At 38.0% G+C, this 51,760-nt stretch overlaps 2 protein-coding genes across 3 annotated transcripts; one reads left to right on the plus strand and one right to left on the minus strand.

The window, feature by feature from the left end:
* Positions 1-6,082: 6,082 nt before the first annotated feature.
* Positions 6,083-36,711, plus strand: LOC107104858 (protein Shroom1-like). Of its 2 annotated transcripts, none has more exons than XM_015404986.1 (9): positions 6,083-6,252; positions 26,243-29,046; positions 29,134-29,320; positions 29,453-29,505; positions 29,758-30,267; positions 30,377-30,907; positions 31,368-31,476; positions 32,652-32,924; positions 35,056-36,711. In XM_015404986.1, the coding sequence occupies exons 2-9, from the start codon at positions 26,444-26,446 to the stop codon at positions 35,308-35,310; spliced, it is 4,521 nt and encodes a 1,506-aa protein (XP_015260472.1). In that variant the 5' UTR covers positions 6,083-6,252; positions 26,243-26,443; the 3' UTR covers positions 35,311-36,711. The 2 variants fall into 2 exon arrangements, with proteins under 2 accessions (XP_015260472.1, XP_015260464.1); XM_015404978.1 differs by lacking the exon at positions 6,083-6,252 and adding an exon at positions 23,678-24,024.
* An 8,821-nt stretch (positions 36,712-45,532) lies between these two features.
* Positions 45,533-47,735, minus strand: LOC107104608 (ankyrin repeat domain-containing protein SOWAHA-like). Its single transcript, XM_015404649.1, has one exon. The coding sequence runs from the start codon at positions 47,645-47,647 to the stop codon at positions 46,292-46,294; it is 1,356 nt and encodes a 451-aa protein (XP_015260135.1). The 5' UTR covers positions 47,648-47,735; the 3' UTR covers positions 45,533-46,291.
* Positions 47,736-51,760: the final 4,025 nt, after the last annotated feature.

A 51,760-nucleotide genomic window follows, 5' to 3' on the forward strand; every position in this document is an offset into this window, starting at 1 on the left:
TTTTTTTTTTTTTTTTGAATGTTCAGAAGAAAGATGTTAACACGTGCATGTTTCTATTTAAATACAGTTGTATAAATTGTAAATATAACATGTCTTTAAGGGTGATTTTTAACTTCAGGTTGGCATTTTTTTATTGAATTATACGAAGAAGAAAAAAAATGCTGTAAATATATTGTGAGAGACTTTATGCACATATTTTTTTGTCCTTTTTCTTTCCCCAAGTTGTTACAGATGAAATCCCGGTGTGTTAACACTGTAAATCAAATTGATTTCTCCATCCCTTTTTTCTAACTTGCTCGTATACTTTGTCTCCTTCCCCACTGTCTCATAGTATCACCGTCGCCACATAATCAGTAACGTCTCTAAAATCCAAAAATGGATTTTTTATTTTTATTTTTTGGTCCTCTGTATTTGATATGGAGCTGTGTATTATTACATTACATGTATATTGTTGAGCTCACATGCTGGATGGATGACATGTCTGTCGTCTGCTTCCTCCTGAGAGAAAGAGACTTGTATTTACCGTGTCCAACGTCTTTAAAATGGAGGTACCCCCCCACCCCCAACTCAGAACACTTGTAGCAGTTTCTACAGTATGTTGTATAAGAACTTTTTTTTAAAAACAAAAGCCGTCTCTGTAGTGAGACCAGCAGCATACGTTATGTACAATGATCTGAATTTGGCTACTTTTAAGAGAATTGGTGATAGAGATGCTATATATGATGGATGCAATATGTTTTAAAGGTACCTGTCGAGTTTGATCTTCAAACTTAGGTTCTGTAATTTAAAAGCATTCTTGTGAAGTGAGTATTAATTGTGACTAATGAAAGTCTGTCCTGAATATTCTTTGTATTTTGCCGTATTGAGAATAAAATATATATATGGATATGTTTAAAGGCGTGTTGGCTGGTTCATGTGCAGAGAAACGGTGAATATATTTTAAAGGGAGAGAAATCGTACATGTTCTTTACCATCCTTCAAGAGATTAGATTTTTATGGTTATTAGTAAGTCTGAAAAGGGGGTTTCCATATGTAAGGTTGAAGGTGTGTTACCTTCTGATGTGCTACTTGGACAAAGCTAGCTGGATTATAATAATAGAAAATACTTGTTCCTGATGCTGTAGTATTATTTTTAATTGCTGCCCAAAAACTTTAGCATCTTTCTGGAGAATTGCAAGAAGTGATTTATTTGCAATTCAATGCAAATGGTTATTTAGGTAACTCAATTCACTGAATAAAACAAATCATATAGATAAATTAACCCTTGGCCTGTCGTTTAAGTCTTTGTTAATCATAGTTATTTTCCACTTAAGATTATTTATATTCATTAACGTACGTATTTTACATAAAAAACAAAAGGTGTAATTTGTATTAACATACTTGTTAGTAAAATGAATGGGAAACTTTAATGACTAGATTAAAATCTGCCAAAATATGAAAATTTAAGGTCTAAGTGTATGTGAAACTAAGCTGCATGGTGGAGCAGTGGGTTGCTCTGTTGCCTTGCAGCAAGAACGTTCTGGGTCCGATTCCCGGGTCTTTCTTCGTGGAGTTTGCATGTTCTCCCTGAACATGCATGGGTTCTCTCAGGGTACTCCGGCTTCCCCGCACAGCACAAAAACATGACTAATTGACTAGCTTCTCTAAATTTTTCTTAGGTGGGTGTGTGGGTGCATCTTTGTGCGTCTGTGTTGCCTTGCGACAGACGCAGACTGCCAGAGAAAGGCTTTGGCCCCACCACGACCCTGACAAGGACTGTGCAGGAGAAGATGGAAGGATGATGTGATTGAGCTGCATTGTTGCATTATAGTGTCATCCTGCCTGACATTAACCTACAACTTCTTTATGGGGATCAGTTAGAACAGGCATGCCATGGTCTCCAAACCAGATACTGGTGCTTCTGACAATGTGAGGATGCCAGGTCTGGCTAAAAAAATAACTAGCATTGCAAAGGGAAGCATCTAGTTCCTTTGAACTTGGGAAATAAAAGAAAAACTACTGTGGACCAACACAAAAATATGAAGTTAGCTGTTTTAGAAAGCCTTAAGCTTAGGAACGTATGCCAATCCACACTGATATCCAAATAAAATGCAACTTTTACCCTCATCTCAGACATGAACCACAAAGCAACAGTCCAAGTTTTTTTCACCTCAGCCCTCCTAAGCTGCTTTTATAGTGTCTTTACATAATAAATGTAAAAGCAATTGACCATATCATGGTTATGTGAGTGTTTGGTAGACCTTAAGGTACAGATGTCACACAAACGACACCAATCATCCCATGGCTCTTCTTATCCCTGCAGATCATGCAACTTTTTTTTCCTTCCACTCAATTTACTATTAATATGTCTAGAAATAGAAGTTGTTGATCAGGCAATGAACTAGAAAAAAAAACGTGACTTCCTCTGGCTGAGGCGATTAAAACACAGATTAGTCAAACAAGTCGAAATTACCACCTAAACACTTAAAAATGCCCTTAAGTGTAGAAAATATATACTTTTTTTTTTTTGCAATGCTATATCTTTATATTAACAATGTAAATAACTGCATACTGTAGTTATCCAAATGTAGGGACAATATAACCTTGTTTTTATACTTTTGTTTATTTTTTTTAGGCCCTAGTGGCCTTTATTATTATCATTGTTGAAAATATACGTGGGATTGAGTGAGATGCCTAAATGACCCTCATACATTGGTTTTAATAATCTTGTGAATGCCTGATGTTCACAGCATGAACTGCTGCTGTGGAAAAACATATTTCAGGAGGAAGTTAAGGGAATGTTTTCATTTTATGCTGTTTTTTTTATTCCCTTCAATCCTGCTTGAGTATTACTGCATTCTTGCTTTTATTACTGGGATTATTAATTAAAAAAATAGGGGAGTAGTGGAGCAATGTGGACTTTCCAATAATCACAGCTTGGACAGAAACAGTCTGGCTGAAGCAAAAGCAAACTAAGCGGCTGCTGAGGGCCAACGCACCAAAAAGGACCCTTAAAAGGCACCAGAATAATTGGAAGGCAGGTTGACACATTTTCACACAGCAACAAATGGAAATCTAAATAAGTCATTTGTGCTCAAATTAAGTGTGTTTTTTCTTGAATTGAGGAGGTAAGTGAGACACTTTGCCAATGGAACAAGACAATTTACATTTGAAATAAGAAAAAAACAATTGCTTTGTCTTAATTCAAGTGTATATTATCTAATCATCTTATTTCAGGAGTAAAAATACTAATTCCATTGGTAGATTTAAGGGTAAATACACTTAATTTAAGACATTTTTTACTTATTTCTAGGTGTTTTTTGCAGTGCACTTATGGAGAATTTTTTTTTTTTAGCTTTAGCTGAATGTTGAAAAAACTCAAATCACAGACTTTGCATCAAATTGACCATATCAATGCTGGGTTTTTTTTGCATCATGTTTTTTCTCCCACAATGTTTACATTTGATCGCTGCTGTACTTTACGAAAATGGAAATGCCAAGAGAGCTGTACAGAACGACAATAAATCTAGTCTAAGCCTAAGTCTTTTTGACTTTTAACTTTAATTTTCTGTTGAGCCAGTTCACATCCTGTGCTTTACTATTTCCAATGTTTCATACAGCAAACGATATACATGTAGTCACCAAATTATAATGTTTGCTTACACTTTTTTTTGTCTTTTTGTAAACTATGAAACTCCTTTTATGAGATGACTTAGGCTAAAATCTTTAGATGCGAACAAAACTGAGATTTAAATTGGACATCGGTGAACATTGGAAGGTAGAAGGTTTCCAGATCATATCTTTTTCCCGGGCCTATATGGTCTTGGAAAGAGAGAAACCTGCAGGGTGTCATTACTTAAATGGGCGTGTGATCAAGCTTGTCAGCTTTAAGGCTTATAAGCTTAAAATGACTTACACTTTCTAAATGATTTATGGTTATAAGCGTGTTGCATTTTGTGTGGCTTAAAGGCCCAAACGGTTCTGCAGCTAACAAAAACCCTGTTCAGTTTCCAGCATTGTGAACTATCCAAATATTTCAGCCTCACATGTTTAGTCTATTTCCAAAGAAAAATGTGTGCTCAGCTAATCTTCCTGTGCATGAAACCACAAACTATTCAAAGTAGTTTATATAGCTTCGCATTGCAGAGCTTCTTATGAATGATTAGCTCTCTCAGTTCACCATGTGCTGCTCTCTAAAACTTAACTCTTATATGGACTCTAATATTTTAAAATTGTCCCTTTGTCTTAATGTTGCTTTGTTTCTGTTTTGGATTTTCTTTATTTACCCTTACTTTTGACCATTTTTTTAAAATTAGAATTGTAACCAATTTATCACCTTTTTTTTAATTAACATTGAAATGAACTCATCTTTTATGTCACCGTTTTGTCTTCATATAGAGAGGAGCTCTGAAATGTTTTTACAGCACTTCTTAATGCATAACTACTGTAAAATTATTGTATTTGTTGCTCCATAACTTTTCACCACTTGGATTTTTGTCATTTTGTGTCACGTTTAAATTTTATTATCTTGTATATTCTGTTATTATCCTCGTCATAATAAAATAATCGTCTATGTCTGAAAAACATTGATTCAAGGTGATGTAGGCCTAGCATAGGAATGTATTAATGTATTCATTTTTTCTAATATTCATATGTTTCATGACTTTTTTGTTCGTTTTTTATAACATACACGATTTTCAATTTTACTGTACTGTAACTTTTATCTATAATTCATAAAAAACAAATTAAATTCTGTTTGTAACCAAATGCACCATTCAATTCAATGCATTTAAATTCTGTTTATTTATATAGGGCCTATCACAACACGCAACATTCTCACTACGGGATAGAGGTTTAAGGTTCAATCTATTACCACAAACAAACTATAACTCTGACTTGAGTACATATCCTACTAAACCACTTGGCCACATGGCAACAACTAATGCCTTAATAGAATTTATAAACTACGGATAATATCTGCCCTGAGTGTCTCACATTTGTGAAATGTCATGCAAAATCTCTAAAACAATGGTGTCCTGATTCAGTCCTAAGGGCTGCTATTTTACATGTTGAAACTGAATTTCAAGAAAGGAAAACAGCAACAGTGGATTAAAAAGTTAAGCTGAGCCAAAAGGAACAAGGAACTAGCAGCTTCTTAGAAAAGGAGTGGAGTAGAAAGCATAATATTTGAATTTAAAAAAACAAAAAAAAACAAAATGACTCAAGATATGTAAAGACACTAAAAAAAGTACTTGAGTACAGTAATCAAGTAAATGTACTTTGTTACTTTCCACCACTGCATATCCCTGTAGGGATATAATAACCATGTCTAATAGGAGATGGAAATAACTAAAAATGTTCAGGAAATATTTATTAAGACTTCTGCACCTGTTAAAATGCATGTCGGTTGACTGTTTATGAGCAAGGTACTTTCATTTGTCTCGAACTGTTGTTTTATTAATTTTTTTTTAAAACAAAAATTCAAAATCAATTTTCTATTTTACAAAGCTATCATTCAGTATTTCTTTTCATTATATTTTTTCCCCCAGTTTTGTGTAATTTGAATTACTAGGGTGAATGTATCATTTTCTTTAATGGGAGGGTATTTAAACTTTTAAGCATAACTGTAATCTGGATTAAAACATGGTAAGGTAAGGTAATTATTTATGCAACTAACTTTGAAAATTTAATTTATTAAAGTTAAAGCTAGGAAAATTAATTCCATTTTCTCAATAATAGACAATAAGGATTGCATTTTTAAGTTATGCTCTTCTATGTGAGGCTTTATCTATATTTCAACAAAGATGATCAACATCCAAAGATTGGGAGGCTTATGTTTATCTTATTTGTTTAAGTACAGATATATACCGTCACTTTACTTACGGGCATACTTCTGATTTTATTGAAACTATTTTTCCTTCTTGTTTATCTTATCATCATACGGTAAGAGAGTTTTTTCCCCCATTACTTTGCCAACTGACCAATCCCGTTCTTTGCCTTCCCATAGTCCCGCCCCCCGCGGCACGTGATTGGTCCAACCGCTGCTCCGTTATCCCCTTCTCTCCCCAGGGAATAAGGTAAGCTAACTCCGAGTGAAGGAAAGGAAAAGCTCATTAGTAGCCACTCTACTCATGGCGCAGTGAAAGGACTCGTCCCTGTGAACCTACGCGGTTATATCCTCGCTGTTTCTGCTTGTAGGAAAGGAAAACCACTGGAGGAAAAACAAGAAAAAACCAAGTTAAAACGGGCCGGGCTGAGCGGGGGTGTTGTCAGGTAGGTGGATTGACTCCTTAGCAGCAGGTGCATCGGTATCGCCCTAACGTCTCAGTTTCGGTCGTCAACGGTTGGCTTTTAGTCTAATAATCAATTTATAACCAATCAAAAGCTTTTAAGAGAGCATTATATTATATTTTCTTTAAATATATTGCAGTTGTAGGTTTTAAAGTTTCTGGTGTCCGTTGGGAAATCGGATGTCCTTGAAGTGGAGTAAACTAATATATATTATTTAGAACAGTTATTAAAAACGAAAATTCAAACATTTATGAAAAACTACCTTACTTTTATTCTTTGTTTCTAGCTTCTGTGACCCCCCTTCCAGAATTAATCGGTCTTTGTTGATTAACTGATTAAACGAGAGGAGGGGAAGGCAAAACATCTCCACCTTTAATGGTTTCCAAGCTAACTAATTAGCAGATAACAACTGAATATACATCAGAGTGAAGAATGGAGCAGAGGGAAGACTAAATACTTTTATGAACACAGATAACAGCCATTGTTACAGCAGCAACAAGAAAAAAACTTCCCTTAAACTGATACTGGAGTCTTGAATTATGCACAGGGGGGCCCTTTTAACCAAATGAGTGGCTTTATGTTTTATTTAAAGTGGGAACAAAAGGCAGCATTGCTTTGGCCAGGCTGGAAGAGAGGAAACCAGACACTGGAGTTTTGTGCAGCAGCAGGAATTGATGCACTGATGCTTTGGTCAGGTGGTGGGTGCAGAAGCAGCACTGCTGGCAGTGAATCCACAGAGATGGGAATGCACTTTAAACAATTTGTGATGATGTACATTTAAATGGTCTTGGATTTTGATTAGGGAAAGAGAATAAGATCAAATCTAAAAAAAAAAAAGTGTTAATGCACCTGTATTTAAAACCCTTAACGATTGTTGCAACAGGTACAACTGGAATTTATCTGGACTAATCTAAGCATCCTCTTTCAGTTTTACTTTGTTTGTTTGTTTTTTCTTTATCAACCTTCCAAACTCTCACAAGATTCCCCGTCCCAGCTGAAGAAACAGCCTTTTCTATATATGTCAAAAAGTTAGATCACCTTAATGCTGGGGTCTTCGACGTTTTCCAAGCCAAGAACCCCCAAACTGATGGCGATATATATCTTATGCAATTGTATTATATCAAACTGGTCCTATAGTCTCTCTATTACAGATGGAGTAATGTAACGAAAGTAATTTTGCCCTGGGATTATTAAAGTATTTCTGATTCCTACTCCTCATTGATGGGGGACAGGTGTTGTTAATGAAACGGTGCCCAGCTTGAAAGAGCTCCTGTGTGTCGCTGAATGTGTGCATTGATGACTAAAAGACATCTCCTGCCTCCATTTATCTGTTTACTACAGTGTGTTGAATTAACATTAACGTGTATATAAAGACATTTCAATTAGTGGAAAAAATTGCAGGGGAATATTAAGTCTAATTAATCAAAACTTTTGCAACCCCCCCATGCATTACCTCCAAAGACCCCCTGGGGGTCGCGGACTCCCTGTTGAAGACCTCCGTCTTAATGTTTGCTGTGTTCTCTCACAGCTGCAGGAAAAACAAACCCTAAAACAGCTCTCTTTTTGCTGCTGCTACATGGCAATAATTTTGGAGTAAGCAGCTTATTAAGGCCAATTTATGCTTCTGCCGCATAGGCTCTGCAACCGTCAGATCTTTCTCTGCGTGACCACGCCCCCCACACAGAGGCTCTGCAACCGTTGTTGCGCACCTAAAAAAAAATCCTAAATACGCGTCGGATGGTCGCAAACCAGCGCAGACCTCATACAAAAGTGCACAGACAAAAAGCAGCTGTGATTGCTCTCTTTGGAATGCCTTTCTGGCTGTCTGTGTGGTCGTCCTTCTTGATTCGGTGCCAGGGAGCGCCATTTTTAAAAACCGAGGAACAACTGCAATGGACAACTACGACGAAAGTTTAATCGAGGAGGTTCGGAAGTATAACCACTTTTACGATGCCTCAGACAAATTATATAAACATACCAAGGTCTCTGCCAAAACGAAGTTCTCGTGACCATCCGCCGAAGTGCTTGTGAGCTCCCCCTTGCACTCTGGCAGGAAACTGCTGTGCGTCCCTAGAAATACCAGACTGCCGGTGCAGAAGCAAACCAGTCCCAAGCGACATTTGATGTGTGCGGCTGCAGAAGTCTAATCTGCCCTTTATTGTCCTGTAATTCTCCACACAACCTTTACAAGCCCTTTTATTTGTCAAGCAGTGAAATTAAAAATATATTAAGGTAAATAAATGTCTAAATGTTGGTAGCACTAGATGCTTATCAAGCTCTATGCTCAGCAGGGAAAGATGGCTACCTACGGTGACCACAGAAGCACCTGTTGATCCGAGTCCAATTTCAACAAGAAAAATGACCGATGGTTTAATGATGCAAATCCAGTACGCTGAAGCGTACATGTGTTCTGTTATGTCCTATAGTGGCGGACGTGTTCACGCCAAGCCTCATTTAAGTTTTTTTTTCTTTCTGTATTTACTGGAAGATTAGAGATGAAAGGGATGGAAACAAAAGGTGGAAGTAAATAGAAGGGGGCAGCTCTAATAAAATAACAGACGTCTTGTAAATGTAGTCAGGGTGTTGAAACTCGATCTCTTTCGTCAGCCTTGTTTTTTACCCTCTTTATATAAGGAAAGAAAAAAAAAAAAAAAGGAAAATATTTGTTCTGTGTAGCCATGGTTTTAGCTTTAGTCTTGAAGGAAGGGGAACTGTGGAGTGTCTTATTATTTTTTTCTTCCAAGCAGTGGAAAATTACTCTTTGTGCGTTTGAGTGTGTGGTTCAGACTCGGATGTTTACATTCTTTAGGTGACCTTTCACTCAGCCCACCTCTACAAGGATGACCTGGTCTGGTGATGAGGGATCAGTTGAGGTATGCTGAAATGTTCCCTTAAGCCCAGATATTTGTCAGTAAGGTGCTTGGCTGAAGAATTGAAAAGTTACATTCGTGAAATGTTGTATCACCAGTACCCCCCCACCCCCATGACACCTATTGCTTTTCTCCTAGCTGAGTAGGATGTATCAGAAAGGTGTCGCAGCTTTGAATCTGTAAACGGCTCGTTAGGTTTTGTTATTTCAACCCTTATATTGTTCCTCGCACCTTCCTGTAATGGAATTCTCTTCCCTTTTACCTGCATGATGTTTTCAGAAAAAACAAACCCGTCTTCCAGTTCTTAAGGAAAGAGCAGAGCAAGGTGCATGACTCAAACTGTCAATAATCGCTTTTGATGTATCAGTCATATCAAGAACAAACCACTAGAGTGAGATTTAATTCTCCTACTGGTGCTATTAGTACTAACAGGATAAGTTGAAACAGTAGAGTAGGATTCAGTTAGTGCTTGTTTGATTACATTCAACGTAAAGAGCCCTTTGCTGATCAAAGTCCTCCAGACAAACCATCAGCTGCTGGAGCGATACCGGAACGTCCTGCCTATTTAGTCTGGGAGGTTATGTCATGTAGAAGTTAGTTGTTTAGAGATGTGTGACACCGTGGCGATACTCTCACCTAATGATTAAACTGAAGAGAGCGTGCAGCTTAATCACACACTGTGACAGCCAAGGAGCAGGTTGTTATTGGAGATGACGACGTCCTCGGTGGGGAATTATTCTTTGGAATTACTCTTTGGAAAAGGCATGTGATAAGCTTGATGTTAAGTTAATGAATGCATATGTGCAGGAGTTATATTTGATCACTGTCCTGACTAAAGGTCACATCAAACACGGACAAGGAAATCAGAGAAGCTTATTAGATTCTGTTGAGTGAGGCCATAGTAGACGATAGGCTGGCATGTTCTGGGGAAATGTCTTTGCTGGTTAAATAAATGATGAAATTGCTCCAAAAAATGGTTAATCAGTATGTGAAAACTGCTGCCTTTTTATTATGAAGTAAATTTTATTTGTCCAAACAGGTTTATGTTTTCCCCTTACTTCCCTCTCCTGATATGGTTAACATGTCTCATATTGTAGTACTTCCTGTGTTTGCTGGTTTTAGACATAATTCCCAAAATTTTCCATATCACTGAAACATGAGCTTTCTCTTCTTTATTTTCCTTTTTGTTTTTTTTTTGCTGGATTTGTGGGGTTCTGAAATCTGAGTGTGCTCACTCATTTGTCTGTAATTGTGATCTATCATGAGACCCTCCCTCTTTTGTCAAACAAGTAGAAACACAAGAATAAGACTTAAAGAAAAAGAAAAATAGCTGCCAGAGGTTATTGGAGGATGATACAGGAGCCCTGTCAGTTATTGAGTTTAGTTTTCTGTCAATACCTGCCATGGTTTCTTGACAAGGCCCTTCCTGCCCTGTTGTGTGGCCTTTTAAGACCCCCATTGTGGTTTGACAGGATCGTATAACTCCCATAAAAGTGTATGAGTGTGTGAACAACCCAGGGTCAAATGAAGAGAACATGTTTTTACTGTTTGATTATATCTGTTTCAGGGCTGAAAAAAATTATCAGAATAATAATTGTGATTTATCTGTTATCAAAGTAATCGACAACTAACTTAGTAATTGATTAATCATTAACTGGAGTATATAGACAGTAAAATACGCCTTTGGCTGACAGAGCAACGCACTTAGAGGTGTAATTATATCAAAAATTTAAAAATATATATAAACATTTTGCATTTAAGATAAAAATAAAGTTTACGTCTGTCAAAATGCTCTATCCAGAACTCCTTCAGTGCAAAAGTTTTAGTTTCACCTGGTTTAAACTCGTAAAAAATCTTCTTAAAGGAACCTTTGGCTATCTGATAATTCAATTAATCGATTAATTGAAAAAATAATTGACAGGTTAATCGATTTGCAAAATAATAGTTAGCTGCACCTCTAATGTGTTTATTATCTAAATATCTTAACAAGTTTTATGTTGTTGTCCGTTTGAATTGGATAAGAAATATAATGTTTTACATTTATTTTTAATATCTATCTATATTTAACATTTTGAGCCATTTTTATTTGTGTAAGTAGGATTTTGGGGTTTAGTTATTTAAAGGAGCTTAAAAATGTATGGGTTTTTTGGTTTTGGTTTTAATTTGAAAAATTATGGATTTAACAGTTTTGATTTATGGGGCCGTTCTAAGAATTATACAGATAAAGTTAATTTAAAATGACTCACAGATGGTTTTGTAATTAATTTAAATACAGAAAACCAAAACAGAGATAGCAGCAGATATGGATGTTTTTGGTCAGGTGAGCTGGGAAAAACAACAACAAAAAGCACACCTTAAAAAGCAGCACAGTGATTGGCTGACAGGCTGGTGCATTGTGATCACATTGTTGTGATGTTGGTAGAACATTACATCAAGGTGCTGATGAAGAGAAAAAAAGCCAGTGGCCTTATCAGGAAAACATGTTTCATATTTCAGTGCTTTAAGCTGACTTGAAAATTCAGATTGTAATGTTGAATCTGAATACAGATGCTGCTAACCTGCTGTCATCATAAGTATGTTGAAGAATATTTCTGTCTAACGTTAGCATCCAAACTAAAGAAGGACCGATAAATCGACTGCTTGATAATTAGCATTATATTAGCTTTTTTTTCTGTTATCAGTTTCTGATCCTTGCATGTGTTGGCTGATTTATCAGTGCATTCAGCAGCTATGCTGAACAAACGAATACTCCTTCCATTGCTGTCCATTGTTAATGTTTTGTTTAGTTAATGTTTTTTTTTTTTTTTTGTGAATTTTAACTTTAATGGAGGAAGAGAAGGAAATATTGGCTCCAAGAATCAACCAAAAATATCTGCAGCACATGCTAGATAAATGTTCCAAAGCAGAGCATGATCAAAACGATATACTATAGTTGTGGTTTGATAACAATGAGTTGAAATGTGTTTTTTTTTATGCTCTGACAATTTTTAGCTAAGAGTAAAAAAATAAAAATAAATAAACAGTATTTTGCATAAGCAAAACTGCCTTACTTTCTTCTGTAAAAATAACACATTATTACAATGTTTGTGACAAGCCTATTGATTATATTTTACTGTTATTTATTTTATTCTAAGCAAAAGCTTAGAATAAATAAATGCTAAATAGTTTTTAGGTCCTTATGCTAGCAGATATAACAAGCTGTTTAATTAGTTGTGCTGTTTGCTCAGGTGGCAAACCTCTAGTCCACTGTTAGCTTTAGACTGAGCTTTTTTTAAAGCTGTTTTCTAAGCTTGATGTAACCTGATAACTTGCATTTGCTTGTTCTTATACAACACACGATTGAAAAAATTCAAATAATTATATGTTTTTAAATCACATAGTTATGCTATTGCTCCAATAAAAAAAAACAACAGTTATTTACTTTAGCTCACTTATTGCGTTGTACTAGATTAAGAGATAAATGTTTTTCTTCTTGATGGTTTGTTAGCTGAAATGTATCATTTGCTTTTGCAAAAAATTACTTTTAAAACATAAATCTAATGCAATATCAAGCTGAACATCAGTTAGGATAAATCCTTTATGTCGACCTTTACATTGATTTTATTTTTTTGCTTCATATGTTTTTGAAACACGTCTCATACACAGTAAAGAAGAAGATCGATAGATGGGGTTTGTTTGCACACAGATACATCATGCCAGCAGGGTCTGTTAGAGGATCCTCTCTGGTTTCACCGATCCGATGAAAAGGTGTGTGAGGAGTTGTCACCAAGACTTGAGACAGCAGCACACTCGTTAATAAGGTTGTGATGTCAGGGTAATAAAATGTGGCATTTAAAGCTGTCTGACAAGGCTGGAAGCAAAGGCTGCATGTCTGAATGTGCAAATCTGAGCTCCACTGGTGGGTCAGTGGTTAGAATAACAGTAAAACCTAAGCATTGAAGTGGAAGTCAGTCCAAAAATCTTTTTTTTTTCAAAGTTACTTTACTTCTTTATTTGATTTTTTTCTATTTTTATTTTAATGTGAGACTTTTTCAAAATGTATCTCTCATTGTATTTTCTGAGTTCATACGGTACATGCTTTGAGAATTGCAGGGCTGGACAGTAAATTTCATGGGGCTGTTTTCTAGTCAGGTTTCATTATTTTTTATTCATTATTTCACAAGTTCCCCCCCCCCCCCCCCTTCCTCTCCGTACAGGAGTGGGAAACCTCCTCTGGCAGCTGTAAACTGACCCCATTGTGATCAAGTCCTCCCAAAATTAGATGCCAGATGAGGTGCTGCAGAATGAAGATTGGAAATCACTTGACTCCTGGGGGTGATTATCTGTGTTCTTGTATTACTATATCCCTTTCAAAAGCAGGGCTATTAAACTTAGCACCAGGTAATTTTGGTGTCATTTCATCAGATCCAATTGTTTTATAACAAAAGGTGTGGGTGGATTAAGACAATTATTGGACCATTATACACACTTGTTCGTTCCTGGAGCCCTGCTGTCTGTTCTATGATCCAGGTAGAGACGTGACCGGATGCTGCACAGTAAGAGAGAAATACAGTATTTTGTTTAAATAACAGTTCTAACTATTTCAAATGAAACCTTTCTGCAGAATAAGCATAATAGGATTTCTTTTAATTTCAGCCAAATCGTAAGAGGGAAAAAACACCACGGGGAACAGATGTGTTTTTTCTTTTTCTTTTTTTTTTTTATAATGAAATCATTTCTGCCTTAGTGCCAAGAATGTTAATGATTCCTTATGTGACAAGCTGAAAAAGGAGGTCATAGGATAAAGGTCTTTTTTAAATGTTTTTGTTTGGGCATTAAAAGTACCTGCTGACAATTTAAAATCTCTTCTTATTTTGTTTTTTAAGACTAAATTATACATTTTTTAGATCTTATGAGTGAAAATAAAAACACATTGACTTTTGGCAGAGGCACTGCAGGACGAAAACACTCAAGTTTAGGGTTATCTGTGGGTCATTCTTGATAATTAATTTAAAATGCTAAAGTTATCTTTAAAGCAGCTTACTAAAGGGAGGAGGTTTTAAAAATGTGTTTCCTGTTATTCTAAAAACTCAAGTTTAAGAAAATGATAAATTCGTATGCATTGAGAGATCATTTTTTAATCTTTTGGCTTTATTTATACAGAGTAGAATAAAAAGAAAAGATGATTCTTGTCATGATCAGTATTTATGATTTAAATAAAAGTGTTCATTCTCTAATTTTTTTGCATTTGATCTTATCGATTTTACTGGGAACATCAGACATCTCTGATTCTACATGCCTGTTCTTCAGTCTGTTGCTGGCTTCCCTGTCTGCCCTTTCAGTGGGTTGGAAAAGTGAACGTTAATTGTTAGCTCTCACACTGTGTCTGCCTTGGTTTGCAATTCAAATCTCCTTTTCAACCCTGAGTAAACATTTCCTTGTTGTCCTGAATCCGCTGCCCTAAGGGGGCGTATCGTATGCCTCCTAAAGTCTGCAAGCAGGTAGAAGTGGACATATTAGATATGGTAAACAGATCAAATCATTGTCCTTTCTTTTAGTGTCATTGTTTTATATCAGACCTGTCCAAAGAAGCAATATTCTAGGTCATTCTAGGTTGCGGTTTTGTCCAGACCTCTACCCCCTGAAGGTCCAACAAAATAAGGGGAAAAGCCTGCTTTTAAGTTTAAGTAATGTTTTGTCCCCGTGGGGAATGGGGTAAAATGTTGATGCTCTACAAAGTTAACTCAATCCTCATGGTGATCGGGTTTTCCTGGCGGGCTTTAATCAAGAACTGTTGCTTCCAGTCGCAAGTCATGCGTTCATAATTGGAGCTGTAGAAATCGCCTGTAGCACGTCATTGGGTTGCCACCTCTTCCCTTGTATATTCTTCTTGCTTTGGGATTAAATATGTAAGGTCATTATATAAGGGATGTTGAATCAAAATCTTTGTCCTTATGATATAACGGCTTCAAGAGGGGCTTATATTTTCCATTCTGGATGTGGGAGAGAACTATTTGATGACAAAACATAACTGAGCTCTGTTCAATAGGTCTCTGGGGAAAATGTATTTTTAGACCAATAATACCCTCAGATAGCTTTGGAACTGGATGTTGGAATTGGATTTAAAGCTGTTGCTTAATATGAGAGATAGACAGATACTTCAGCATATTTTAGGCAAATGTTAGTGGTTTAGCATCGGCAGATATGTGGATGCTTTTGTCGATTAATTAGTGCATTCAACGGCCATGTCTGGTTTAAATTGAAACTCGTGTTACATTTTTTACGGTTGTGTCATTTTTATCATGGAAATTTGGGAGGGAAAAAAGGGGTATTGGCTAAAAAATCAGTAGCAGACACTGCATTAAAAAGTTTATCTGCCGATCTCCTCTTCCTTTAGTTTTTGGGGTTGCATGCAAAGTTTTTGCTCCTCTTGGAATAGTCCCACTCATTGTTCTCTTATCAGGTATCAACATAGACTCACAGATGAGCAGTGAGAGCATTGCAGTGGTATCTGCATGGGTAGAATGGTGAACGCAACATAGGCATAATAAATATTGATCAACTTGTAAGTAATGGCGTTTTTTTTGTATGGCTTAATGTTTTTAAGGTGCCATACGAAATAATTAATTCCTCTTGAACTTTTTACATTTTCTTACAGTCACAAATTTAAATCTGCTTTTTTGGGATTTTATGGGATTTTACCAACATATCCTTAGCTCAAAATTTTATAGAGCTTGCTTAAAAAAAAAGGTAAAACAGTTTAGCAACACATGGTCATCCACCTTAACCCTTTAAAGCCCGATCCACGAATAAAACAAAACAGAAAATTACATTTTTTTGGTTTGAAGTCCCTATTTGGCCTTTTAATAAAATATGTACAAAGAGAAAACAGAATAAATTTTTGATATTAATCATTTATTACTATGCGATAAGTCAAGATTAATTTTTGTGTAGTCTTCTGCCCTCTGTTATCAGGTATATCTGATTGTATACAATAGGATTTTGAGCAAAGTTTTTACCATTAAAATATGCAAAAGGTGTCAGACGCAAAACATTTCAGAAACCGTATGTATCAAAAATGATACATTTGGCATTACAGGGTTAACTGCCTGCTCTGCAGAGGAGAGGATTGCTTAGAAAATCAGACGGGAGCCGCTGAGGTAATTCTGCAGAAGTCGCAGAGTTCCACAGCTCCCAAGCTAGGAAGGGTTACACAGCCAACATGTGGAAGAAGATATTTTATTTGGAAGGAAGAAAAAAAATAAAAGAAATTGTCCTTGTATTCAAAGCACTGCATGGACAAGGGTCATAAACATCAAGCCAGATATAGAAGGGAATGATTTGATGTCAAAGGGGGGGCAGTGAGAGATCACATCCCAGCTGAGAATCATAGCAGCATTATAGAAACTTTCTCTTCTTTCTTGCTCTCTATCAGATGTGGGCATGAATACATTAATTCTACACTGTTCAGAGATAAGATTGTGTTTAAAAAAAGAAAGGAAAAAAAAACATTCTCTATAAAATGCATGAAATATTTTGCTTTCATTCACACAAATTGTGAAATTAGTCGGCGGTTTAGTTTAGAAAAGAGCAAATTGACCAACTGAGCTCTGCTATTGTGTAAATGCTAGCTGCCCAAAGCCTGTGTGTGTTAGCTAATGTGCAATCACAAGTATGTGAATGGGGACGGAGGGGGGTTAATCTTTGAATAATATTTACATATTTGGTTTTTACCAGTCAAATGGAGTCCTGTGTGCTGCTCACAAAAACCTGTTTGTGTTGCCTGCTCTACCTGCTCCAGCTGCTTATCAGGCACATTCCTTTCCATGTACTTCTGCAAATCACCCAAATTTTAAGAGATAACGCACGAAGTGCCATGTCGCCATAAAGTGTCAGGTGTTTGGTCTGCTGACGGATTTTGTCACACTGCTTTCTTGGCATGCACATATAGTAGATGGTTTGGTTTTATTGTCTTAATGGAGTTAGATTTTAAAATGGTCTGCTAGGTTATCAGTGTTCTTGTCATGGAAAATTTCAAATGGAGCAAATAAATTAAAATTATTTTGGAAAAGTTGAACTTTAGGGGGGAAAATGGTACAAAAAGGTCCCAAACTGATTAAGTTTCCATTAAAGCAGGTGATAACTGACCCCAGAGAGTGGATGTGTTATATTTTTTACTTTTATTCTCAGCTCTATTTTTTCTGTTTTGGGTTTATCTCCTTTAAGTCTGTTTGATATCTCCATACTATGATGACTGTCAGTTATATACGAATTAAAACTTACACATATTAATTTTGTTTTCATTAAAAACAGAAAAGTGATGGTGGCTAAAGATAATAACAACTGTTGTTTATAACACTGCCTACTGAAGATGAGCACCAGCCCCCAGTGACCCCACCAGGATGAGCAGGTACAGATAAGAGGATGAATGGGAGGATACCATAAAAGTTGGAAAGTTTATTTTTCTGTATGTAATACATTTTAGTTTCATTTAATTAGTTTGAAAGGTAAAACATAGTTTTTCACATGGCTTAAAAATATTTTTTGACACTTGAGGCAAATTGACAATTCAATCCCAGTTTTGGTTGCTTCACATTTAACAAGAGAAAGACCCTATTTTTCTCCCTCCAGCCCTTTAGGTGGTGGTAACACCCTTAAAGTGGTTGGTCACTCAGCACACATATGGGAAGAGAGTTGGAGATAGAATACAGATCCATGCAGAACAATAGGCACTTTTGGAAAAGCTTCCAATGTCATGAAAACAATAAAACATCAGATGAAACGTAAAAAATACATTTTCCTGCCCTTAATTGATTAATGTGTTTTTTAATAAGTTGGAGCTTTTTTTGTACGAACAGTCCAGTTAGATCCGCCAAAATGTAACTAATTAAATAAGATAAGTAGGATTTTATTTGTAATGCAATGTATATGCATCTTGATTTGAACATTAATGAAGTCATCACAACTAAATATAAACTTTCCACTAGACCTATACAGAAAACACAGAAATGGAGTCCGGGTCTGCAAGATACGAGTTTAACAAATCTAAAATTCAATTGAATCGAAATATTAAATTTGAGTTAAGGTGTTACAAAAAATGCCCTTAGTATTAACATAAAAATGCATTTTGTTTTGACTTCAGAAGTAAAGAATAATTATGTTGGAAAGCACTCTATCGATCAAACATAACCTCAATGAATCTTCCCCCATATATTGAATGGAAATGTGAAATAGATATATTCTCTGTTTATTTCACAGACATTAGTGTCCAGGGACAGCAGATAGATACGGGCTGAACCAAGGCAAAGATGTAGAACTGATTAATAACTAAACGCTAAACGTTTTCCCCAATGATGAAGACTTTCCCGTTTTTAAACAGAAAGTGGGTCAGTTATTATGCTTGCTGTCTCCTTGGCTTCCCACAGGGACAGGTTTTTCATATCTATGGTTGTCCTTTGTCCATTGCATATTTTTAGATACACGCACCAACCAGGCTTGTTCCATGTGCCATCAAAGTATGTGTCCCTAAACTTTACTTTTTTCTTTTTACTGAATAAAGGTTAATCAAATTAAAATGGTTGGAACATGGATGTATTTAGTTTTGAACTATTGAGTAACTGGCTAACTCTGAATTTCTGTCCATATTTGCTGTAATTAATTTAATCCAAAACACTCATAAGCTTAAGATGTTATTGTGGGTTTTCTGAAACTTTAGGTAAAGGGTCAATTCTTTTGGTCACCCATGATCAGTATAATATCGTCCTTTAATCTTTTATTTTTTACTCCAAAAAGCATGCAGTCCTAAATAAAATCAAACTCCTCGGCCTGCAGCTGGGAGCTCCTCCATTGCTGAGGAATTTTTGCAGTCTCCAGTTCAACTCGCTTTGGTCAGATCATGTTGCAAACCCCTGGGGGTCCTTAATACAAAAGTAATTGTGTTCACAGAGGCCAGATGAATGTAATAGGTTTGTCATTCAACCAGCTTTGTGCTCAGCTAGGGATAATGTGGTTACCTGTTAATGATTGATCAAAGATGATACAGAAAAATTGTATGATTACCGTCTTTATAACCCTGCTGTTGCATATCCTGTTTGTGATGTTATGTAACCATGCTGTTAGCACTTTGCATTAATTAAAAGACAGAAACATGGTCACAGTTCAAAGTGCATGGGGTCTGTATGGTTTTACAAACCTATTGCTTTGTTCAGCTACATGCAGCCTCCAAATAAAGTGGAGTAAAGGTCTAAGTTGCTATTTGGGCCAGATCAGGGCAGGAATGCAGAGCTTATTAGACTGTGACAGCTTGTCTTGGTCAGCTAGAGATTTTGGATGCTGGTGTGAGCACTGCCCAGCAACGGGCAGCCATGGTTTCTCCCTGCAGCATACGTGATGCAGACGTTACTAAATTAGCGTGTTGACAGCGACATTGTTTCACGTTTTGGTGCCTTTCCTTTTCCATTCTGTTAGCGCTTAAAGTCTCACAGCTTCCTGCTTTTCTAAACCCACTTCCTCTTTGGTTCTGTTTGATTACAGACAGTAGGAGTCATGCCTTTTAGGCCTGACTGGGCATTTAATGTCAGGTGTTTTTTTTTCATTTTGATCTAATTGCTCAATTTATAGATAATATGTTTTGTAAGTCACTTATCTGCCCTTAGTTCTATAAGCATCTTTACTACTCATATTGGTTAGGGTTCCTGCTATATTTATCAACTAAAAAATCTCATGAGTCACAATGACACACTTGCCCACAGAGAACATGAGCCCAGTCAAGCTGTTGGAGCTCCAACATATATCCACCTGCAGTCTGATTTGAGCCTTTATAAGTGGCTCAGTAGAACAATCAGGGACCTTAAGATAAAGTAGCTTAGGTAATATCTGTTGTGCGCAGGGATGTTGACTGCTCACCTCTTAGTTTTACATTAAACATAAACAGAACTTTGCTTTTACTGCATGCAAACAGAACTGTTTGCTGTGGCGGAGCTTGTCTCCCAGTGAATGTTCGGTGCTGAAAGCAGAGCTCAGCGTGTCCCAAAGTTTACACATTTCCTGACACAGCAGTTGTATGCAGGAGTGTGAATTCAGGTCTCCAGTCACCAGAGTTAGGCCTTTCCTAGTTACATTTACTTGAGTACATTTTTAGCTTTTACTTGAGTGGAAATATGCCAAAGTAGTGCCACTCTTACCCAAGTACATTTTTAAGGATTCTACCCTCCTCTGGCACACCTCTGTCCTGCTTAACTTATATTTTGCTTTATGTTTTTATTAGAATATGACTTATGTGCAAGAAACCTTTACTTTTTTTTCTGCCCTGTGATAACTAGAGATTTGCTGGTTAGACGAAGGCAGATACTGAAACTAATCATTTCAGCTATTATGTTAATCTCTCTAGACCAGTGGTCTCCAACCCTGGTCCTCAAGATCTACTGTCCTACAGATTTTAGATGCATCCCTGCTTCAACACAGCTGAATCAAATGTTTGATTACCTTTTCAAGCCATTAATTTCTTGTTCTTTAGACTGAACTGTCGCGCTTCTTGTTGCGTCACACCTCAACCCGCCTCAAAGCCAACGCTGATTGGACGTTCGTTTGGTGAACGGCTCCAAATTTTCTTCAACGGAGAGTCTCCAGACTGATCTGCGAGTAAAACTTTGAAAGCTCGCGAGATCAGGATGGTCTCACGAGGCTACTTATTGACCCCTTTAGAAAAGTCTTTGCTGCATTGTTCTAACCTCTTAGGATCTTTTGACTTCTGCACCATCTTCTCTGTTAAGTTGGGGTGTAATATGCCCACCCTGCCTTACTTATCAAACTTCGCTACACGTCTTTCCCACTTTAAGTAGTGGCTATAAGAAATTGGCCTCTGTCTTCCATCATTGTTAATCATCATATTTAAAGGTTCTTCAAAAGAGTTTTCATTTACTTTAATTGTAAAACAACCAATGGCGATTCCTATTTTTTAGGATTTGCTTAAAATCTCTGACAAAATGATTTATGAACCAAGTTTAAAACATTTATTCTCTCCTCATGAGCTGAATCAATTGTCTCTGAGTGGATATTTGTTTTCTCTGTCCTCTGTGTAGCTCTGACGTATTACACAGCCCTGTTTTACTGCTGCAGTTTCTGCTTTTCTTTTCACCCTTTCAAATACATCCAGCCTTCATAAATAAGCATTATGCTGGAGTAACCCACAGCCTCCAGTAGGAACTGAGTGCAGCTAGTTGTTGATGCCATCCTAGCAGTAAGAAAAGCAGTGCTGCCAGCTTCACCAGCAAACAATAGAGAAGGCAACAAGGATCTTTTGTTGAACACTGAGCGAACACAGGAGGTCAGAAAGCTGCCATTGTTTTTAGAGAGTGGGTTTCATCTACATAACAGACTGATCAGTGTCTAGTTTGAAGGCTGTAGTTTATGGGATGTGTCAGCTTTGTGTATCAGTAAGGCATGTAATTTTAAAAACTAGCTTGTATTTCTTTCAGATGGATCTGAGCTCTGAAGGAGGCTGGGAATAGAGGCTTTCTATAAAACTATTTAAAGGCTTTCTGAAATTAAGTGTAGATGTTATCTTCATACTTTATGGTTAAATGAGGCTTTGGGTCATTAAAATGGCTTAGTATGTAATAGAGCAGTAATAGGAGTTATTATCAGAATGGGACTTTGTCTGGTGAACAAAGTCTAGATGCTTATTAGTGGTTTAATAATAGATAGATCTATTTTTGTATATATTAGTTAAGTTACATTGGTATAAAATTAATTATGAATTCACATCAGGTCTTTTGGATGTACTATCTATGCTGTACTGTGTCAGAATGTGAGCAGGTGATCTCTTATTAGTTTTTATCAAGATGAAAGCTGCTTTTTATCCAAATAGCTGAACTGTGATATAGATAGAAATTACTGTGTTGGATGTGGATCTCATTTGTAGATGAAATTAAATAAGATTGTAACATGACAGATTTTTTGATATGGGTAAAAATGTTATGGCTGGGCAGTTTGGCTTGAAATTTGAATCTCCCATTTGACCAAATACAATTAATAGCTTTTTTTTTTCTCTTATAGAAAGAAGAATTAACAAATGACTCATTTTAATGAATCAAATGAATCTTCCTCTGTGGGTGGGGACCTAAATTTATAGGAAAACTAAATCCCAGCTGTAAAACAGGCTTTTAATACATTCATGTTTCACAACAAACAATGAAAATATAACAGCTGGTGGTTTCACACAATCAGATGGTTTATCAGTTATTAATATCTAAGAACAAAAAGCAAGAAGCTGATGTTACTCTGAGCTATGGATGCTAAAGAAGAGCATTGGTGGAAAAATAAATCATAATTGGCTGAAAAATTCAAACTTCAAAAACAGAAAAATTTGATCAATGAATCATTCCCGCTCTAGTAAACATATCGTCATCAAGACAAGTCAATAAAATCATGTATTTACACCCCTAATATTTAAATTAAGTTGATTTATGCTTGAAATTGTTTTGAATCCCCCTTTGATTCTCTTAAAGAAGCAGTTGGCCGCTTACGCTGAGCCTGGTTCTGCTGGAGGTTTCTTCCTGTTAAAAGGGAGTTTTTCCTCTCCACTGTCACTACTAGCATGCTTAGTGTAAAGGATTGGTGAAGAGTCAATGAGTTGATGCAATCAACTGGTTTTCCTTAGGTAGAAAACTTTGAATCAATCTGACTGGATGATCTGGGGAACTGTAAAGTGCCTGGAGATGATGTGTGTTGTGAATTGGCGCTATATAAATAAACTGAATTGAATTTAATTGAAAGAAAACAGTTGTTTAGCTTCTGTGTTGCATTTAAACATCCTAATTTTGAGCTCTAAATACTCAAACATGTCATCCCTGATCTAGATCGTTACTTTTCCAGATTTAAAAGTCTGTTAAATAAACTGTAGGATAAAAAATGTTTGTATTTTCAGACTTTTTTTTTTTTCGCTCGATCCAAAGATCCATGTATCTAAACGGAAACATATATGTTGTATTTAAAGCAAACTGCTGCTACAATTATTTGCACATCCATTAGACAAAGGGTTTTTGGAGGTTCAGATCTGGGAAAGTACGGCTTTATACTGTATAAATGTTAGGATCCTTCATGGAAATTCGGATTTTTCTAAAGTGTTTCTTTTATGCCTTTGGTTTAATTTGAGTCACCATAGAATTAAACAAGCAGAAGCAAACAACATAAAACCTGGTCTGTTTTATATACCTCATAATCACAGATGTATTGTAGATCTTATTAGGATAAATACACTTAAGGGCTGACTAAACAGTATTTAGAACTTTTAGGACTTTACCTTTAACAGATAAACTAATGCGGATGGCTGTGAGGAGCCTTTTTCTCCCCTCTGTGGGGCGGAGTTCGGGAGGTCACCCATACACCCACTCTCCCCATCGCCGTTATCCCCCTCCTCCCTCTCTCTGTCCTCCCTCTTGCCTTGGCTAGTCTCCATGCGCCAGGCTCAGGGCCTTGGGAATGAATGGTGCCCCGACTCTGCTCCGTCTTTGAAGCCAGCCAGGAATGCGAGGCCTCTTTTTTTTTTGCACCCCTTTCTCTCTCTCTCTCTCTCTCTCTGTTGTTTGGGCAGCCTGCAGCACTAGCAGCTATGTGCAGCAGTGAAATATTCCCTCTTCTCTGCTCATTGTGCATCAGAGAGCCAGACGTCATCGGCCGGCCAATCAGTGGCTCCCACTAGGCAGCCCAAGGTCTCTGTGGGGGGAGAAGGGACCCACTTAGAAGTCTTCCCTCTCACACTTGCTTCTCCTGGTAACTTGCTTCACTCATGCTTCAGAAGCAGATGGAAATCATCAGTTTTATCTGGATTTAGGAATATAGCAAAAGAGACCTTTCCTTCTCAGATGGGAAGCAGGAAAGTCAGCAACTTAGACTCAAAGTTTTGGTGAGTTTTTCTTTCTTGTTTCCATCTTTGACTAAAGCTTGTTGTTCACAAACTTTTTCAGTCCACCTTGCTCTGTTGATGTAGAAGCGGTTACCACTACTTATGGCTCTTCCTGGCCACCCCTCCAGTTCCCCTACTTCTCTCTGCTTCCCGGCTGTCACCGTTTGCTTCTCCTGTCTCTTCTTGTTGTGGTTTGCGTGTGAGAGTATTTGTCTGGGCCAGTCACCCTTTTGCCTCCCCCTCCCTCCCCCACTTTGCACCCCTCTGTACATTTTGTCACTGCCTGTCCCCTCCATCACTTCCACTTGAGCGCTCCTCTTTTTGGTAGCCTCTCTCTGTTCTCAGAGGACCGCAGATCAGAAACCTCCTTGTCGATACATTCAATTCCTTTCAACACCTTTCTTGGAACTCTCTCTGGAGAGGAGGTTTTGTGTGTAAGCAGATTGACCATGTTGCGTCATGTTTGATGCAGGCTTTCAGGCTCCCCCATAGACTTTTCAGACCATGGAGCAAATACTTCTAGATTTAAAGAGTTTTCTGTCAGCAAGTCTATTTAAGCCATAACTGGGGAATTATTTAACTATCATGAACCAGAAAGAAGTAAACTATTCAAGCTAATTCAGGATGTGAACAAGATGTCTTGTTTCCATCATTAATATAATATTGATTCTGCTTGCTCACTGTTTGATAAGTGGCTGGTGTGTCTTTGTTTTACCAACAACATTTACTTTTGCACATGCTTGACAAGCATCAAGCTTCAAACATTGAAACGGCAAAGTCATGAAAAGGCATGTGGGTCATGGGAAAGTCTCAAACCTGTCATCTTAGTACCAACTGGGCTGTCCATGTCTAGATATCCATGTGCTACAAAACTGATTAAAGCACTGGGAACTTATTAGATAAATTATGTCTTTCATTTAAAAAGATCAAACTTATGTTTGTAGATTTGTTCTTTCTAACATTTTGTTCACAATAAAAGTAGGACACATGTTTATTTTTTAACTTGTAGATGACTTCTTCCGGATATAGTGAATGTGGTTAAGCGTTACAGTAATAACTTTCCCTCCTTGATGTATTTCACATTAGTCAACAACCAAACATAGTTTTTTATAACTAAAGATTTATTTTTACCCCTATTTAAATAGTTTAAGGTAGATGTGCGTATGTGTATGAATTATGTTTGCACCCATCCATATTAAAATAATATCCTTGTCTATTTTTAAACTTTTAAGTTAAAGTGTTTTGACATGGCAAATGTTTAAGGATAATTTCTAAAGCAAGGAAAGTCTGTTTCTGTAATGGTTCACTAGTATAATACTCATCACCTTTTTTGTATTTTTTTTTACTCATTTATAGTATTTATTTAACATAAAAGATTTAAAAAAGCATCACTTCTTGAGAATGGGTTTTACATGCCACATGGCTAATCCCCAAATATTTGATGAGATTCCTGACATTTTTTTCATGTGTATGCGGTTTGCACCACCAACCTCAGAGCCTTTAATGAGCGGCATCACTGTTGCAAAACGGCACATGCTTCCTTCAGCAGGTGGTTTACCCTCCTGATCCTCAAATCAACACTCAATATGCAAAACATATCTTTGGAAAGATAAGAAAAAATTCTCTGGATTTGGCATGTACAAAAAAGTGGGGGAGAAAAAAAAAAAAAAAATATATATATATATATAAAAGCTGGGTTAGAATTAACTCTTTTAATCTAATGCTAAACGAATGAACCATTTATCTCACATCAATAAGAAATAAATCAAACTTCCATGTAGAGCAGTTATTTTAAAATGTAATATATTAGCTGCCTTAAACACTGTAGATTGCTGTAACTCTATTTCTGGATATGATCTTAATAAAAACTAAGTGGCTGGATTAGAGTTATTCATCGTTTAATGTTGAAGCTGATATCTGATTCAGGAACCAGATCAGTGCCTCCCTGATCTGAGTGAAAGGACTTTAAGGCATAGCAATATTTAAAAAAAAAAAAACCTGTGTAAACCTTGATAACTTATCGGTCTGTGTGTTGTACCATGGTGATCTAACAAAAACTTGTTTATTTAAGATGTTAGTTTAATATGTCCTTTAGTAATTTGAGAACCCATCTTTGGGCAAACAGTTTCAGTCTGGATCTGTACCAGAAGCATGTCCTAAAGCAACACATGAGTAAAGATTGATAACCTGTCTGTGCTCTGTCTGTTTTTCCCACCAGGAGCAGACTGTCTCAGGACGCTTTAAGCTAACCCAAGAACATGACTTAGCTTGAGACCAGGACAAGAGACACCTGGGTGGAACTGCGCTGGTGTTGGTTCCCCCAGTTTCCCCCCACAGGACAGACTCGTGCAACAGTGCCTGTTCACATTCGTATGATTTACAAGTCCCGTCCTTCCCGTCCTGCCATCCGCCCCAGTCCATGGATTCTTACAGCTTGCACATTGAGAGAATGAGCAACGTGGACCTGCATCCTCTTAGTCTGTCAGTAAGCCGGCTTTCGCCAGCCAAATCCCACAGCAGTATTGACCATATAGCCCACCACCAACACGGCAAAGGAGACTCTGCATATAGCTCCTTCTCGGGTGGGTCAACTGCTCCGGACTACCCGTCTCCCTTCCTCTCTGATGACTTGCAGTCAAGCTCCATCAGCCAATATGCAGACCTTAAATATGTGAAGTCTTTTTACAATCCAACCCAGTTCTTGAATTCTGACTCAAAAACCATGGATCAGCTCTACCTCTCAGTTGAAGCTATCTCACAGCAGTATCGCAACAACATGGATGTGAACTACTACAGCCACAATGGCAGTGAGCGATTGCGCACCAGCAATAATGCACACCTTAAAAAAGATCTACATTCAAGGACTCTGTCCCAGAATGCTCCTGCTCCCCCAGTCCCAGCTCGGATTGATAGTTTTATTGCCACTAAAAACTTGGAGAACAGCCGATTTAACCTTCAGGGCACTGAATTTAATCCCCTGCCTCAACCACCTCAGCAGCAGCTCAGACCCAATGGCCGACCCCATTCTAAAAGTCTAAACGCTCCAAGGTCTGAGACGGCGATCCCAGATAAAGGTGTGAACTCTGAGACGGTGTACTCGGTATGGAAAGGCTCGCAGGAGGTGCAGCAGGCCCCGCATCCCCCAAGCTACCGGTTGCACCTCCAGCTTCACAATCAGACAAGGGTGAGCCCACAAAACCCTTCCATTGTGGACAACAATGCTGCCTCTGAGCTGCTCAGGTCATCAAACACCGTGAGCCGATCACCACCTCCAGGCAGAAACCAGCCTGAACATCCAACACCCAAACAGCTTTCTGCCAATAGTGGCTGTAATGGAGACCCTCAGAACAAACCCAGTGGTCATTTTCGAAGTGAGCGCAAAAGAGCGCACTCGGCTCAAGAAAGGTGTGCTGTTTCAGAACCGCAGCGAGCCCCTAGCCCCTGGAACAGCAGTCAGAGTTTGCTTAGCAGCAGCATTAAACAAAAGGGACAGTTCTACTTTGTCACAGGAGTGTATAAACCATTTGAACCTGGGATGAGGACGCACTCTGCAACTATAAGTGGTACAGAAGCTGTAAAGGAGGTCTCTGCTGTGTTGGAGACACACAGACGAGACAAAGAGCGATCTCACAGTACAATGGATCATTTTTTTAGTTCTCACCCCTCCAGCGGTACCATTCCAGAGGATGAGGAGGTTTTTATTTCTGAGGATCAGGGAGTGGACCCAATGTCCAAGAACCTGGCCCACATGAATCACAGATCGCCCAACATTTCACATGCCGTGGAGGAAAGTCGAGATATTGGCCGGCACACTGCAAGCAATCCAATATTCTACTGTGGACCCGACAGACAAAGTCCACCGGATTCAGCCGCTCAGCAAAACGAGGTCATGCTGATAAGCAATGAGCCCACAAACTACAAAAAGTGGGACGATCAAGCAAACGGAGGGAAGCGGCAGACTTCGGAGGACATTGCTAGTGAGAGGATAAACAAAGAGACTACTCCCTTGCTGTATCACCTTACCGGTGCCAATCGAGCAGTTTTCCAGCCCAAGATGGATCCTGAATTCAATGGAAGGAAGGAAACGGGTCTTAATAAATCTGTCCAGGGAGATGTAGGAAACGATGAGAGACCTGCACAAGGTGATATTTGCCAGAACCCCAGGGGAAAGGTCCAGCCCGTAGCTTGTGGCACTCTAGACGATTCTTTTAAAAAGTACTACAAAGAAAAGCTTAAGGATGCCCAGAGCAAAGTCTTAAGAGAGACATCATTTAAGAGGAGGGACCTGCAGCTGCCTTGGCCTCACAACTTAACGCAAAACCCCGACTGTAGACCTGCTGCGCTTCACTCCTTTTCCTCATCACAGGACTCTGAGATATCAACAGACACACTCACCCCATCATTAACATCTGAGGGCAGCCTTAAAGAGGTCTGGGAAAATCCAAAGGAAATTGATAAATTACCTGAGAGGGAATATGGGAGGTTGGCAAATGTGGCCCAGCCTCAGGTGCCACGCATCGGAGGCAGAAAGAGACTGACTCCAGGTCAGAAGAAGATGTGCTTCTCTGAGCCAGAGAAACTCAACCAAGTAGGTACCACACCCAGCCACTCGGCCTGCCGCTCCTTTGGGAATGAAAGCGAGGGATTGTTTACGACAGGGTCTGAGGGAGAGGAGGAGATGCAGCAGGAGGAGCATGGACTGGTTGCAGCTCGGAGAAAAGTGTTTGAGTCAAGAGGTCGCGCCTCGTCTGTCTCAAGTGCGTCAAAGACAAACCTAAAGCATCTGCAGCAACAGGCCCTCATGGATTACATGGAAAGAAAGACGGGCCAAACGGTGGCTGAGCCGCAGCTCCCAGCACCTCCTCTCCCAGCTCCATCCAGACAGAGACATTCTCTTGGGGAGAAACCGTTTGACTGGGGATCTCGCCCACAATCATTGAATCATGAGAAACACGCAAAGAAGAAACACCATAGACCGCACTCCGCCGGCCGCATCCTTGATTCCCCGAGTAGCTCGATGAGGTACCTAAAATGTCACATGCAAATAACCTGATGTTTCGACATTTAACTCAGAAGTATAAGCAATGTTGTTTAAATGTTCCCTAACAGGTACGCCCAGTTCTTCTCTGCACAGTCCTGCTCAGGCTACTATCCTGGCCACCAAAACGCCTCTAGAATGAGGGAGAGCCAAGGTCCATCTCAGGGAAAATCTGCATCTGCAGAGAGTCTGTTGGACCAGCGAGAGCCAAGCAATCTGCTAAGGAACAGATCCACATCCACCCCGCATACAGTTCAGGTACAGCACTGATAGTATCAGTACTTTTTCATTTAGAAAATTGTAGCTTTATTTCTACTTCACCCAAACACCTTTTAATGGGATTTTTATTTAAGATATTTAAGTATAAGAATTTTCCAAATTTCTCTTCAGGGCAATGACATAAAAGATGATCCACTGCCAGTTAAAACTGTGGAAACCCAGAGGTATGTATGACTGCTGTAGCAAAATAGGGAGAATATCTGTTTGGTTTGTTTTGTTTTAAGGTTAGGAGAGAATTAGTTTGATAATGTGTCCCAGGCATAAACAAACTTGTTTCCTGACGCCTAAAGGGTTACCACTTTATAGAGACTTACACCAAGAAAATATTTCTTTAAATCATTCATATTTAAATGTTCATTTTTTATTTCATTCCTTCTGTTTTATTTTATTTTATTTTTTTTTTTTTTTTTTTTCAGCTGCCAGAAAAATGAAGCAGTGGAGACTTTGGAGCGGCCGTCCGTTGAGGGCCAGCAGCCTTCTCGTAAGGTGGGACCCAGGGGGAAGTCCATGGAAGAGCTTGGAGCTTTAAAAGTAGCTAAAGTGTCGGCCCTGAGCAAAAGCTCGGATCAACTGGACCAACTGTGCAAGAATTCAGCCGAGCCTGCGGCCATTAGCAGAAATGTGAGGAGCGCTTCACACTTCTCGGAAGACAGAGATGCTAGACGACAGGAAATGAGAAAGGAAGCAGAGTTTGTAGGTCAGAATAACTCTCAGGGACAGAGCCAACACCAAACCCAGAAACACTGTCCAGAGGAGGATGCAGCAGGAGACAGAAGCTCAGGTCGACCCTTCTCTCCCGTCTCCAGTGGAGAACCTAATGAGACATTTTCTAATCCTCCCTACCTTAGAGGACAAAAGCTCAGTGAATGGGAGATCGCTTCCACATCCAACCAGACGAAGCTTCCTGAGAGCGTCCCTATCTCCAGGTAAGAGGAGACTACTTAAGTATCCCAAACATGGCTTTATATGTCATACTTCATTCACTTTAGGTGTTATCGTTCTGCCTGATTATTTTCTACTTTTTATTTCTGTTAGAGGTGGGTCTTCCTCTGGATTAGAGAGAGAGCAAACAGTGAACGAATCAAGCAGCGAGACGAACCACGAAGTTTCCCTGAGCTGCGGCATCACCACTGATCGGTCACTGTGGATTCTCCCACCAGAAGAAGAGCTTAAAGGGGGGTTCCTCACAAATGTTTCAGACGAGCCTGGCAGTCTCATCTCCACGCAGCAGACCAAGGACTCCTCTGTGTCTCCCTCCACGTCATTCTCTGAGGAAGAAGTCAGTCAGCAGGCAGATGAGATGAAAGATGTGGCCCCAGAGGCTGAGAAAGCAGGAGAACAGGAGGAGACGCCAGAGGGAGAGATGGATAAGTCTGCCAAGAAACCCAAGTGGGAGGAGCTTGTAAAGGCAGTGGTCAAAGCTGACCAGTCACTGGCAAGGGTGCTCTGTCCACTGGCCAATCGTAAGACGGCGCTGATGCTGATGGAGCAGCTTCTGTCGGAAGACACGCTGCTTATGGAGGAGCACTACAAGAAGAAACAGGAGCAGAAAGGAACAACAGAAAGGTGAATTTAGTGAATTATAAAAACAGATCATCCTGTCATCCTTCCATGTGACAATAACTGCTTCTAACATAAAAGATAATTAAACTAACCTGTTTTAAACTATTAGGATAATGGAGTCGACAAAAGTTACAAACTAAAACTGACTGCTGTATAAATGTTTCCATGAAACCTTAAACTGGCTCCACTACTGAGCTCTTCCAGTGATGCGTTGCATTGCGTTACGCCACATGTGCAGACACACCTGCTTATTTACTTACTGCTGCACGTCTGCCTGGGTAATCAGATACATGCAGACAGTGCTCTTCTGTTTCTTGGCCTTTCTCAGACTGCTTCAGGCAAACATACTAAATCTGACTCAGCAAAAATGACATTTATTCCTGATCACATCTGAACTTCAATAACAGGAGAGACTGCATGGATGAATGAAGATGTGTTGACATAAACATATTTCTGTCTCTAGCAACGAAGCGAGTGAAGGAGCCGAAGCATCTCCGTGTTTGCCTGACTGCGACGGCCAGAAATCTCAGTTTTCAGACGAGCAAAGCCAGGCTGACATCACTGAGAAGAAGGTAATAACCAATGTACTCAGAAGAATTCAGATTTTATTTTAATCATTATAAAGACAATCCTTGAAATTGGTAAAATGTTTTAGTCATAAAAATTCCTGCTTTCTGACAAGACACACCCAGGTTTAAACTGTTGTTTTCCACTGCTTCATCGTCATATGAATACGAATAAACCAGCTGTCTTTGTAAATAATCATTTACAGACTACTTTGGTTTGATATTTTCCTTTAGGCAAAACTGGTGATTTAATATAAATACCATCTGGTTGCTATTTAGCCTAAGTGGACCCATTTCACTACAGATAGCTGTCTCTTATCACATGATGTTCTTTCTGCTTCTTATCAGTGTCTCTAGCTTGTATAATATTTGGCTTTGCAGCTAGCTCTCGTTTTTCTTTCTGGCTGCCCTGCAGACTCTCTCCTGTAACTTCATATCTTTATTCATAATCATTTGCAGGCCTTGCCATTTGTGCATATTCAACATTTTTACACCAACCTTCATCTATTTCACTGTGATAGAGCAAAGTAAAGTAGTGCAGAATTATGAAGTGGATGGATAAAAATGTTGAAGCTCTTTGGCGAGGACTTTTAGGCGTGTCTTTAGATAATACAGACTCATGGATTTTAAGATTGTTCTACCAGGTTTGGACACCAAGAGTCTAAAATTTGATGCTGTTTTTTGTAAAACGGCTCAATTTTCTTCCAGTATCACTCTTGTAATTAGCTCCATCCATCTTTTCATCGATTCATAACAGCAGCGTTATGCTGCCACCAGCTCTTGTGGGGTTGGTGGGTTCAGATTGATCTGCTCTGTTACCTTAAATCCCTCGTAGAATTGTTGCATTCTGATAATAATTTATAAATAATAACTGAACTTTATTGATCCCACATTAGAGAAATTTACCTCTGCATTTTAACCCATCCTCTTGGGGAGCAGTGGGCTGCCTCTGTGGGGCGCCCAGTAGCACTGTGGGGTTAAGGGTCTTGCTCAGGGATCCAGGGTACAGGCCCTGGGGATTGAACCGGGTACTTGCAACCTTCTCAGATCACAAGCACACGGCTCTAACCACTAGACCAACAATCCCCCATAGTTGGGTTGCAATCTAATCTTTCTCATGGCTATAATGGCAAGAACCTAACATGTAGTAATATTTTTGGTGCATCTCTGTTTTATTGCAGCGTTTGTTGGTATCTTATGTCAACGAGCGCCTCCGTTCCCTGGAGGAGTCGCGTGACGCCCTACAGGCAGAGGTGGAGGAGAACACGGCGCTTGGAGAGGCCATCAAGCTGCTGGTGTGCGAGCGTTGTCAGCCAGTGGAGCTGGAGAGGTACAACCTGTTCATCGGGGACCTGGAGAGGGTGATCAACCTGCTGCTGTGCCTGTCTGCCCGTCTGGCCAGGGTCCAAAACGCCCTGAGCGTCGTGGACCAACACACAGATGCTGAGGAAAAGGTAGGAAGCCACTCCATGATTCTCCTTCTATCTGCAGCAGTTTAATTTTTCACTCTCTACCTAAGGTAATTTAGATTTTTATCAAAGGAAATATTATCAATGAGTTAAAGACTTGATAACGATCTACAAAAGTCCTCAAAGCCCTACCACCAGCTCTGCGTGTGATGTTTCCCTCCACACTCCTACCTTCCCCTGGTGATGCTGTTTACACATACACAATGATGCGTGTGAGTAAAAGCAGACTGTCAGCAGGTGCTTCTGCAGACACGTTATTTTATGTAACCATACAGATTTCTTGATTTACAGCAGCTCATTCAAAGCAGCTCTGATACCTTCAGCTTTAATCTGGCTGTGTTTGCTTTTGCCACAGCAAACAGACCAGTAGGGAAAAGTTGAAGGGCAGCTTTAATGAAGTCAAGGTTTCTATGTAGAATGTAAAAAAAAAAAAAATAAATAAATAAAAAAAATGCTTCTTAGTTTATCTTTATTTAAATTATTTGAATGTTTGCCTTTTAGTTATCTTTATATATATTTTTTTCTCTAATGAAATGATCATTCCTATGATAAACCTGACATGATGTGGCTTATTATCCCTCTGGATGTCACGTCCCTCCTTGTTTATTTCACCCCCAGCTCACGTTTGCATATTTATTTGATTTGCAGAGTTATTCCTCAAAGATGTCATTGTTCATGTGTTCATCGGCCGAACATGACAGCAGAGCGTGCTGCACACAGTTAGAAGCTCATTTGCTGTCTTGTCGTTATCAGCAACAGCGCTATTTACACTGACTCACCGAAACTCTGGCCCGGTTTCGATGACATTTCTACCCTGCCCTCTGTTGACATAAGGACACACTGCAGCCACGGACGTCTGATGCTACAACTTTCACAGCTTCCTATTAGATCAAACAAAACAAATATCTTGAAAGTGAAATCATTGCAGCAGGAAAAAATGCAAAGATTTTTAGTTTCTTTTCCTTTTATAACCTCAATTTGAGCCTACACTGCAAAAATTGAAATCTAAATAAGCAATTTTTTTTTTTAAATAAGTGCATTTTGTCTTGAATTGAGGAGGTAAGTGAGACACTTTGCTAATGGAACAAGACTATTTACATTTAAAATAAGAACAAGCAATTGCATCGTCTTATTACAAGTGCATATTATCTAATTATCTTATTTTAAGAGTAAAATACTCATTCCATTGGCAAATCATGCCATTTAACTGCTAAAATTAAGGGTGAATATACTTAATTTAGGACATTTGTACTTATTTCTAGATCATTTTTGCAGTGTATTTATTTATCTGTGTATTATAACCTTTTAAAACTAACTTGTGCAGAATTGTTTTGCATAAAAAATTGCTAAAATTTTTCATTTCTATAAATAAAACCATTAAAACGTTTCATGGATTTGATTTCAAGCTTTTAAACTTGCAAAACCGCCTGGTGTTGCTTAACAGCTGCAGTCTTTAGAGGTATGGTATCTCTCTGCAAGCTGAAACTGTTTCCAATTTTTCTTGGCAAAAAAGCCCAAATTTATTTAAACTGGATGGGGTGCATCTTCAAACTGAAACCAACATGGCATTAAAATAAATCTTTTTGGTTTTCCTATCCCTCCTGAAAAGAAAAAACATCCCTACAGCATGATGCAGCCACCTCATGTGCCACACAACAGCCGACTTTAAAATGCGTTAAACTGAATAAACCTGGACTTTTTATCGATGTGATGAAGGCAGCTGGTTGAGGTTTTAAGGGTGTCAAAGTAAAGGGCTCTTAAATACAAATGCATATTATACTTTTAACAAATATGCAAAGGTCTGCATTGAAAACATTGATGCAATTAATCCACATTTACTTCCTTCTCAACTTTTACATATGTGTTTTTGGAAAAGAAAAGCAAGTGTGTTTGTATAGAAGAATATCTGTAACTGTTTGACGGTTTAATGTTGCGAACTGTGATATTGGGATAAATGTTTGCAACAAACTTTGGAGCTTTTTAACGTTAAAATTCCATAAAAACAAATAATTCCTGGTTATAACTAATCAAACAAGTTAGTTGTTTTGATGTTTTTGAAAGCTGTAAAATGACCTTTAGCTGGATGGAATCTAACAGCTTATTTGTTTCCATGCAGGAATCTCTGGACAGTCGCCACCGTCTGCTGTGCAAACAGAGGGAGGATGCCAAAGATCTGAAGGATAACCTGGACCGCCGAGAAAACCTGGTCTCCACCTTCCTGTCGCGTCAGCTTTCTGCCGAGCAGCTGCAGGACTACCGGCGCTATGTTCAGACCAAGGCTTCACTCCTCATCCGCCTGAAGGACCTGGAGGAGAAGCAGAGGCTGGGAGAGGAGCAGCTGGAGACGCTTTCCAACAGCCTGAATATTTGAAGGAACTTTGGCTCACTTTGCCTGGGAGAGATCATCCAATCATGACTCCCACATCTCCTTTCATATTATCAGGAAGGAAAGAACTGCTAAGAGTCAAGCGAACTTTTTCCGCCCATCCCAGTTTGCACAATCAGCAGTGCTCATTAAAACGTGTCTTAATATTGTACATGTATTTCAACGTTAAACGGAGCTGAACTTTTTCAGTGTGCCTTCACATGTTATTGTAGCTGTTGAATATTTCATATTAGAGCTGCTGTGCAGAAACTGGTAGCATATCCGATAGTTTCCTTTGTTTTTCACTGAGACAACAGCCCTGCATCTATGGGAACCGACCATAAGCTTTAAGATCATCTCTGAGCAGCGATGAGGCTCCAGTCGCCACACAGAGGGCAGGCTGCTGCATCATCTATCATGTCAGGAAGAATTTAGATGTTGAAGAATTTTTGGTTGTCTGTATTTTCATATGCATTTCAAATGAAGACACCGGAAACCAAAAAAAAAAAAGTTGAATGAAAAAAAAAAGCACTTTTTAAAGAATGCACATTACATCAAAACAGAGACTAAATAGTTTCCAGTGAAAAGGCCTTACTCCATCCATTAAAGCTTTTATTTTTTTTTCTGTTTGGATTTGTTTTAACTTTTACAACCTTTGTCCAGGCTCTATTTAGGGTTTCATCCATTTTCATGTCTGGAATAGAAAGAATATGAGGAATGCAGAGCACAATCATGACCAAAGGCAAAGAAGAGACTGGAGAGTGTAAACATGAGCTTATAAAGGGAGGATGGATATGCTAATTAATCCAGTGAAGAAAAAGATGTTATAAGATATTTAGTCCGTGTGCAGTATGTTACAGATTTACCGTACTATAATATGGAAGGAGTAAAAAAAAATGTCTAAATCAAGGTAGGAATCCAACTGAATCAGCAGAAAACTTATTTGCAAACAATGAAGTGGTCTACATTTTACATTAAAGGTTTTGAAATATTATTTCAATATAATACATCAGACCTCACACACGTTTAACCCATAACAATACCGACAGTCATGTTTGTGGTCTGGCTGTTGACTCTGCTGAAGCTAATGTCGTGCATATTACATTGACTGGATATTTCTCTTTCAGATATTTGTTGTTTCTTCCCAATAAATCCCAGGTTCTATTATTTATTAGTTTCATAATCCAGTGGTTAAAACGTATCCCGATTATCCCGAGATGGAGACTAAAATTCCTCCTCCACACCTCAGTTCACTGCTGGTTTCACCAACATAAGTTATAGCTAGTCGTCTTCTTTAACCCTAACTGTCCATTTGCCATCATCTCATTAAAAAAAGGCATGCTTGTTTCATGGAAATAATCCCTTCCATAATTGTCAACAGATTTTCAAAGCAGCCTTTATCCATGCATGATAAAGTGACTCAGATGGCTTCTTCAGATTCTCTTAGAAACCCTGTCTACTTCCAATTTGATCTAAAGACTAGTCGTGATTCATTTTTATTCAGAGTTTTCAGGCCTCCCAACTCTGATGTCATGTGCCCTTTAAGAAAAATACAGAGTGATGCAGAGTGTCTCTCCTGCCATCAAGTCTATCAGTTGATGATAAACCTCCTACTCTGTCTGTATATTGCAGAAGCAACATCTTCTACTTGAACACTTTTTTTAATGGGACCGAAATAGTTTTCTGTTGAGGTGTCTTTATTTCCAGCTCTTTTTGGTACTTGAATTGAATCAAATACCCATCCACATGGAGCCCTTATTCTGCATTTGGTTCATCCATGTTTGTTTTGTTCTTTGTGTCATTGTTTCAAGAAGTGATCCCCATGTTATTATCCCCTCGGGAAATGATACCTGCTGGCTCTGGTCTCCCATATTTAAATGTCATGTTGAATCGATGAGAAAACATACAGTTCGTTTAACCCTGACAGATTTTTTCTTTTTTGTTTCTTCAGTTTTTTTCACCAACATTTAAAAATGTCCATCAACATTAGGTAAACAGCTTGCTCTTCTTTGTCTTTTTTTTTTTTTCCAAGTGGTAAAATAAAAAAAAAACTTATGCTGTTTTCTGCATCTGGCTGGAATCCCTAAATTGTGCAAAACTTCTGACAAAGACGACCAAACAAAAAGACTTGAAGAAAAGGACAAAAAAAAAACTGCATCACACAAAAGAATCCCAGTTTTTGAATTTTAACGCTGCTCTGATTCAGTCAATCCAGTTTTTTGTTTGGATTATAGAAATATTTTTTATGAAAACCAAGTTAGAACGACCTTTTAACCCGGTGGGAGAGTAATCATGGCAAACAGTTCAACATTTACTTTCACTTCTTCGTCTCACACCCATTTTCTCTTGTGATTGTTGGTTTGCGCCTGTTTGGGATTTTTAAAAAATCCATGATGTTTGTATTATTGTGAATAAATTAAGCATTCACTGATCTCCTGTCGGTCTTTGTTTTATATATGCAGATTACAGGTGCAGATTTTTGTTTAACTGAACACAATAGATCAAATTCACATTATTTTATAAACCTTTGGGATCAATTTGCTCCAATCACTACAGAAAAGTGCAAGAAAGTTACAAGTTATTCCCTTTTTTTTGTCCTTGCATATATGTGGTGGACTGTATTAAAGCAATGATAAAGGAGGCCACATTTGGTTCACTATGAAGGGAAAGTTTGGTTGATTCAATCAGAGCTCGCTTCTGCCCTCTGCAGGCCAACCAATGCACTTTTTTTTCTTAACAGCAATGGACCAAAAGAAGAAAACATCTATGTTCCAGCTAATATAATCTAATGGTGTTTAAACAAATAAAAGTAGGAACATTTTTAGACTAAGATGTAGCAAAAAAGAGTAAAGTGTATTGTGGAAGCACAGCTTTTCCACTTGTTTAATATTTTGAGATATGAATCAACAAACGATATGTTTTAAAAAGAATTTTAGGTGATGTACATGATTGCAAAACATAAGCAGAGTGAGATATGTGTTGGTTTTTTTTTCAAAATGTTTGCCAAATACAAATATGAAATGTTTGATATGTTTTTGATTCAGCCCCTTTTACTCTGGTACCACCAAACAAAATGAAAGGCAGCCCAAAGCTGTCTAAAGGTCATGTCTATAGCTCTCATCTGTGTGATTTAATTTAACTTCCTTTGCCCTAGAAGTCATGAGAACACAAAGAGCCCTGCCTTGTAGTACAGGGCGCAGAGCAGACATGTGAAAGGAGCTCTTGCCTGAGCAGAGTCTCAGTCATTCTGTCATGGCAACCACAAAACAGGCTTAACTCAGAGGCTTTTGCTCAGTTTTTGTAAAAATGCTTCAAACATTTCCAGTTGGTGGCTCCCACTAGAACAACCTGTAGTTGGAGCACATGGAGGCCCATCCTTCTGAACACATTCTTAGTCAGATGCAAATCAACGACCAACCCACTGTTTTCATTCAGGGGGAGTTTTCTGTTTGCCCAACTAAATCAAAATGAAACTGCGTATGCAATTTCTTTAGAATTGAGTTTTAAGGCAGGGCTATGGATGCTTGGGAGCTGAAACCGCAGACTGCAGAATCTGTTCAGCCATGCCCGCTTTTTTTTTTTTTTTTTTTATACATAGATGGCTTCCTTCACCCCTCTTTAAGGATCATCTGTCAAAGAAATGAACATCTTGGTAATCAAAGTTTGAATCTTTCCCCAGATCTGCTGGCTCTCCTCTTCAGCCTCCTGCATTACTGAAGCTGTGGTTTGGTTTCCCTGACATTGATTTGCATCTTGCTTAGAATGTGCCCAGAAGGATGGGGCTACATGAAAACAGCAGTGCTCCAAATACATGTTGCTCTAGTGTGAGCTCCCAGAATTTACAGACACCTAAATAAGTTTTAAAAGTTTTAATAAAAACAGTGAAGAACAGTTTTTTGGATCTCCAGGTAGAAGAGACCAAATCTGATGTCTACATAGTGATACACGGTAGTGGCAGCATCATTCTGTAGGATTCTCTCAAACATTTTAATAATACTTTCTGCAGAAGGCAATATAAGTTTGTTTTGCACCATTTATACACAAAGCAGTTTGAAAATAAAAGAACAGATATAAAAAAACGTTATATTGTTAACAAGAAACCTGTTTTTGAATTAACAGTCTTAAATTTCCAATATGGTAAAAATTTGCAGATTTAATCAGTTATGAGAAAGTTGCAGAAAAGAACATTAAAATATCCCAAATGAGCTAACAGATTCTGCATATCTAGCTTTGTAAAGCATAGAAACTAATTGCTGCTTTATTTTTGATCCTGGGAGCGCTGGGTAAGCTCTGATGGCCTGAGAGGTTTGGATCTTTTCTTTCAGTAAAACGCAGCTGCAAAGATGTTAAAAAACTAAGAAAGAAGTTTACATTTTCTGTTAAAATCCCTTTTTATGTTGACGATGAAAATATATTCCTGTTAATTTATTCCCTCTCTACTTGCCAAAATGAGCAAGTTAAGCATCCGTGCACATTTGTTTTTGTAATCACAACTAACAAAAAAAAGAATACAACTTTTTAGACAATGAGATTTTACATTATTTAACTTTAGTAGATTTACAATCGATTGTTAATATTTTTGTGCCACAAATTGTGCAGGATTTAGTCAATTACACGGATAAATGATCTAGTAATAAGTAAATTAGATAGTTTGCTAATGGAGTTAGTATTTTTAATCTTAAAATAAAATAATTACATAATATGCACTTCAATTAAAACAATGCAATGGTGATTTTTTTATTTTAAGAGTAAATTGTCTTGTTCCAATGGTAAAAATGTCTCTTTTACCTCCTCAATCCAAAAACAAATGTACTTAATTTTAAGAAAAAAATGACTTTAATTTCCTCTAAGCTAAAGAAAAAGCAAACACCCAGGATTTCCTCTATGAATCCTACCTGCTTGTCTAATAACCTGTCTTTCTGTTGCATACAGATGAGTGAGATTCAGTTACTCAGTGATGTGTTGACAGGTATATTGTCGGACCTTGAACCCAGCCATAGTCGTTTCCGTCTTCCTCTGCTCTGTAAACAGGACTAATCATCTCCAAGCTCAGCTCATAGATCAGGGCAATGCTCCCTGTATTTACCACTGCTTCTTTTTTTTACCAAACAGCTAATGAGAAAGGTGAGGTAGGAGGACCTAAAATGACAGAAGAAGAGGAGAAATGGAGCCTAACTGAGGCAGTTATGCAAAAAATAATGAAGGTCTTTGTCAGAAAGAAGGCTGCAGTGATCATAGTGTAAGAAATCAATAAAAGGGTTTGGAAACACAAATCATGCTGCCGTTTATTTATTAATTTATCAACTGTTCAAAAAAACACTAGATCTAAAATGGATGATTCAGACACAGATCCGTCTGAAGGCTCAGGTTTCAGCCTGAACTCTGCACTCCCCACCCACAGGAATGTTAGCACACCTTGAGTCAGCCTCCCACCCCTGCCATTCAATCATTACTCAACACACCCATGCAGATTAACCAAAGATTGTCCTCGGACTAAAAATACATATAAGGATGCAGATCAGCAGGATCTAGAAGACAAAACAGTCTGCACATTCTTCTCTTTGTCACCTGGTCGGACATAAAGTCAACTAAACAATCCATTTCTCCCCTATATGTTTTCTTCTGCAGTTATTGCCTCTCCTCATGCTTTCTGACTGCTGATTCTGTCTTATTATCTGCCAACATGTTGTTGTCTGCTTCTGGGGTCCGAGTTCTAGATCAATATATCTACAAATAGCAGTAAATGAACTTGGCAGCCATTCATAATAATACTCTGATTCATTTGATCTGAAAGCTGTCAGTACAGTCAAGATACAAAATTCCAATAAAGTTAGTAAAAAAACGAGCGAATTCACGTTTATGGTTTAGCTTTCAGCTATATTGTAAACAATAACAAGTGGCAGGGATCATACTGTGATTGTCAAATATAGATATTCCTCCACGTATTTAACTACAATAAAACCCACTGAATATCTGTGTATTTATCTGTGCCTCAGCAGATGGCTCCTCGCGCTAAGCCTGGTTCTGCTGGAGGTTTCTTCCTGTTAAAAGGGAGTTTTTCCTCCCCACTGTCCCTACAAGCATGCTTAGTGTGAGGGATTGCATTTGAGTCGATGCAATCAACTGGTTTTCCTTAGATAGAAAACTTTGAATCTATTTGACTGTATGATCTGGTTCAACTGTAAAGTGCCTCGAGAACATATGTGTTGTGAATCGGTGCTATAGAAATAAACTGAATGGAAATTGAATTGTGTAAGAAATCACACACTCTTAGGGGCCCATTCCAGCACAATAGTTCTATAGAGCTGCTTATGTCCTCTTAGTATCTCTGCATAGGGCCGGCTCTACTGGTTAGCTTAGGTCTAATGAGTTTCACATTTCTTTGCACATTTGGAGCCATTTGATATGTTTTGTTAACAGGAAACCTTCAGCACATGACTTTTTGGAATAATGGAAAACTGTCAGCATAGGGGCTGATAGAGCATCACATGAGGGCAGGTAAGCAGCAGGGCTCAGAGCAGGTAGGCCACAAAACATCCTCGAAGAGTTGTCTAAGACTATTTCTGTTGGGGATCTTATCTGTTGGGGATGTTAATATCTGTTCCAATAACATAAGATAAGATAAGGTAGACTTTTTTTATTTCACAGTGGAGAAATTCACTTGTCATATTGGCTCTATAGTCAAAAGAAGGTGCCAAAAGGATGAAAAGGTGCATGGCATATATACAGTATACACAGTGCGTCCACATAAATATAACAGCCGAAGTCTCTTATTTAGCAGGATTATTGCAAAGGGTATTAAATACTTATTCATATAAATAGGTATGTATATATATAGTTAGTGCACAGGGTGTTAAATATAAATAGGTTATTGCACAGGGTGTTAAATAAATGCTGAACATTGGACCAAATTTATCCTGAAGAAGACAGCAAAGTAACTCCTTATCAACATCAATAAACATTTTTATGCAAACAGATTTTACTTAGTTAATTACTGATTTTATCTTACTACATGTTGTTCAGCGTCTTATAAATGTCTATAAACCTCTGGTCCAGAAATCTCAGCATAACTTTTTGGTTCTGTCATTTAACTGACTCTTTTCTACCAGAAACTGCAAAGTACCAAAAATGAGCAATTATAAAATACCATTTAAACCGTACAAATCTGTAAAAAATAAAAGTTAATATTAACTTATAATCTGTATGTTGTAATATTTGCAGGTCTCAGGTGAGTTTTTCAGGAGGTGTGGCTGTAGAGGAGGATGTAAGGCTTTATTTCTATTTGCAGGATGATTTGGTTTATACTCTGCTGACAGTAAGATAAGATTCTGAATCCTATAAAAACTCCTGATGGTCTTGATAAGAGTAAATGGATTCAGAAAAAAACAAAATCTTCCCCTCTTAATGTGGGGATTATCTCCTAAGATCAACAACATAAAAAAAAGATATGTTTTTGTTGTAAGCGTTCAGAAAACTTACGTGAAATTGTGCCTATTAAATTCTAATTAAGAAGCTACAATAATTGATTTGAATCAATCGATTTAAAAAGTACTTAGTTAATTAAATGTTCTTTAACATATCATAGGGGATGTTGTCGATGCTGATAGTTGTATGTCCTGTAGCAGTCTGTGTCACAGCGGCTCTGCAGAAGCCTCTGACTGCAGACACTGTTGTTGTCCCTGACAGCGATGCTGTCCTTAAAGGGATAGTTTAGGTTTCTGGACATGAAGCTGTGTGAAACTTTCACCATCTGTAGCTAAGATGTAACATTGTCACAATCGTCACCACACCTCCTGCTCTGAGAAACATACGGTACTAGAGAAAAAGTATTTTTAACACGGTATGGAGGCCACAAATAATCAAAGGTTTTTAAGCTAGAAAAACTATTTATGGTTTTTGTCAGACTATTTCAACAATTTTAAAAAATCCCAAAGCTATTTCAGACCTTGATATCAATTTGGACAATTTTTAGCCGCCGAGTAGGTGTGGAAGACGATTCCTGTGAACAGAAATAAATTCAACAGACTTTATTAGTGATGAAAAATATGTACTAGCCCTATACATTGTTTATATATTTATATATATGTATAACTACAGCGTTGAACACCTGCTCAGGCTGGCTATATAGCCAACTTAAAGCTATAATGGAGGATTTTTGCAAATTATTGAAAAGAACCGGGCTTTCCACTTTAAAAACAAAATACACATGCACAACCCTGTACCCGCTCCCAAGTGGGAATGTGTAATAAATGCGTGGAGAGCCCATTACTCCTCGGGCACGCTCTGTTTAAAAGTTGCTGTTTGCATTGCTCATACAAGTTTACTTTCCAAAAAAAAAAGATTTGCAATTTTTGCACTGTCAGACACACAAACGGTGAGTAAAAATGGGGACGAGCACGTAGGACGCCCTTACATAAACATATCACAAGAATGATTGACAATTATGGGGATTACCTTTTTTGATGATCCACCTGGAAAAAGAACATCCTCCACTATACCTTTAAGATCAATTACACCAAAAAATAGTCAGCAGAAATCCAAGATAAAAAGTGTTTTTTTTTTTTTTCCTCTAAAGCATTTCTGCTACAGTGATTAACTTTCTTCATTTCTTCACTGAAGCTGCAATTTAGGCCACTGCTAAACCATAACTTTAAGTGCTGTTCAGTTCCATCCCTTATACCGTATTTTAGTGTTTCTGTGTTTATCTGTGTCTCCGTTCTGATTAAAGCCACTAACGGATCTTTTGCTGACTCATCATTTGCTGTCCTTTTTTCCATGAACGTACCCCTCCTGTCTCAGATCTTCAGTATTTATCTCTTAGCTGTAGAAAACCATTTATCAAGTAAAAATAATAAATGTTTGGATACAAACTGAACCCTTTTGTCCTCTTGTGTGCCCTGTGATAATATTCATTGTAGACGAGAAAATAAACAGAATTGGATAAAATGTCAAATAGAAAAAAAATAATAATAGTATGACAATTTAAAAAAAAAAAATGATACACTCAACATTTCACCTCAGCCCTTCTATATGGCCTATTTGTGTTAGAATGCATTGCATGTTGCATTTTTCACTTCTATCTTTCATAGCCTATCTTTTTCCTCAATGCTCCCTCAGAAGATTAGCCGTCATCTTGTAGCAGGAACAATGAAGGCTGCAGGGGAAGTGACATCATGACTCACAGAAGAAGCAGAAGACAGACGAACATGAGAGATGCAAACGTTTCCTCTCACGGGTCTCAGCTTCGTGCTGCTCATGGCGAGGCATGACGAGGCCGCCAAGCCTTGCAGCACATGAACACACCCAGACCCAGCTGCTTATCAGGCTGAATCACAGCAGGCTGAGCATATTGGAGCCGAGACACATGAAGGATTGAAGGAACACCTGGAGACCTCGTAATAAATCACCAACTTTAAAAGCCTGTAAGCAGGATTTAATGCACTCCAGTTACATCATAAATACTTTTAGAACATCAACTCAGTCACTTATACGATTTAACTTTAATGGAATAATAAATATGTTCTGTAACAAAAAGAAGCCTTAAATATTTCCATGACTTTACTGACATTTTGGTTCATTAATGAATTCTCATGCGACTTGAGACGGATTCACACTTTAGTCCCTTATATAGTGATATAAATCATTTGGATTTTCTCCTTTTTGTAATTAGCCCCGCCCCCTCTGTTCATCTTTGACTAAGCAACCCAGGAACTGAAACATGTCAAGTCATGATCAGTGGATACATCTCTGACTTTTACTAAGCTCTTATGAAGACATTCTCTGAACAGCAAGAGTGTTTCATTGTGAGGCAGAGATCATTAAAAACTGATAAAGAAAATCCACAAAGATGATCTTGTAGCGGTTCAGTGAAAACCTCATCACCTTGTTTTAAATCATGACATCTCTTATTCTTTTTCCTCCTTAGCTCTGTAGGCCTGTTCTGGCTGCTTTTACTATTAAAGTATGAAAAAATTTAAACAGCTATGAAGTGAACGGCCAAAACGGTGACAGGAAACTCTTAGAAGGATTAAAATTCCACTTAATGAGTTAAAAAGTTAAAAAAGAAAAGGTCTCGATGACATGTGGGAGATCCCATTCATTGTTTTTTGTTTTGACAAGCAACAGGTGGGGGAAGGGCTGTGCAAAACAAAATGACCATAAAGGTTTTCAAAGTCTAAGTCCTCAGGTGTGAAGCAGCACAGCCCTTCCCCCACTTGTTGCTGATCAAAACAAAAACCAATGAATAAGATCACCCACATAGCTCCCATTATCAGCAGTCGTTTTTAAAGAATAATCATTTTCTTTTTTAAAATAAAGCCATTAGATCATCATGATCTTTGTTATAAAAGTGTGATAACTCCTTAACTTGCTGCTGTGCACTGCTGTTCAGCGAACTGAAAGAAGGCTAATACAGCCATTACTTACAAGGATAAATTTGGCTTTTTGTGATATTTTATACATAAAAAAAAAAAGATTTAAAAAGATGCCTTTTTTCAATCTAAGGTTAGCAAGATAGCTAACCTGACTAACTGACCTGTTAATACTGGCTTAGTAATGCATGTGTTACTTTAATAAAAACAGAGCAGCTGCAGAATAAAGTCTATTGCTTGCTGGAGCTTAAGGGTCCAGATGATCTTAGATATGATTTATTTTACCAACTTCTGTTTAACTCAATATATGGAGATAAAAAAATATATTATGGTTTATTACAGCTTTAATTTTCCCGATATGAATGTTTAAGCGGAAGCAGGGATATTTCCTGTCTGTTTTTTTGTAAAATAAGTAGAACTATGTTGAATATATATAATTTTTGGTTGGAGATTTTTGTTGAAAATTGTGAAAGTGTTGCATTTTTACTAAAGGTTATCAAACAGTGATAATCTTGTTCTGGCTCATACCTGGTTTGCCATGTGGTATTTGTCTCATTTAACTGTTGGATGTTTTTAGAGTATATACCAGAATAAAGTTTGAACATTTCCGTCATTCGTCAGCACACGGAGGCGTTGGACATGGCTCTGTGTCTGAAGGCAGAGTCCTCCTGCTCCTCTTTGGGGTCCTCGCTCAGCGAGTACAGTCCGGACCTCTGACCGTGTTTCTTCTTGTGCATGATCGCCGCTGGCTGGAAGAGGCGGCTTATGGAGTGTAGTCCTCTGGAAAGGTCCGGCAGAAAGTCCTGCTCCTCTCTCTGGGAAAGAGAGTCCTCCTCCTGAGCTTTGACCTCAGCTTGGGCTCCTCTTAACATCTCCTTCACAGTTTTGGAGATGCCTTTGTGCAGGTAGTGGTAAGCCCTTTTCCCACAGTTGTCCCTGAGTTTAACATTGGCCCCAAACTCGCCCACCAACATGGCCATGATGTATTCCTGGTCATGCAGGGCGGCTATGTGTAAAGGCGTGTACCCCCCGTGGGATTTTGCATTGATGTCGATATCAACCCCTCGTTCTCGAGACAAATCCATCACCTTAGAGAGTATCTTACTGTTTCCACACTTGGCTGCCCAGTGCAGGACGGTGAACCCTGACATGAAGTCCTTCTTCTCTGCCAGCTGGCAGTCGCTGAGCAGCAGGCCGTGGACCTGGCTCCAGTGGCCTGCGGCGCATTTCACCAGCCACTCATGCTCAGTCTGCTCCATGGGGAACATGGAGGACATCCTTGAGTCTTTGGGTTCCTCTGGAACCTTGGAGCTTCTCGCCGCCCTCCTCAACAATGGCGAATGACTCTCCATCATGGACGGCTTTCTCCTGCTCCTGGAAGGGTCTAGTTCTGGGCTCTTGTCGGGTTCTTGATTCACATTCGGTCTGTGGATCTCCACTCTGAGAGATGGCGGCACTCTCAGAGGTAAACCGAAGGGTTTGCTCTGCTCCTTGGCTTCATCTGCCTGCTTGTCTTTTACCTCAAAATTCAGCATCCTACTCATTCTGAACGTGTCCATTTGGCTCCTCTGCAGAGCCAGAAAGATGGGAGATAAAACTGCTGAATTACCCTCAGTACCTGCTGACCCTCCTGGATCCACTGACTTCTCAGTCTTTTCATCTTGCAGACATGGACTCTGCTCCGGCTCACCTGACACCTCCTGTTTACTCTCATGATTACATGTTTCAGTCCTCTGGCTCCCTCTGAGCAAATGTCGGTACTTTTTTTTTAGCAATACATACCGGACTCCCTCAATCTCTTTAACAAAGGCAACGTCATTCACCAAAGTCTTGAAGAGCTCTCTAAGGCGACCTCTCTCCTCCGGATCGACGCACTCCATTGAGGAACTGAATTTTTCAGCCAGATCAGATTTTTCAATTTTGCCGCCTTCATCCACCAGCAGAGAAATGATGGATTCCTGAGTTAAATCCATGAATAAAACTATCAATGTCAGAAAGAAAGAAAAATAAAAGGAGGAAACTTGTTTAGCAGCCACACAGTTCAGACACCTGGCAGCACTGTTCTCCTCCTTCTCACCTGATGACTTTTTTTTTTCTCTCCTTTGGTCTGGGAAAGGTGGGGACTTGAAAATGATTTGAATAATATATGCAGTTTTTCCCCCCCCTGCAGGCAAACGTGAATCAATGAAATGAGACATGTTTTTACTCTCATGAGGGGAAAGACGCTTTTACATATTTAAGTGTAATTGATATGTGATTTGATATGTTTTTTTAATTTTTTTATTTTAATGTATCTATGTTTCTTATGTAACTTTGCTGCCTGTTGGCCAAGACACCCTTGAAAAAGAGGTTTTTAATCTTAATGGGATGTTTTCCCTGGTTAAATAAAGGTTAAATAAAAAAATAAAAATAAAAAATGAACCTACTAATTCTGCCAATTTGAGCTATTGATGTAATGTTGGGAATAAGAAAAAGCCTCGAATATGGCAGCAGGTTTTCATTTCACACGTAAATTCATGAAAACTTTCTTCCAACTGTTTTCCTATGGGCAAAAAAGAAAAGAAACAAACTTTTAAAATAAGCCCATATTAAAAGTAGAATGTGTGACATGCTCTGATTGGCTTTACTCGGCTGTAAATTTGGTCTAAAATAATGTAAGATTTGCAAAACAATGTTTTCACACACAGAAGCATATCTTAATATTTTAATAAGCTGAAATATTTCTGCGGTCAGCTCTGTGTCTGCTCTTGTCCTGGCTTGCACTGTGAGCCGCGCAGCATTCCTGAACCGAAGGGGAGGCTCTGACAAGGAGCGGCCATATTGGAATCAGCGATGTGGCGTCTGTGCCTGAGCCGACTGCTTCTGCCAGCTCCGTTTTGTGAACAGTCAGAGACGTTCCCCTTTTCTTACTTCCAGAAATGTAGATGAACTTGTCCCTTTATAGTTGGACAGTAAATGAGCAGTTTAAGGACATGAACAAAGAAAGCCAACAGACACTCATGTTTTATAGTGATAATATTTTCATATTCGATTCTGGATATGTTGAAACTGATGTAAAGTATTAAAATTAAAATGATACAAAATTCTTCAAGTATTAAGTTAACATGGAGGACAACCAAAATAGATTAGAATTAATTTTTTAATGAAACTCAAAAAGTGAAAAACATTATCAAAACAGTTTATAATGCAGCGTGATATATTATAAATGTTCTGTTTTATGTTGTAAATGAAAGTGATTAGGATTATGATTATTGAAAATCAAAAATTTGTTTCACTTAAAATAAATATAAGTCTGACAAATAAAAGAAGACTTCTAATCCAGAAAGGTTGGTTTTACTTAGTCGTTTAAAATCTCTCTTTAAATACTGCAATTATTTTATTTACTCATTTTATATTTCTATTCTGTTCTGTTTTACCTTAAAATGCTTTGATACAGCAATCTGGAAAATTGAGCTTTCGAATAAATGTCTTTTTCCCTTCTTTTTATTGTTTTAGTTACTATGTGCTGGGCAAATGTCAGTCACCTTCCCCCTGATCATGTAATAGTCCATCAGGGCTGATCTAAGAGGATCCACACCCCTGGACTCCAGCTAGTTTAGGTTATCATACAATGTAAACAAATAAACTTTATGTATCTGAAATAAATACACTAATCATCATTTTGAGCTGGGTCCCAGCAGGGATAAGCATGTCAGAAAATAGATGGATAAATGGAATCATTTTGAGTAAGTAGGCCTATACATTATTAATTCTAAATACATATTAAATATTAATAATAATTTAATAATTGAACTTTATTGATCTCACACTGGAAAAATTCCTCCTGCATTTAACCCATCCCCTTGGGGAGCATAAACATGACAGTTTTGTATTTTAAACAAATGAGCTGTATTAACTAATGAATATGCATCATGAAAGGTTTATCTTATAGCTTTTTGTTTTCTAGAAAACGTTACTGTGAATTTGTTATGTAATAAAAATTTAACACATCTGGACATGAGTGTGGATTCAACTTATTCTAGAGTAACTGGTTACTCAGTCACATGTTTTAACATTAAACTCTCTTAATTGACAACACTTCCAGCTCTCTTTTTTTTTTTTTAAACATGGAAGGGGTTAAAAAAACTCCAAGATCAACTCCCACTTATTATAAACGAACTCTGGAGAAACTGCAGCAGATTTTACTGTACTAAATGAATTTGGTCATCTCTAAAAAGTTTTTTTTTTTTTTTAAATACAACATACCCTGAAATATTTTAATTTATTCAAATAGGTTGTCGTTATTAGAATATTAGCAGTATAAAGCAGTATAATTATTAGCAGTATGAAGATGTTGTTATCTATCACTAGCTTGACATCAACATTTAGGTTGGAAAAGGCTATTCTGTAATTATTTTCGTCTAGTTTCACTTTGATTATTTACATGAAAATCCAATAAATATGGACAAAGAAACTGAATACCAGAATATTAACTGTCTACAGCATCTGTATGCTCTTTCCTGATTCTATTTGTTGTAAAATAACAATTATTTCTCTCCAGTTAAGGCTTTCAGACTCTAGGAACATGTCAACATATTAACGTGGAATAGAACTGTGTGAAACCACTTTACGAAACTCATCTATTTGTTTTAAGCTGCTATGTACTCTTCAAACATAGATGGCTCTTACATACAAAATTTACATTTAAAAGTTAAAGAATTTATCTTTTCGAGTAGCAGTGGCCAAATGATTTGGATCGCTGAACGGAACGGAATTCCCATTACTAATAATAACGCATCCGTCATCGACAAAGACGTTACCCTGGGTCAAGATAATTCACCCCTCTCCTTTTAAGTCAGGGGGTGATCTTTGTAGGCGTGTAAAGGCAAATTGAAATTTTACTTACTGTTTTGGACATTAAGTGAGGGAACAATAACCATTACAATTCCTTTTGGGAAAGGGGAAGGTAAATCACTTATTAAGAGTAAAGAAATGGAAAAATGGCAAAAGAGGTGGAATGAATATAAGAAAGGAAGAGGATAATATAAGGAACAAAAATCAGTATTAAATCATTTATGAGAGAAACAGAAGGGAAGAAGTAATATTGATCAGATTAAGAGGGGGTAATACCTATTTAAATGACTATTTATATTTAATAGGGAGGAAAAATAATGGTAAATGTGAAGGATGTGGAGAACATGTAGTGATGAACTGTAAAACTTATGAACATGAAAGGGATAAATTGAGAAGAAAGGCTGGAAGGACAGGCCAATAATGGAGTCTTAAAGGAATATTGGGAAATTAAGGAAATATAAAGGATATTCACAGATTAAGGAAAGCATTATTTATTTATCTACAGAATACAAAATAAAAAAAATAGAATTGGATGTAAAGTAATGTTGCTACATACTCATGGACAGTAGATGGCGGTATCCGCCTTAAAGTTGCTTGCGATCCGCTTTTATAGAAAAGAAGAAGAAGAAAAAGAAGGAAAATTAAGACCCAAACCAACAGTTCAGTAAATAAAAACCTCTGGAGCAGTGTCCAAAGATTGAAGAAGATTAATTGATTGTTAAAAAGAAAGATTTTTTTTCTTTTCATGGTAGAAGTGATCAACTGTAGTGCTCAGACGACTTGAAAAACCGAAAAATAAATAAATAAAATAAAATAAAAATAACAGTGAAAGCTGCAGAAAAGTATCTTGAAGTGAGATTTAAACTGGTAAATGGTTGAAAACATGATGTTGGTGAAACCAATTGGACCATCAGAAACTGGCAGAGTGACTTTACTTAAAAGACAAATAAAAAATTATGAGGGCGAATTTGATTAAGTATTTATTATTTTGTGTTAAGTTAAACCGTTTGGAAAAATATAAATTTTTCATTTATTTATTTGAGTCTTGTTTACTTTTTTAACTCCTTATCAGCTGGTGGCGGTAATGCACTTTTAACTAGTTTGCCAACCGCCATAAAACCTCACAAGAAGAAGACGACGAAGAAGAAGGAAATCAGTAGGGTATTATCTTGTCAAGTCTGGTCTTTGAGCAGCTAGCAGCTCCCCGCAGCCTGGTGTCCCTCTCTCTCTTCCCATCCCTGTCAGCTCGCCTT

The sequence above is a fragment of the Cyprinodon variegatus genome, unplaced genomic scaffold (genome assembly GCF_000732505.1).
Source record: "Cyprinodon variegatus isolate N-32 unplaced genomic scaffold, C_variegatus-1.0 Scaffold36, whole genome shotgun sequence".
NCBI classification, from domain to species: domain Eukaryota; kingdom Metazoa; phylum Chordata; class Actinopteri; order Cyprinodontiformes; family Cyprinodontidae; genus Cyprinodon; species Cyprinodon variegatus.

Coding starts and splice junctions, on each gene's coding strand:
- LOC107104858 (XM_015404986.1), top strand. CDS start 26,444: ATGGATTCTTACAGCTTGCACATTGAGAGAATGAGCAACGTGGACCTG. Junction 30,908..31,367: donor CAGAAAGGAACAACAGAAAG/GTGAATTTAGTG, acceptor TTCTGTCTCTAG/CAACGAAGCGAGTGAAGGAG. Junction 32,925..35,055: donor ACACAGATGCTGAGGAAAAG/GTAGGAAGCCAC, acceptor GTTTCCATGCAG/GAATCTCTGGACAGTCGCCA.
- LOC107104608 (XM_015404649.1), bottom strand. CDS start 47,647: ATGGATTTAACTCAGGAATCCATCATTTCTCTGCTGGTGGATGAAGGC.